Consider the following 57,348-nt stretch of genomic DNA (forward strand, 5'->3'; position numbering starts at 1 on the left):
CGCTGCATCATCAAGCCTCATTTGAGAACATTTTGACTCTGACATCAGGCAGCAACTCGCTTTGGGAAATGACAGGTAGGGGTAATGTCTCAGGCGACCGAGTTACCATGGCGATGCATTGAGGAGAGGAGCCTGCAGTGGTGATCTGAATAGATGAATTTTATTAAGAGAAATTCCCCCTGCCAACTTTCTCAACAAAGAGAAAAAGGGATTTCACATCTGGTTTGGTGTGTTGCTGATCTGAACAGTAAAGATTTTAACTGGTTGGCGTCATTTGTACATTTTCTACAATATCCTGCAACAGGAAGTAGAAAAGGAAATATTTAAATTCCCTAAAGAACCACTATTATACATATATACACATAAAAGCAGCTTATGGTCAAAGTAGGTTTTACATTTATGATCCAGTTATTGGTTCTGGCCCCAAGGCAACCATTTACGCAGATGGTAATTACCGTAAGTGTGTTTCTATTTTAGTGTTTCTGAAGAAATTGCTTTAATATTAATGACTATTTGTGACTATAGTAAAAGTTCCTTCTGCAATAGTGCAGGTATTATACTGTTCCCTGATTCTTTGCGCATCTACAAGATTGTTTATTTTTTATTTTTCTCAAACGATCAAGGTTTTGGAAAAGTATGGAAGAAAATATTGTAATTAGATTTGGGTATTTTGCAGCTCTAGATAAGTATGGGGAGAAAAAATTCTGTTATTTCCACTTTTTCCATCCATCCTTCCTTCCTTCCTTCCAGTTCTTCTGGCACTAGTGGCTGTTATTCAACAAGCAGGAGGAAGAGAAGATGCGGCGTCCCTGTCCTCTCCATCGAGCTATTTTAGGATGCGGTATATCAATTAACATCATTAAATCAAACAGTTAAAACAAATCTGTTCATTAGAACAATAGCTTGCTTTTGTCAGAGGCAAAATCACATTAAAATCTGAATAACTAAACTAATATGTTCACACAGGTGTTTTCTGATGAGAAAGAAAAGCCCCTATCTTACATTACATTGTAAGATGACATTACATAAAATATTGAACCTTTTGAACTTCTAACAGATCTTTGTTAAATTCCTCATGAAAACTGACAGACAGAACTGTGAGGGATTAGGATTATAGCATATAATGATGACCCAGTCACGTGATCTTCACATCCAGTCTCGCTGAACTTGCACAAAGAAAAAAATCTCAGCCAAGGGTTGCACCTGCAACTATACATCACACTTCTACATCATTTTTCTTGTGTGTGTGTGTGTTTTTTTGTGTGTGCAGTCACATAAAATAACGTCAAAAGTTTCTGGTTGTGTAGAGTGATGATACAGAGGAAAAAAGAAAAAGTTTTAAGGCGTACGCACAAAGAGCTCGGCGTCTGACTGCTGTTTGCCAGAGCCTGAGTGAGACGGCGAATTTACCTCCATTGGCATCCTACATGACAGCTGGATCACCTCTGGATGGTGAATTAATGAGGCGGGGGTGTGCAGACGTGTGTGAAAAGGAGTGTGTCTGGGTGTCAACGAGGGGGGAGAGCGACCCCCATTTTATATTCAGCAGCACCGCAGCCTCTTAACGCTCCGACGGGGGCGGGAGGGGAGCTTAGGAGAGGAAGGAGAGCAGAATAAAAAGTCAGAGAAAAAAATGTTATGTTCAGAGTGGGGGGGAAAAGGACGGGGGGACTGGAGGGGAATAAAAATCAATGTGAGACAGACGTAGATGTTGTCGGGGTGTGGTCACGGAAGACATGAGGGAGATGGAGAAGAGGAAATATAGAGATGCAGTGATGGATGTATGGAGGAGAGAGTTGGCATAAGAGAAGCAGTAAAAAAAAACAACAGATGTGCAAAAAGGTATGACTTGGAGTGAAGTGGAGAAAGATGGGAAGCAATGCGAGGAGTGAACTAGGGAGTGGACAGAGAGAGAGAGAAGAGGAGGGGGGTAAAGGATGAGCTCATTGCAGTCGCTGGGCTGATGACACGGAGAGCGGAGGGAGGGATGCAGGAGGGGAGGGGTCGCTGCTTGTCTGCGAATCGATAGCCGGCGTCTGAGTGCAGCACACACACACACACAGCTGCAGACAGCTCTGCCGGCAAAACCAGCATCTGCCTTCCTGTCTTTGCTCCCAAGAAAAAAATTTCAAATAAACCTAAAATGACACCTGATTGTGTTGAAGTGTCTCTTATTTCTCCACCTACTGAACTTCAAATGAAGCAGCAGAGAGAGCCAGCTGATTCTCATGTCTGCTGCCTCCTCCCTCTCTCCCTCTCTCCATCCCTCCCTCCTTCCTCACTCTCTCCAACTCACACATCCACACCCACACCCAAGGATACCCTCACTGCTCCACCGCCGCTGTTTCCCACACTCAGTTTTTTTTTTCTCTTTTTTCCCCCCTTTTCTGCCTCCACCCTCTCCAACTACTAACACACACACACACATAATTTTTGTTTTTTAGTGCTCCCTCGGTGGAGGAAATGCTGGTCTGACCCTGTTGCTGAGACTTCTTCGGATTTCTCCGTCCTTTTCTCTCCTACTTTGCTGCTACCTGTGGAGGTTTCCGTCGGCTCTCCAGTCCAGCCGTCTGAACAGAGCGCAGAGAGAGGGAGCCATGCTGGGTCTGGACGTGTGTGAGTTCGGGGGTCAGGTGCTGGAGCTGCTCTGGTTGACCATGTGCTACAGAGGTGAGGCGATGGAATAAGTTATGGAACAAATTCAAGTATTTATTTATTTGCTTCCATAAGATCATCTTAAGGGTGTGGACAGCTAAATGTTTGCCAAAATTGTCTCTTTTTTTATTAATTTCTTTCCCCTCTCATTTTCTTCTATTTGAATTTTTTGCATATTATAATGAAACAACAACAAAAAAAACGTGTGTGTAAGCATGCTGATGCAGCATGTGCAGGAGTCAAATGATGTCACCAACATCTGCTCTCACATCTAGCGGTTATCCCTCCTTCTGTGTCTGCAACACACTCAACACAAGGCAGCTGCATGTGTGTGTGTGTGTGTGTGTATCCGTGTGTGTGTTTGTGTGATATACTGCAGCAGTTCCTGATGGAGAAATAATGCTAAGGTCCCCCCCCCCACATGTAACGTGACACACTGTGACATTTGCTCCTTTAAAGACATAAGAGAGAGAGCGAGACTTAAAAAGTGGGCAGGGTGATCCATACACCCATCTGAGGTAATCTGACGAAAGATTACCTTTCTTCAGGAAGATTAGTGTAAGAGGGAATGAATTGGAAAATGAATGTCATGAATGATGAAGTTGAAATTCAATCTAAATGTCCTGTGATTGAATCTCAGCTCTCTTCTCCCCCAGCCACGGCAAGCACCTGCCTTTTGTGCGATCACAGCGGGGGGTGAGGGTTGTCCGGTTCACTTGGCGATGGAAGGAGAGGGCCATGTTGTAGTGCCATCTGGTTTTTTGGTGCAGGCTTTGAACAGAACGCAGCTTGAGAACACCTAATTAAAGCCTGGATGCACTCACCATGAAATAACCTTAATCAATCATAACATTAAACATTTGGTGCACAAATCTCTATTTATTGGAAATTGTTCCCCAACTACCACCATCTCAAAGCTACACAAACAAGCTCAAATATTTGCATTGAACGCCGTTGATAGTTGGATAAATGTGTTTTGTTAGCTGAAGGTACATCACATGCTTTTTGTTGCCAGTTCTGGCTAAATATCTGACAACTCTTCTCCAAAGGGGTTTCCAGAATCTCAATACTTGCCTGTTTAGTTCTTTCCAAAAACCGGATTTAGTACATGATTGGTATCAACATCAGGTTGGAACACTGAATTTGACCCAAGCTGTCACCTTGTGTCAGGTGTGGAAATCGGCATTCATGAACGACGTAGCTGTTACTGAAACTCAACCCGATCATAAACTGTAAGGTGCTTGAGCACCAAGCATGGTGGTAGCAGCATAATGCTGGGGGCTGTTTCATTACCTGTGGTATGATTTCTGCAAAAAAAAAGCTCAATTTAAAATAAATGCTCCTTACTTTATCTTCCTTTGTCAACTAAAAACCATCTAAAGACTTTGTGCAAGTAAAGTTGAAATTTTTTCTACACCTATTATTGTTGAAAATCACAATTTAAAGATACAATTGCTACAAAACTTAATGTACAAACATTGCAGCAATGAGCCAACTGTGTTTTTACTTAATCTCATATTACGCTATGCACACCCTCTGTATCTGCCCCCTGGTGAGGACTCACTCACATCGGCATGCCAAATGCTTGAAGAGGCTACAATGGGTCTCTGTTGACAATTGAAATTGTCAGGACAGAAGAAACCAACTCTGGAAATTTTTATGACATTCGTCCTCATGCACATAGACAATAAGAAACAGGGCCGCATCTTAAGTGACTTACGTTTCTCAAATTTCACTTCAGCTTTTTTCCACACGTAAAACAGGATTTTAGAAATCCAACCATTCGTTCTGAGAGCAGAAACAGATTGGCAGCAGCTTTAATCAGTTTATCTCTGGTGCAAAGGAATTCTGCCATGACATACTTACAGATGAGTGCACAAACATTGCCCACGGCAAGTCAGTTGAGGAGTAGTGGAGATCTATTCACCTATTGATCACCAATGACGTGAAAAAAAACAATCTAATGTTTTGTTGCCGTTTCAAATTCTTTTCTCGCAGAAGATGAAACGTATAGCTCCACAATCCTTGCAGTGTTCAAATTTCTTTTTGTAGATTTGAATCCGATAACATCATGGACACTTGGCAAGAGAAAAAGAAAAAAATTGGGGGAAAAACGGAGAGGGAGCAGTGAATTTTGATTTGAACGTAGGAGGTGATATCAGCTGAAGATAAATGACACGACTAGGAGGCGAAATGATGAAGCCAGAAGAGAATGAGGGGGCAGACAGAGCTCTAGAAAGGTTTGGTAACAACAACAACAAAAAGAATAATTGGTTATGAAAAAAGGAGAAAGAAAAAGTGGGCAAGAGGGAAACGTTGGACATTTGACAGAGACAGAGGACTGAGTGTGTGCTGCCGGATGCTGTCAGTCGTCAAACACGCCCTGAAAGCAGACCGAGTGACATCTTCTCCTGCCCAATTTCCCTTTTCCATTGTTCTCATCGTTCCTCTATTTTATTTGTCGCCTCTTTCTTCACTCATCTTCACGCCATTGTCCTGCCTCACATTACCAACATTTACGCTTCCCATCTCCTCTCCGTTCCGTCAACCTGGTCGAGACAAATGAGGCTGAGTGGGTGAGCGGACACACATGAGACCAATCAAGTCAGTTAATTAGACAACCTGCTGTCTCATCAAGGCTGACGGAGCAGCTGAGGACATGCTGCCGCTTGTGTCTGTGGGAAGCAGTCGTTTCCTTCTTTAGCTCAGTGATGCTGCCGATTGAACACAAGGGCTCAGTTGCACCAACATGAACATGGGTAATTGCAGAAGACTGACATTGTCTTAAAATCAAAGCAGGCTGAGTGAATAGCAACATTAAATTCAGAGTTGTTAATGTTTGTTTTTTTAGCAGGTATTACGTTCTAGTTTTGAGAAACATGGTGTTGTAGCTCAGGTAAAAGCTGGTCAGAACTGGGCTAATAAATTATTTAACTGTTCCTCAAACCACACGCAAAGTTTACACTAGCTCGCTTTTGTATCTGACGGTTGTTTCCTTAAATGATTTATTCTCTTTTTTTATATATTAAAAACCACTATCCATCGTGCTATGAATTATTGAACACGCAGCGGCTCATCAAACTGGCCTTCTGCTCACCTGCTCCAGTCAGGAGATGTAGCAGCTGTGGACTGAGGATCTAGGAAATAAAATAAAATCTACCAAATATTTGTTCATCAAGAGTTGCCCAAATACATTCTGTACACACACAGCCTTGTTGGATACTGAACTCTGAGTTTGTTGGTGGTTTCTGACTTCACCAGACAGAATCCCGACTTCAGGGAGCGTTCTTGTTCCTCTAACTGGGAACTTGGAAAAATCCAAAGAGAAATGAGATGGGAAGAAGTGCCTTGAATCTAACTTCCACACTTTATATTAGCACTTCCCTCTACAGTTTTAATAAACTAATTAGAAGCATTTTCCGACTTTTCATTATTCTGACAAGATGCTAAGTAGATAATAACTAACCTTGCAAACTTTGGAAAGTCCAAAGTCACAGGAAAACTTTGAAAGACTACAAATGTATGGGTGCACAGCGGGTTGGGTTCTAAGTGATTTAAAGTTTTTGTGTCTATTTTGATATGTAAGTACACCTTACTTACAAAAACAAAATTTTTCACAGGTGTTAATGTATTTTTATATTATTACAATAAACACAGTAAAAGGTGTCCATATATATTTACATTTTAATCTGACAAACCATTGAACAGATTAGATCACTGCAGGAACCAATAAGTTTCTGAATGTGCCATTACTCTCCCACCAACATATTGTAAATATTTCAAACACTGAATATGTTCTTTTGCAAAGTATGTCTTCTTTACTACTTTATCAGTATTGAATCGGCTGTGGGACAAAAAGCAAACACTGGCTTCTCACCAGCATGCTATAAAATAAGATGCAAAAACGAGGCTATAAATGCATTTTGCTTTACTGCCTTTCTTGGGGTGTAAAATTTCACCATATAGTTTTATATCATCATGTCTGAAAGCATGTTTACATTTTAATTGTATTCTTTTTCTCCCCCAAAATGACTATCACGCCATACATTGTACAGTTTCACTTAATCTCTAAAAGAAAATTCTCATCGCTCAGGTCGTAAAGCTTTTAGCTTATGCTAAATACAGTTTAATTTCTCGAATTTGAAATGTTTTTTACGTCGCAATTGACTCATGGAGAATTTTGGTGATTGCAGTTTAAAAGGAAAAAAAAAACATCTTACTGTGCTGTATCATTTTTGATACCATTGTGATATTCCTGAAGCCTCTACGTCTATAAAAATACAAAATGCTAAATAAGTGCATCTGTATAAACAAATATATCTTTTTTGGAAGCATGATTTCATGACTGCAAAAGCATTACATAGTGTTAATGACGCAAAAATAACTTTCAAGAACCAAATATTTTTGCTTGTTTGTTTTGTTTTTGCATCCAAATAAACTGCTCAATTAAAAAACACACACACACACACAAAAAATAGAACTTATTTCTTGCATTAGCCTTTGAAGGGTTACCATTTATTCCAAAACAGCAATCAGCTAAGTGTGTCCTTAACCCGCCACTGTGTATAAATATAGTGAAAATATCATCTCTTTACGTTCAGCGGTGTGGTGGTGGGCTTTAGCATCGACAGATTGAACATTTCCTCAGATGTGCTGCAGGTTACACATCAATTATAAAGTCGTTCTGGCCGCAAAACGTTTGTATTCTCCTGCAATGCCGAATGTTGCGTCCATCAGTCTTCCTTTACTGCCGTTTCTTTCATCGTAAAGTTTGATAATGGCTTTGCAGAGGCCTTAAAAGCCTCCTCTTTATCTTCCACTGTGTGCCCTTTTTGTGTACGAGCGCGCGTCTTTCCTTTTCTCGGAGGTCTCGTTAAAGCATTAGAGCTGAGCGGTGACAGCGAGACTCCCAGGACTATAAAAAAATACTACATCAGTGCTCAAGGCACAAACACACATGCACACTCCCGCAGAGTCCCGACATGAAGGGGGGAAAAAAGGCATTTTTCTGAAACAGTAAACCTTATCTGGGTTAAGGTAAGAGGAGGCTGACGGAAAGCAATCACGAAAACAAAAAGATGAGGACTGCGGGGGCGAAAGGAGGTGTTTAAACTTTGTGAGCTGACAGAAGGATTCAACCTTTTGTTTATTAGGATGCCCCGCGGATGTCAGAGGGATTTAAATAAGGACTATTTCCACTTTCTTTGCAAACTTTTTGATAAACGCTAAGATCCATTTTGCCTCTCCTCGGTTCGGGATGGAAACTGTAAACGGAGTTCTTCCTAAAGACTTGTCCAAGAGCAACGCAGCTTTTCCAGCTGCGACAAGCAGGAGCTTGTTCCTGTAATCCCGTACTGATAAAACGGAAAGAAATGGGACTCATCCTGGCTTTGAGCTGTTGCCAGGCAACGAAATAAGAAAAAAGAAGAGAGAGAGAGAAAGCAAGCAGAAAGTGATCCAAAAAAAGGCAATAATCAAACATGTGAAATGCCAACAAATGCAGTGCATGTTGCACCTTTACTGCAATGTAGGACTGGAGGAAGGGACAGATAATAAAGAGAGATACATTGGCATTTTTTTTTAATTTTATTATGTTTTTTGACCGTCTTCCCCACAAGTGCAACAGAGTCAGAAGTGGCAGAAATGTCTATAGTAGGATTTGAGCAAATCCATTTAAGACACTGTTTCACATCATGAAGTGCAAGCCACATTTTGCGATGACAACAGCGCTGAAGAAGAAAAAAAGATCTGTAGTGACGTTTCTAACAAATATCTAAAGTAATGTGGAGAAAAATTTTCTTGGCTAATAGAAGGCCTTTTTATTTGATATGTAGTTGAAGTTTAAGTTGCTTAATCAACATTTTTAAATGTGTTAATGAAATCCCCCTGGCGACAGATTTTTGAAGACAAATGCTTTTTGATTTAACTGCTAACTTTGATAAAGTAGATATCCTAAAATCTAAAATAAAAATAATACAGCAACAGCAACAGTGTAAACAGTTTGTACGTTCTTCTTGTGGTTTGTGTCCCGTCACACACAGAGAATCAGTGTGGACAACATTAATTATTCCTGTTGTGTTAGAGTGTAGAGTCATGTGGCTGTTAGCTTTAAGCAACTTAGTAGTCAGCTAGCTTGGTCACGGATAACAATAATGAACAAAATGACATTTTTTCCCCCAGTTGCATTTAGAATATGGTTAACAAATCCAAATTTTGACTTTAGAGGCAAATGAAAGCAGAGATGCGTAGTCAAACATTTCATCTCAGGTTTGCATTTTCTGTCAGTTTCTACTTGGAGGAGTTCTGAAAATAGCTTTTGATTTCTAAAGCAAAGATCAGCGCTGTTGAACTGGCTGCTTGGACTTATTAGCTCTACATTTAAGCTTTTTGATCAGATCATGTTTGGCTGTGTGGAGTCCCTCAGGGCTCTTTACTCGGTCCTCTGCTGTTTTCTCAGTGTCTCCAGCCTCTTGGTTTGATTATTTTTAGGGAAACTCTTAAGTTTTGTACCCAATATGGCTGCCATGCTTTTTGATACTGAGCATAGAGAGGGTTGATAATATTACCTACTTATTAGCTCTTCTGTCATTTAAAACAGTAGCACATGCCAAATAAGCCATGCCTTCGTTACACATCGGTTGAGTTGCTGTAGCTTTATGTGTTGGTGTTCAGTCAAATAAGGGTCGCTTATCTCGCCTTATTACCAATAATTACCTGCCACTCTACGGAGGACAGAGACGGAGAAGTCAACTTGAATAATTCATTCCCAACCTGGATGCGGACGTTTTATCTTTGACTAATAATCAGGAATCACTTGAGAGATTCTGCATTTGTGTGAAATTTCCTGTTCTCAAGTGAGCAGTGCTTCCTCCTCTCTGCGACGTCCCCTGAAGCAGAACAGATTGCTGTGTTGATTTTTCCCTAAATGTATTGGTTTAGCTGTAAATATCAGCACATATGTGAGTGTTGTTAAATCTAGCACAAAAGTGGTGCAAAAATTGCAGCTTATCGCCACCTTTTGTATACTAACGTGTGGGAGATAGCATTCGCTTATGTAAAACTGGGAAGACGGATAAACATAATCCCTAATTTATTCTTTTAACTTTGATTGCAGCTACAGGAAATAATAACGTGAACAGAACCACATTCGGGGGCACAACACTCATTTTAGGGGTATCGATGTCTTGATTTGTGAATATGATATAATTTCCCATGTGCTTTGAGACATTACTGAATCCATTATCATAGAAACTGCTGACTTGATTATTTTACAAGTATGCTGAGTGATGCAGTAGGTGGACTGGGAAGTTAAAGAAGTAATCAGATAGGTTTAGGCAAATTATTATCATATTAATAAGTTATTGAGTGTATTATCAAATCCCAAATTGGGGTTGAAATTGTTCCATTGTACTGAGTCCAGGTGAAAAACTTCATCTGCATTTTGCAAAATTTGTCAACAATGTTCCCCAGCGTGCAACCTTTGTTGTTTTTTTGTTTTGTTTTTTTAACAATCGGTATCAACGCACTCAAAGGAACGACAAACTCTGCCTTTCAAAATGAGCAGCAATAGATTCTGCTCATTTTCAGGTCAGAAGCCTTGAGTTCAAAGAAGGAAAAAAAACACACACTCTTCCTGGTTTGAAGCATGCAGTGTGTGTAAATGTGTGCGTTTGCACACTGGAGCGGGGGAGGACTGCAGAGTTTGATATGTAAATACAGGCTCAGTGAATCATTTATGAAGTCATGTGCTTCCCATATCCAATTTGGAAGGTGGGTTTTTGTGTCTCTGCGTGTTTGTGATACTTGTAGTCTACATCTCTTTCTTTTTTTTTTCTCTGAATGGACAGTAAGTGGATTTGTGGTGCTAATCTGTCAATTATGATGTAATTTGATGTTTCCCAGAACGCGTGGCCTTGAATTGAGCTTAATTGTGCTTTCTTACTTTGGAGAGTTGTGCTTAATGTTGTGTTTTTGAACGTGTTGTTGCCTTCAGTGACTTGTTGCAGCGGTTCAGGGCCACCATAGCTAGATCACTAACAGAGACAGGGACAACGGCCATCGTTGTTTGTCGGTGTTCCAGTCTGTGTCGGTGAATGCAGGTATTTGTGACTGGATGGTTTATGTGCTGTAAAGCACAGAAGAGTTCACGAGACTTTTTTTTTTGTCCTCCTCCAACTCATCAAATTACCTCTCTACACAGCTGTGGGGTGACTCACACAGTGGCACCTCATTATGAGCAACAAAACAGAACCGGAGGATGTGAAACAGGCCTGTTGGAGTGCAGTAAAACATCACAGCGAGCGTCTCGTGTTCTCCAGATAATTAGCTTCTGCACATGCAGCTGGAATCTCTAATGAACCATGATGTACGCACTCTGAGCTGACATCGCACCGTTTTGGTCAAAAGCAATTCATGTCAACCTAATTACGTTTCTGCAGGAACAACAGAATTTACCGGGCACGTTATGGTAGTTCTGCTGTTAGATCACATTTCTCTAACCTGCTCAGGCCCAAAAGGTGCAGGTAGGAGTTAAACGTTGAATTACAATTGTAGCTTGCAGAGCACATGATCGGATGTCTGTGGTTATCAGCACTGGATCAGATTCCCAGATGAAATCAATCCCGTGTGGCTGGAGTTGGCTTGCGTCAAGTAATGCGTTGTGCAGATTCTGAGATGTCTTTCACTTGCTTCCAGAGTACCGAGCCGCTGAAATGCAGCAGGGTTTCTATTATTACATTTGTTTGTATTTTGAGGATCTGAGAACTTGAGGGTAGACTTTGACATAATGTTTAAATTGGTTCTCGATTAAAAGGTTCTCTATACACTTTCTGTCAATGTCTTAAAGGTTTTCTGTGGCTGCTTTTCACTTAAAAAAAACAAAACAAAACAAGAATCAACTCAAACATTCTGCACAGTGTGCTAAATCCTGGCAGAAGTATAAAAATGAGGCAAAGCAAGCATTCAGCCAACATCGCTTAGCACGGTCTGCTAAGGCAATGTTGTCAAAATTTACTTTGTTCACTCACTTGCTGTAAAGATTGTCCTCTGGATTACACTATTATTATAAAAAAAACACTTTAAAACAATTTTTTTAAATCAATAATGTATTGAAATAACCCCAAATGAGTTTTTGTCAAATTCTACTATGTCAACAAATTGGTTTTAAATTCTGACAATTTTCGTTGCAATCTTTAAACTATGGAGGTTTTCCTGAACTATGTGGTGCATTTGGCAACATTTTTGAGAATTAAATTTCTTCTGGAAGCTATAAGCCAGCAAGGGGCCAACAATGTTTGCTTCTGTTGGGCCTGTTCAAGCTCTGAAGCTGAGACAAAATATTTATTTACTTCTAGAGTTTCTGTCCTACTTTTTTTTTAAGTATCAGAAAAATAACAAAATGGAAGCACACGCGGATTCACTGATAATAATAAGTCAACTGTTAAAATATACGATGTATGATGCAAAATAATTTATCCTCCTGTCATCTTCAAAGGTTTACTGGCTGACAAGAGTAATTTGGCCATCGAGGAGGAAGATGAGGACAGAAACCTGAACTACAATCCCCCGGCTCAGAAGTCGCTGCAGGAGATCCAGGAAATGGACAAAGATGATGAAAGTCTGGTGAAGTACAAGCAGACCCTGCTGGGACCAGAGGCAATGAGTCCAGGTTAGCGAGCCTCTTTGCGTACATGTTGTTTACTCTGGTGTCCGGCTCTACTGCAGAGTTCATAAAAAATATTCCCTCACTACAGGGTAATTGCTCTGGGCATAACTCACACGCACACACAATGCAACGACAAACTTGCTCGCCTCAGCATCTCTAACCCGGGAGCCAGGCTGCGATAGCGGATCCTTACTGGCTGCAACACAAAACGGCCTCCGCCGCGCAGCTCTGCGTCCAGTCAGCGTTACTGTGAATCAGAGAAAGACAAAGATGAGCGGAGAAGTCAAGCTGTACATCTTCTCCCCAGAAAATGGGGGTATATTTGAACTTTTGGACCTCCACTCAATTAGACGTAGACACATTTGGTTTCCATAGAAACATCAGATTCTTGGATAAAAGCTGATAAAAAGCATTTTAGCATCTTAGCTGAGCAGGAAGCATTTTGAGTTTGCGGCAAAACGGCTACGGAAGTACGGAAGGACAGAAGTCAGTGACAAGGAACCTTCATCTAAAAGACATTGTATGGAGCTCTGGTAGTGCCAAAACAATTTTTTACATTTCTGTGATTTTAATGTAATTTTTTCCAGTAAAATGTGAATACATTTGTTATAATCTTTCTATATTTTTTTTTATAAAAAGGCATAGAGCACACAGGAAATGAGTAACTTCAACAGGATGGAAGAAAATAAAACGATTCACTTCAATTGGAGTCAAATATAACAAGTTCTTATTGTTTTCTTATAATTAGATGATAAATAAAAATGAAAAACAAGCAATTTTAGACATGTAAAAATACGTTTAGTAAGTTGCCAACCTCTGCCAAAGGCAAAATGTTTTTTACTAAAACCTCTGCAAAATTGGCTTTAGTTTACCTCAGCTGCATCGATCTTTGCACAGGGAATGTGGATCTATGGTCTACAAAGATTTGTAGCGTTCCTTGTGATATTTCTAACAGGTTTATTATACACTATATATAGGGACAACATTTTTTTTGTTATTTCATGTTCCATATTCATGTTTTCTGAAACTACAACACCTGCTGTGATAGATATGCTTCTGGTGGAAGAGTTAGCTTTATTTTGATACCAAGATTAATGAAAATGAATTAGATCTGGGTACGATATTTTAACATGTCCATTTCAGAAACCACCACTGGCATCACTGTAAATCAGAGAATGGAAAAAAACACAGAGAGGAGATGTCAAGCTGTAAATCTAGGGGTCTTTTCAGTCTTTGTACAAACACTACACATGTTGTAAACAAACTGATTTAAACAGTGACTGCTGAACATTAAAGTAAGAACGCCTTTTAAGCTGTTGTTGGTTAATTTAAAATTAAAGCATCATTTTCACTTGTGCCATCATCTTAACGTGTAACTGTTTTCTCCTTTTGTTTCTACCAGACCCGACTGAGCCCAACGTCAGAGTGACCAGACTCATCCTGTTGTGTGACGATGCTCCTGAACCAATCACCATGGACCTCACAGGTACCCCGCCCCCTCCTCATCTTCAGCTCTTTGGGTCGGATTGTTGTTTTTTTTGGCTCAATGATCTGAGCTTGTTCACAAGCCACACTGACAAATGGCAAGGCAGAAACCGTTACAGCTGCACTCTTTCATGTGTTTTATTGAGATTTTATGAGCTAAAAAGACTCATACCTCCAAGTAGTTTGCAAAACATTTGTGTGTGTTTGCATTCTGCCTCCCAATTACAGCTGCATGCAAAATGTTTTTCTTTTTTTTTCTTTCATTTATGGTCATTGTCAACCCCAGTTTGAAGTCTTCTGCAGCTTTACATACACATAGAATTTGCTTTTATTTTAATTATGTTTTGCTTCAGAGGAGTCATCCCCACAGCATGATGCTACCACCACCATGCTTCCACATGTTGATGGTGGGTTTAGTGTTGTTTATTGTTGTGTTAGTTTTATGCCACTCATCAAGTTTTGTACGTAAGCCACAAAGTTCAGCTTTGGTGTCATTTGACTAATGCGCCTTCTCCGACATGCTTGGGAGAAGGGGAATGAATACAAAGGTACACCACACTTTTCAGATTTATACTTCTAATTCATTTTTTTTGCTTGAGTTTAATGATTATTCAGCTGCAGCATAAAATCCTCCCCAGATCAGACTGACGTTGGGTTTGTGAGAATGAGCAGAGTTAAATGTTTGCTCAGCGGACAGCAGCAGTGACATTTCCCTCCTCCTGGACAATGCCTTGCAGGGATTCAGAGGAATGTTTGACTTTCTATCTTCATCGGAGTTAAGGAATCGTTTAATTAGGATTTGAGCACAGTTGGTGTCTGCACCTAAGTTAGCAAAAGGTGTTCAAGGTCATTTCTCCCAGGAATTTATACTGGTGAAATTAACCTTTAATTCCTCTCAGAGATTCGCCTCTTCAAAATCGCAGCCGCACATATGCACACGTTCACACGTTCGCTCACAAACGACACAGGCTGCAGATGGGAAAGGTCAGCTGGTTGCTAGGCAATACGAAACACTCTGATGTTTTTTTTTTAATTTTCTTTCAAAAATCCAAACGCAGAGCGATAGATGAGAAATTTGTACCGTATGGAGGGAACACACTGCTCAGGCCAGACTTTTTCACAGCCCTAAGATCTCGACTACATCAGATAGAGGATGTGACAGGTGGTGAGCGATCATCAGCAGACAGGTTTTAGTTTCAGATCAGATTTTTAAGTCTGGCTGAATTATATGGACCGTCAGTCTTATTAGAGCTGAAGGAGCTTTCTTTGGAGATGAAAGGTGTCAGGAGTTTTGGTATAATATATCCTGCATATCTTTTCAAAAACAAAACTCAAAGTCTTTGTGAAGAGGCTGGATGAAGCTGGTCAGGGAGTATCATTATCCACAGGGAAAGATGCACCAACATGGACTGAAATGCTACTCAGAGAAGAAGAAGACAAAAATCCTGACTACTTTTCACAAATTAATTTCCTGCCTGAAGTTAAATTTTGACCCTTGTTACTTTGGGAGGAGGTAGAGGGAAGCATTAAGTTATTGGGATGTTCTGCTGCAGGAGGGACTGATGCACTTAAGAGCACTAAGCAAACCATTTCATAAAGCTTGTCGAAAGATATTGGCATGTTTGAATCAAGCTACATTGCTTAAAAGTTAATTCTACCAAATGGTAAGTGGGAAAGTAATAAAATTAAGAGCCATTATTCTGCCATAAAGTCATTTGACATAATTTTAGTTTTCTCAGCTGACCTTAAACAGAAAAGTTTCAGTCTTATTTAAATTCAGAAAGTTACATAGAAAAGTTGAGTATAGATTATGCAAATAATCTATACTCAAATACATATAAAAAACATATTGGTCTAAATTAAGCCCAAGTAGTGCTATTGACTTTTATAACATCCACACTGGACTTTTATGTATCTGCCAAATGATGCACCAATTATCAACTGAAACATAATACAACTTGATCTCGTACCGAGTTATGCACACACTCCATCTGCACTAATGAAGATTGACTCAACTCGACATGCCAAATTCTGTTTTTGGCAGCAGAGAAGAGACCTGCCCTTTAATTTGACTAATTCAGATTAGAATTATTTGACCACTTACATCCTGTGAAACAATCATTAAAACAAACATGCAGACAAATAACCCACATGGCTTTCAACATGCACTTTACAAATTAGACTACATATTAGAAGTATTAAACAATTTATAGACAGAACATGACTTGACAAAATGTACATCTCTTGCATGTTTTTTTTTAAATCATCTTTAACTCCGCTGTGATTTTCTGAGTGATGCTACGTGCCAGATCAAAGCTTAACACATCAGGCTGAGGCAGGATAAAGGAGAAGAGAGAGAGCACTTCTCAGGTATTTAATGATTACATGTCTGCAGCCTCTGCATGACGGTATTATCAGGCTGACAGCCGTCCTGATGTGAGGTACGTTCAGCCATCAGGACGGATCCTCTGACTGTTTTCTCATGCAAGGAAAACATCTGTATGTCAGGAAGCATGATTAGGCAAACGATGAATGAATAATTGTGCTGTGGTACTCCTGTATGTTGGTGCAGGTCGCCTCAGATCTGAAGGAAATGTTTCCGAGGCATGGCAGAAAAATCCCCCCACAAATGATGCAAAGCACACCAGAAAGTCCACCTCTGAATGATGTAATAAAAACCTAAATGAACATTTTGTAGATGGGAAGCTGCGGTGTCTTTTACATCCTCGTTGTTGCTCAGAAAAATCCTCCAAACTAATTCAGCAAAGAAAAGTGGGTCAAAATCCCTCCACTGCGATCTAAAACACTCGTTGGCAGTAGTGGCACAGCCAGTTGTTAGCTTTTGAACTTTTAATGTGGCGATAATTTATACAGCACACATCACTGACGCTGCGCGAGTCATTATCCTTGGACTGTGATGCATTTTCAGCCTGCTGGTCCCTGAGGCCCAGCGATGACTTTGTTGGGTTCTCGTATAGCAGGGGTCGTTTTGCTGAATAAGGACGTTGCTGCATATCGATGTGTCCCAAAGCTCCTGACGCCAAGCGGGCTGAATGTCAGTCAGGTTTCCTATCAGGTCAATGGTGCTTTTCTTTATGCTATGTTGAAAAAAACTAAAGATTCATCATATAATTCATCCAAATAAGGCAGATGTTAGTCTCATATGTTTCTGCCGGTAGAATAAAATACTTGTAAATACCAGGAGGACGAATGGATATGGTGTTGGGCCTGACACTTTGTCTTACAACATGTTTGGAGATTATTTTTAGATGCGTTCATTAGAATGACACTGCACAATTGTTTACACTGCTTAAAATAAATAGAATGAACAACTTTGCAAATGCTTTCGTTTTGGTGTCTGTAGTTATTTAGTTAAGTAGTTATTTTGGTTATGCGTGCTCCGCAGCTCAGGCCGCCATCAGTAGGAATATCTGCTCTCTGTTCTGACTGAAAAATCCTGAAAGCTGTTTGATGGATAACCAGAGTTTCTCCTGCAAACACTCAGCTGTTCTTTGACTTCTTAACTGTCTCGTCAACGGGCCTTATGGGACCAAAATCAGCTCGTTTTTATTGCTGATGTTCAGAAAATATTTATTCCAGAGCTTTTTTTGTTGTTGTTGTTGGTTTTAATTTGCGTTTCTCATGTTTTTTTGGAAGTTAAGTTCTGTGTCATGTTTTACAAATGTTTTAATAAAATCAAATATCTGCTTTGGCTTCAAAAAGATTGAGATTTCCCCTCCTTCTTCCACCAGGCTTTTCACCGTGTATAAGATTCTTGCAATCCATTACTGTCTGGTGCAAAAATCAGTTCTGTTCAGCGTCTGCGCTGTAGAATATCAGCTCCACTATGCGCAGTCTTGAGGAAAGCAGGTAGACTTCTTTCCCGACTGACCTACTTTCCGCCCTCCAACGCTCACTAGGTGGGTCGGCGTTTTTTCCTCCACCGTCTCTCTCCTGAGGCCAAGGAAAGTGGAGGAGATGAATCAGAAAATGAGGAGAAGGGAGTTGGTTTCAGCTCTGCGGTTATTGGAGGGAGACGGGTAAAATAAAAGGAAACGGCAGTAGAGATGAAGAAGTGATTAAACTACAAATCATCAGGAAAGTCTTGATAGAGTGATCTCATCTGGACTACAATGATGAGCTTTGTTACTGGAGTATTTCATGTTTTGGTATGTGATTGGAAATGACTAATCCCACATCTGATCGTCTTGCAGAGGTAACTAAGTTTAGGCTGTCCTCACTAAAACTGCAGCTACTAAAGTTGTGGAACCCAATATTTGGACATGGTTGCTCTGCCAGAATGTAAATGTCTGTGTATATATTTATGTTTCTGGCAGACGTCTTCAGCTGTAGTCATCCAACCCTCTCTTTCTTCTTCCTCACTTCAGATCCCTGCTGCTTTTCTATCCCCTCGTTTCTTTATCTCTTCCTCCTCTCCTTCCTTTATCTTTCTCCATTAGGGAGCACTCCGGACTCGGGACTGGCTTTAAATTGAGATATAAAGTGATTAGATGGTGGATGCATTTATGATTGTGGTGTGTATGTGTGTGTTTTTTTTCCTCCAGTGGTCCATTATGCTTTTTTCTTCTTTTTTTTTTTGCTGCATCAGTATAAATGCACTAAACCCGACAAAAGTCAAATCTGACACAGTCGGAAAGGACAAAAAAAAAAAACAGGGGAGGGAGGGAATCACTTCCATGTTAAAATTAATTTCTCTGGAGTTTGCTAAAAAGAGAAGAGAAAAATCACCAGCATTTACATTTTGTATTTAACACAGACTGTGTGGCGCTAGTAACTCTGCGTCTGTGTGCAGGAGAGCTGAGCGCTCTGAAAGAGACCAGCTTCACCTTACAGGAAGGAGCCAAATACAGGCTGAAGGTTTACTTCAAGGTAAGCTGGATTCTTCACGTTTGTTTGTGCATGGATGGAAAAGAGGAGGTTCGAGTGCTTATTAGTTGGAGAAAAACAAGTTTAAACAATGCAGATCTAATAAAAATATTTAGGATTTTCTTTTGGTTCAGTTGCGTTCATCTTTGACCAAAATTACCTGAAATGATTAGCTCTTGTTAAAGTATAGTTTCAGTATTAATATAAAACTTTTTTTTTCTATTTTACTTGAGTTAAATGGAGTCACTTCTGTGCGATTATATTAATCAGCGGCTCAAAGACATTCTTTAAGCTACAAAAAATTGTAGATCTCCACATGTCCGGTGCATCTTTGAGTGTTATTTTTCAAAAGATTCACTTTCTTTATTTTGTGTCTTTATTATATTAATATCTCAAATGAAACCTGACTCGGTTTCACAAGGTCTGTCACCAGGAACGGGCAAGACGCCCGACGAACTATTGTGAGAAGCTTTTAGAAAAATGCTTGTCTCACGCTATTTATGGATGTTTATTGACTGTCTGTTGATATCTTATGCTTAGCTCTCTCCTGGTCAGGTTCCAGTCAGGTTAGGTCTGGACTTTGGCTTGACCATTTGCAACTTATTGAATGGGTTGTTTACCACAGGGCCTGTGATGCCCTCTTTATGCCCGGGGTTAGGTTTATAATGCCCAAACCTAACCCCGGTCAAGTCCTGCTTTACTGGGGTCTTATGTGATAGATACCAAGTAAACTGGAAAACTGAAAGAAAATAATACAAGGGTTCCAAAATTAAAATCTGAAACATACGGCGGGCACATTCGTAGTAAATATTGAGATTAAGTATTTTTGTAGTTTGCAGAAGCACATTGTGGCTGCAGGTTTATTTGTTTTTTACCAGTGGTGGCCTCTGCTTTGAGATAGTCCACAGAAATGTATTTTAATAACAATAACATTAAAGGGAAACGACTTTGAGGCTGTCAAAACAAAAACCCATGGTTTATGCATTTGTGTGCACGCGCGTGGGGGGGGGGGGGGGCGTGTGTGCGTGTGTGTGTGTGTGTGTGTGTGTGTGTGTGTTGGAGCACAGCTCAAATCAAAGAAAAACTGTGCTGTGGGGACCTCTGCTGGACAAATCCAGACGCAACCTTTTGCAAAAACCCGTAACTGGATTCTCTGAATTTTACACATTTTTTTAGAGCCAGTTTGGGACGGAGAAAATGTATTTAAAAAAGAAATAAATAACATAAATAAGATTTCAACTAGCTAATACCATCTAAATCTGTGTGTGTGTGTGTTATTTTTACAGGTGAACAGAGATATTGTGTCTGGCCTGAAGTATCGTCAAGTGACCTACAAAAAAGGAGTACGAAGTAGGTTCAGATTAGTTTGTCTTGTATATTGCAAATATTTAGTTTTATCTTACAAACTCACATGTATTCTGTGTTTGCCCCACAGAGAACACCACAGTGTGCATGATGGGAAGCTACGGCCCACGAGCAGAAGAGCAGGAGTTCCTGTGTCCCGCTGACGAGGCGCCTAAGGGGATCATGTCCCGAGGTCAATATGCGGTCAAGTCCTGCTTCACTGATGACGACAAGAATGTCTCCCTATCTTGGGAATGGATCCTCAACATCAGCAAGGATGGGAATTAACGGGGGGAGTGTGAGGATGATGATGCTGAATGCTTTCCCTTCTTCCTCTCCTGCTTTTTATTTGCCATATCCTGCCACTGTGTCATCTTCTTCCTTTCTATAATTGCGCTCGCTGAGACAGGAAGTTCTGCCTGCAGGTGTCTTCTCACATTTTCTTTACACTTTCTTCTTTTCTAGGTTTTCTCCATAAATCCTAACGTGGTTTATGCTTTTTATTAACGAGATTGCGTTCTCCTTTCTGCCTTATCTTGTCATGTGGCCTATCACAGGAAGTCAGTTTGGTCAATTTTAAGCACATAATGAAACATGGCAGAAGGATATTTAACATGGGATGGTGTAAAACTATAGAAGCTGCGGGTACCTGCAAGATCTGTTTGTTCTGATTTACTGAAACATTGTTTTTGGGACAGTCAATGTAGTGCAAAACACTGACAGGAAGGCGAACACACTGCTTAAAACTGGGGAGCTGATCCAATGAAATCCTCTTGGACACCGAGGAGGAACTCTGGACAGTAATTAGTGTCCTGCCTCAGATGCTTGGACACAGCTCGTGGACTCAGTAAAACATCCACCTCAGATAATAACACCACCCCCGGTGCCAAACCCAAACGAGGGCACACAATGATTGCAGGAAAAAGACATGCTCCTTTCAGCTGTTAATTGCTTTGTGAATCATCGACCCGTTTTACATTTAAATACGTTCAACTGCAAGAAAGAAAAGGAGTTACAGTGATATTTTCTGTGATCATGTTTCTTCACGTGTCTTTTAACTGGTGTACATAGAGTCTTTGATAGGGTTCGATTGGTGTGTCAAGAGTTATGGTCAGAAGAAAAAAGTTTGTATGAGTTCTGTTGTTTGACTCCATGTTTTTGTGATGTAAAAATAATGACGTTCAAATCTTTTCTTCTTTTTTTTTTTTCTGCAGAAGGTCTGAGATATTCTCAGTGGCAACAAACGTTTCCTAGAAGAAGTGGTCTGATTTGAATGCATTAGTATAAAAAGATAACAGATGTACACTTTATATGCATTATGAACACACATTTTATGGTGGGAAATTACAAAGTGCGGCGCAAATGAAAATTAAAAAACAGTGGGTGGGTTAATCAATTAATTAGAAATTAACTCATCTATAACTCATTTCCGCTGTGACTCAGTGGAACCGAACTAGTTAAAAGCGTGATAGAAACAGAGACTGGACATGGACATCTAACATAAACTGTTTCTGTAATCCTGGTACCCCACCCAACACCTTTGCGGTGAATATGGAGATCAGCAGTGGTGGGGGGCAAATATGTTTTCTTTGCCAGGACCTGGTAGAAGCACATATGCTCTACTCTTATTGTATTTTTCGACTGGATTTTAATTCGGACTGTCAGAGTAACCGGGGACTTTCTGAAATCTATCACGCTAAAACTTGAAAAGTTTCAAGGGGTGTGAATCGTTATCCAAGCATCTTCCGTATAGTAAACATCATAGAAACTTAAAACTTTTATTTCCACCCTACAAAGACAAGTATTAGACTATTTCCAACTTCCTAAGTCATCTAACACTGAGCTAAACACTGTGAAGCTCCCCAACCCATACATGTGTGCTGCCATTAACACCAGAGCAAAGACAGCTGTGTTTAAACGTTCTTTAATGACTTTTGAACACTTGTAGTTTCATAACTTTCCATCACTATTCCTTCTAAGCTTTTGTTGTCAAAAGAATATGATTAAAAAGCATATATGTTCTCAACCAATATGCTGAATTGCAGTTTAAAGGGCAAATATAATCATATTTCAGAACCAGAAAACATTTTAAAAATTACTTTACAATTATTTTCAAATTTAAAAAAAACGAGTGTTCTGAACCAACTTTATGCCACCACTAAAACAGTTAATCCGTTACATTTGATGTTTCCTTCTTTCAGTACAAAACCTCTTCTGATCTGTGAGACTTAACAGGGAGAACAGCGAGACTTAAACAATGACTGCACGGCTCTGTGACATAAAATGGAAATAAATTGTGTTTTGTGACAGACTTATTTGCAGGAAAGGGCTGATGAATGCTCATGTCAGAGTAACAATGTTAGTCACAAGAGAAGCAGATATATCTGAGTACTGCATTAAAAAGGTTTCCAGTTACACTTTTTGTAAGAATAAGTTAATAATCATTTTTGTTAAATTAAAGGTAAACTGGAAATATGATAGAGTGCTTTTAAATCCCTGTAGGGTGCTGGTTTGTTAAGTCTCCTAAGTGTTGCACTTAGACAACATTTCTCTTGATTCCCTCATCCTCACTTGATAAATTGCTATATAAATCGTCACTTTATGGAATGAATTGGAACAGGAGTCCTTGGAATCGTTACTTTGTGTTATGAAATGATGCCAACAATCTGCATTTCAAACGTGGCATCGTCATTCTTTAGCATTTTCTGCTTTCTCTGCTGCTTTCTGCTTGTTTGTTCCCATATCTTTTCACATAATTCTCAATTTCAGACCTGAAAAGGAATTCAATCAGCATGTGCTATAAGCCTTAGCACAACTGACGTGGAAAAATTATCAAAATGATGATAAATGCCTTTTAACTGCTGTGTTTAATGTTTGGTCTTCTGCAACCAGGCTAACGGGATGAATAGTTTCTTTCTAAAATTATCGTTTAGTTGTTTTCATTCCAATTCATCTTGGGGGTGGGAGGTTTTGGCACTTTTTGAAAGAGCACACGGGTGAAAACCTGTACCTGAACTGTGTATACTGTAGAAAGAAATGCATGTAGGTCCTTTGATACTATTCACATAAAAAAAATCTGAACCAAATCCTCTTTTCTCTTGTAGGTATCATGGATGTGAGATGTAAATAAAGTTTTGCTTTGAGGCTATGAGATCTTTGGAGTACATGGACACCTCGTAGAATATGCGAAATAACACTTCTGTGCCGTGTTTGAGTATGCTGTTGTTATTGTAGGTGAATATATTTTAACTTACTGATAAATGAAACTCCGCTTGAGTGAACTGTTGTGGTCTGAGACTAATTGTAAATGTTGGCTTGTTGGGTTTTGCATGATTCAGCGAGATTTTTTATTTTATTATATATATATATATATATATATATATATATATATACAGTACAGACCAAAGTTTGGACACACCTTCTCATTGAATTCAATGAGAAAGTGTGTCCAAACTTTTGATCTGTACTGTATATATATACATATATATAATGCTCTTAAGGACTTAAAGTCACACAAAAATTAAGGAGAAAAACATTTATTTATTGTGATGTCAGCGCCTGCTAATAGAAGCAGGCATAGTTGGTGCAAGGTTAGGTTGAAAGACACAGAAACCTGGAAACTCTTTGTATCTTTTTGCCTCCTGCAGCTAACGACCAAGAGCTGCATTGCTGTCAAATTTCAGTATCATGTATTGTTTAATAAAGGTAATTTAAAACGGCTGCTCAGGTGTCTTGTTTATCCTTTCTGAATCAAGAATAGAGCAGAAATATCATTACATCACCATTCTTTCCTAAAGCCATTAAATGTAATAATGTCATTAGAAATATAAGTCCTGGATGGCTGGATTAATTTGTTGTAATTTCGGCAAAGTCAACTTATATTTTCTTACACTTTCAAAAAATTGAAAGCCATGGTATAAAGTCCTTGAGCGACTCTACATGAGTTAGGCCAGAAACCCTCCACTAGAGGGCTCTGTAAGGTGGAAAGGTTTATTTTGCAAAAACAACTGAAAGGATTTGTTGGAAAGTGTACAGGAATGTTCACAGTAATGCACTGACGATATCTTAAATGTGATTATATGCAGCCGAAGTGGGTGTGACCTTTGAACTCAAGGCAGTTTAATATAATATATAAATTAAAAACAACTTTTGGTTTAATGAGCACAGATTTCCTTGAAATATGCCTTACATTAATTAAACTGTAAATATAATATGCTGCACCATAGTCTAGTTTAAAGTCCTCTGTTTTGAGCATAACAACATTGACACTTTTGTTTTGTTTTTTCATATTTTATTCCTCTTATTAAATAACCAGAAGAGCACAGTGGAGGATCAAACAACAACATACAAAGACAAACTAACAGAAACAAATGTCACATTGCATGTATTGGGGGAAAAATACAGAAATGACTAATCTGTTCAGAGGGAAATAAAACCAAACCAGAACATCTGCAAAACCTTAGTGTGCCCATGCTTAAGGTAAAACATGTCTGTGATTAAAAAAAAATTTTAGTCACACATCCGTGCATTTGTAGTGAATTTGTGAAAACTTAAGTACAAAGACCTTCCTCACATTTTCAGCTCAGGAAAATCAGTCCTAATGGGTTTTGTACCTCCATCACATGAAAGCTAGCTGACAAACAGAACTCTTATCTAAAAAAAAAATCCTACTTGATCCAGGGGATGGTCACACAATAACAAAGAAGCTTGCAATTGTCCATTCACAAATAATGTGTCCTTGTCAATCCATGTACTCATTTCAGTGTCTCTACGGTGGTGTTGTTACCACTGAGCGCTTGCTCCAGCAGGGCTCGCTGGGCCGCAGCAGGAAGGTACAGGAAGGAGTAGAGGAGCGCCAGCAGCAGCAGCGCCAGCAGCAGAGGGAGGCCCCAGTCCGATATCATGATGGGCTCATCGCAACGAGCCTGTAGGAATGACTTAGGCATGGTGAACTCTTACAAAGGCACGCCTTATTTAAAAAGCTGCATCAAAAGATTCATCCAGAAAATCCTCGATCCAAAGAGTGAAGCAAAAATGAAGTGTGTTGGTTTAGCAGGCTAAGAGTCTGCAACACCAACACCACCCAGGACTCTCCTTAGACAGCAAAGCAACAAAAAAATAAAAAATTTCTCACAAAAAGTTGTTCCAGTTCCAGTTGGTGTCTGAGATTTACACAACTTGAATATCCCATTAAGGACTGAGGTAGAATTTAACTACATCCTCTGTGATTGAATAGGCATGGTGCGACGCCTGTCACCTTCTCCTCTTCTTCTGTCATCTAACTGAAACTTTTGTGATTTCTAGTAATGACGCAGGCCTGCCGAGTCACATGCAACTCTTTATTTCTGCGAGTGCAAAGCTTTGCTGCAGGTGCATCCCCCAGACGAACGCGCCAGTGAAACATTACGCAACAGCAGACAAAACACTGATGGCAAAGAACTCAGTTCTGATGAATGTACACACACAAACACAGAAAACCAAACTGAGTTATGAAATATGGCTTATATAATAATTGATAATCATCTTAGCTGGAGAAACAGACCCATACCTGCAGCGTAATGGGATTACCCACAGGTGGAGTGTGCTGGATATTCTCTGGTGTTTCAGAACAGTCTGCCATGAGCTTTGGACCATGTGAGGTCATCGCTTGACATTGGAATTATGTTTTTTCCTGACAGCTTACGTAAAAAAACCCCTAAAAAACACACACACACATATGGGATTTAGTGCAAACAGTCCCAACTGTCTGTGGATTATTTCCAGGTGTTTAATCTCTTGTGAGGTCATTCACACTATGACTAGGACTGAGATCACGTGAACTTTGTTTATCTTCTCTCTAGGCAACCACCTGCAGAGAAGATACTGGTAAGTAACACTGAGCCAAGAATTAACAAAGCGGTTTAGTTAATCTGTGATAATTATGACATTGATTTACTGAATCCTAAAATGATGGAAAATTCACCAGCACTATGTACCATTAATTGAAACCAATTTATAACCAGGCCAGGCATACAAACAACACACTCTGCTACACTAATTGACACTATATTCACAAATATAATATGAAAGGTAGTTTAGAAAAGCGGGTTACTGACCATTGATATCACTGACTATTTGCTAGTTTTTGGGATTCATGATAGTGTCTGTGAAAAAAAATAGGTTCTTTAAATTAAGAGCAAATGAATAGGAAACACTTGGAATGCTTTGAAAACTGATTTACAAATGCAGATTTGGGAAGTCCTTTACAAAGAACCTGACATTAATGTAGCACATAACGCTTTCACTTTATTTAAGACTTGAAAAGACAAAAACTGGCCAATAATTGAAAATAACAGTTGTCAAAAAGCACAGGGAGCTCCTGCATCAGGATGGGACAACAAAATGCTTATACTAGAGATCTATCACATATAAAAGTAAAATGATCAACATTCAGAAAAGTATATCAGAATCAAAATATCAGAATATAAAAATATGTCAAATGAATTGATTTATTCTTTTTTCTTCCTTTTTTATGTAGAACCCCTTACCCCCCGGCCCCCCAAAAAACCAAAACAATTAAAACAAATGGAGACGGTTGAATTGTATAATATGTTATTCTAATTCCATGTTCATTATTTATTTTTATTTATTAAACAAAGCTGGAGATAGTCACTATTCTATTTTATCATTTTTGTGTGGATCCACAGAAATGATCAAATAGAGCGATGCGCACTATTTTTCTCCTTTTTTTGGGTAGTTTTTACCATGACTGTTGTAGAGCTCCATGACCTGAAGGTGGCGACATAATCCCGACGGACTAACAAAAACGAGAAAAGAAGAGCACGCGCCTGCGCACAAGGGCTCCATGAGATGTGGTTTTGTTTACATATTTTGGAAATAAGCTATTCACGTTTAACCTCAATAGGAGCCAAGGTAAATAATAATTTAAAGCGACGTAACAATGTGTTTTATCGCCGGGCAAATGTCCATATTTGGCGTGCTTATAGCTGTGAATTGTTTAATAATTTAAAGGTGAAACAACAGCGCTAATAACATGCTAACTAAAACTTCACTGCATCTTGGTGGTGCCGTTGAAATGTATTTTTTTGTTTGAATTCATAAACCACACCACTATGCTATTAGTTATTACATTATATTGGTGGTTTAACGCAGCTAAAAACATTCTTACTTATTTATTAAAGAATTGCTCACAATGAGAGGATAAACATTTTATTGAGTACTTATCTATTAACTCGACATTCAGACTGCTGCTACGTGAGTTTTGACATGAGTTTATGGAGGCAAAGTCTTAATGCAGCCAGAAATGGAAAAACCTGGTATTAACTGTTAAGTAAAAACTTTAATCACTCAATATGTTTTTTTTTTCTTTTCTCCTTTGGGTCAGAAGTCCCGATCCAGTCTCTGCATTTTGGATTGACTGACAGCTGCGCAGGATGAGTTCGGAGCCAGCCAGGATTGAGAGCCTGCGTGTGTTGTACCAGAGCGATGACTACATCGTTGTGGACAAACACTGGGATATCCGTATAGACAGTAAAATGTGGTACGAAAAGCAGACCGTGCAGATGCAGCTTCAGCATCACTTCCCCCATCTGGCAGACCCCAGCACCTACTATGGGTTCAGGTTAGCAACCACATTAATTCATGCACCCAGTTTCGTTATGAATCATAAACATTATTTTAGCTTTTATTTCTTCCAACAGGTTTTGTCACCAGTTGGATTTTTCCACCAGCGGAGCTCTTTGTGTCGCTCTTAATAAGGCTGCTGCTGGAAGGGCTTACCGCTGCTTTAAGGACCGCACTGTCACTAAGGCCTACTTGTCTTTGGTTAGAAACAAAAAACTTATTTCCAAACTTTGTTCTATTGTTGGTTTATTGTTGATTAGGGAAATATCTGAATTTTGAACTATAATCCAACCATCCATGAAGTACAGCAACACCAAGCCCTTCTATCACTGAGTTTGATAATACAGTAGCTATTAACTATTTGTAAGTTTTAACAAGCTATGTTTTCTTCAGCATGAAACAGCAACAAACGCACACGTCCTTCCTGGTAGGAGTGTAGGGTAAAGTTAAAATTTTCTTCTTTTTTTTTTCCCCAAAATGTATCACAGACATTTTACTGATGAAAACAAAATTGAGCATATTTAAAGATAATGTCACCTCCTCCCATCAAAGTGGTTGTTAGTTTTAATTCACATAAGATTTACTTGATAGATAATATTTATACATAAATGAGAAAAAGAAGATTATACAGATAATGATCTAAAATTTATGGAAGAATCATGTTTGCTCTCTGAATGTTATGGCTTCACAGCTTGGCCCACAAACGTTGCTGTCTGCTACTCCTTTCCTTTTGTCTCAGTGAGTTTCTTTTCCATCTCAGCTTCGTGGGTGGGTGGAAAATGAGACACAAACTCTGGACTTCGCTATTGGCAAGAACTCCATGGAGGGAAAAACTCATATGATGTGCATCGAAGGAACCGAAGGTACAGGAGCCTGATTTAGTTTGAAATCAGCGTTCATGAAATGTAAGGACGGCAGCTAGCTTTAAAAGGTTTACAGCATTTTCTCATGTTCACTCAACAGGTTGTGAGAATCCAAAGCCTTCCCAAACTGAGCTGATAGTGTTAGAGTATGGGGTGTATGACGGCGACCCCGTCACTAAGGTTCTGCTGCAGCCGCTCACTGGTACCTTATCTAATTTCTTTTCTCTCATTTACAAAGCCTTGCAAAAGTATTCTTTTTGTTTGTTTGTTTTTTAAAAACTTTTTTACATTTTGTCACAATCCAACAAATCGATGTATTTTATTGGTATTTTATGTGATAGACCAACATAAAATAATGTGTAGTTTTGAGGTGAAGCAAAAAGGACACATTGTTTAATAATATAAAAAGGGTGTGGTGCATTCTCTTTCAGGTGTTATTACTACAACTGTTGATACTTTAGTAAGACAACGTATGTGGGTTAAATTCAAACAAAGTTGTTGCAGTTTGAAAAAGCAACTTGATGGGTTGCAGCAGAAAGTTTTCACCTTGAGGATTTCAGTCAAATTCTGTGGTAAAGAAACTTCCTCTCTGACTGTGTGCTTTGACCTTTGTTTTTTCAGGTCGAACCCACCAGCTGAGGGTCCACTGCAGCGAAATCGGCCACCCCATCGTCGGAGACTTCACTTACAGCTTGGGAGCAGATGACTCTCCGTATCGCATGATGCTACATGCCTATCTCCTCCAAATTCCCCTGGAGCCTCAGCCACTTCTCGTCACTGGTGGAGACCCCTTCAACCCAGCGGTGGACCCTAAATGGGTCCCGCAGCGCTCACTGCGGACACTGGAGGCCACTGCTGAGGCCGTTTTAGAGCACAGCAAGACTAAGGAAAAGGAACGAGTGGTGGCGAGAAGTGAGGGGGAGAAGAGGAAGAAGAGCAAGCAACGAAGGACTGGGGAGGACAGTGAGGAGCAGAGGAGGGTTTGTCAGGAGTGGCTGAGTGAATGGGCTGGAGACTGATGGGTTTTTATTGTTTTGGTTTAATTTATTTATGCAAAAAAAGCATGTTGAGCATGCTTAAAAAATGAGGGACCACACACAGTGCTTAGAAGAGCATGAAACATTAATAAGTGTCGTTAAAAGGCATGTCAAAGGATATTTTATGCACTTAAAATAATCATTCTCAGATCTTTGCCAGGTCAACCATCAAGTCATAGTATCTTAATTACCTCACTGCAGCCAAAGATAGCGTGCCTTCCCTCAGGATCATAACTTCCCATTTTAAAGAAGTTTTTATTTTACTTTTATATTCAGCAATTTAAAAATAAAAATAAAATTACTTCCTTCTTGTAAATGTATTTTAGTTGCTGCTCCAGTCATGTAGGTTTGAAGTCATAGATGTTTCCTGGACTCATGTTTGTCGTCATATAATGTATCTTGTTAAGTAAATCCCAACTAAAAACCTACTGTTGTTAGATATCCTGTCTATTAAAAAATTATTAACACCTGTCTTGGTTGCTCTCATGTTTGAGAAAACCTGAAACCTGTACTATGAATAAATTTAGGCTAAACGTACCAGCAACTGTAAAGTTTCTTTGCAGAAGCTGCCCAACAAGAAACAAGATTGAAAACGTTTACTGACAGTATGAAGCAGTTACCACATCTTAACACAATGTCTAAACAAGCATTTGAATATGGCATTCATCACAATAAATGCCTGAAGAAGTTGCTGATGTGGCCGTCATGAAAACACTTACACTGTCAGGCTGTTTTCATTTTTTCCAGTTTACTCTGAATTCACCAAAAATATCCTCTCAAGACACTTTACACGCCAATCAAGTCCAGTTTGTAAACAGTTATATTGAATCTAGTTCATTTCATCCCTATCCAATGATTTAGTCAGATCCATTTACATACAGTCCAGTCCAATCTTAATGATAACACACAGTTCATTAGTTGTCCCATCTAAATTTACCTGGCTATTTGCATTTAGTTGTTGACTTTGCAACAGTTCCTAATCCTGAGCAAACAAGTGGAAGCAGTGCAGAGGTACCACTCTTTTAAAATGATAACAAGACAAGAAGAAACAGCTGGTTGTATTTTTTGTGACTACGAAGTTATTGCCATTGTCCTGGAGTGAAATATTTCAAAACAAAGAAGCTTGGGGTCAGGAGCCACTTTACTTAGTGAGAAAAACCCACTGTAAACTGATGTGAAGGTAACAATTGTTAGTTCTGACTTTGTTTGAGTTAAAGACGTAAAAACAGAGAAGGACTTGACAAAGGAAAACAAAAAGCACAAAGTTACTGGCATCAAAAGCTCTATAAAGGGCATGAAATATAATTAAACAGATAAACACTGAGCGAGGAATACTTTGGGAAATGAAACAAAGTAATCTCTGCGAAGGAAGCTATTCATATAACACAGTGAGAGCTGTATATTTATGAATTGTCCAAATTAAACAGTGAGCATTGAAATCGGGCATGAAACTATTGTACCCATAATCCCGTTCTGTGAGCTTCGAGGAAGTGTGAAGGGAAAAAAAAAAGAAGAAAAACTGCGAGCCGTCGGGTAGCTGAGCGTGTTGACAGCTGTTTAGCGGAGTTTCTCATCATTTGAGCAGCTTGGAGTGAAGAGGACAGCTGGAAATGACCGCCGAGGTTTTCTCCTATGAGAGTTTGGTTCACGCTGTGTCAGGAGCCGTGGTAAGTTAGCTTCACTTTCACTGCTTCTTTTATTTACTATGAAAGAAGCTTTCTTTGTCAGTTACCTACAGTGATATCGAACCCAGCCGAATTAAAGTTCATTTGATGAATATGTAGATATTATTATGCCTTTGATTTTTGAGCTGGTGTTGCGCTATAGAAATCTGCGTCGCTTTAAATTTGTAATTTTCTTCGCTGAGTTCGGTGTTGTCATACAAGGTCAGTCTAGTGTTGAGCGCTGACTTCGGCCTGTGTTTTAGGGAAGTGTGACTGCGATGACAGTATTCTTCCCTTTGGATACTGCCAGGTTACGGCTTCAAGGTAAGACGTGGACGTGTAGTTTTCTTTGCAGATTGAGTTTAAATGCTAGATATTGACAATAAATTTTTCTTTCTTTCTTTGAGTTCAGTGGATGAAAACAGGAAGGCCAAATCTACACCTGCTATTCTGGCTGACATTGTGAAAGAAGAAGGAGTGTGAGTGAAAGGATTTTAACAAATCACAACTGAATTGTGGGAGAAATTAAACGGTGTTCCTGCTGCCTCTCTGCAGACTAGCTCCCTACAGAGGATGGTTTCCTGTCATCTGTAGTCTTTGCTGCTCCAACTTTGTCTACTTCTACTGCTTCCACTGGATGAAAGCTAGCTGGCTGAAGAGCAGGCAGTCAACCCCCACCACTGACCTCATTGTAGGCATTGTTGCAGGTAAACCGATCTCCATCTATATCACAGAAAGCTTTCTTGTGTATGAGTAAGCCATTGGTTAATTAAAAAGCAGTATAAACTACAGTGAGGTTAGCTTTACATTTTTTATCGATATGTTTTTCAGGTGTTATAAACGTCCTACTGACCACTCCTCTGTGGGTGGTCAATACCCGGCTGAAGCTCCAAGGCTCCAAGTTTCGCAATTCAGACATCCGGCCCACAAACTACGCTGGTATCCTGGGTAAATGGATTTGCTTTTAGTTCACATTTCCATGGAGAATCAGTTATATTCTTGAACTTTTTCAGATTTTTGTTCAATTAGTACCACAAACTCTAGTGTATTTTGTTAAGATTTAAAGTGTTTTTATACTGTATAAATAAAAAAATTAAAAGTTTGGTATATTTGGTATCCACCCCACATCATATTTCGCTGTATGTGCCAAGAATGTTGTGCAGTAAGTTTGTATAAAGCCCCAAAATGTCTTCTTTTTTTTTTGTCTAATCTGACCAGCGCACTTTCTTTTTCTTGAAATGTGCGTTATAATTTTTACATTTACATGTGTAAAAAAATGTCCTTTCAGTTCCCAATTGCGCACACTACTACTTTGTATTGGTCCACCACATTAAATGCTTCGACACAGCATTGATGTTTACGGTTGTAACGCGTGGAAAGATTTCAAGGGATAGAAGTATTTTTGCGAAGCACCATTTGGCATAACCTTCTCCATAATTTCCGCAGATGCATTTAAGCAGATCGTCCGTAAAGAAGGTGTTGGCGCCCTCTGGAACGGCACCTTCCCATCCCTGCTGCTGGTGCTCAACCCCGCCATTCAGTTCATGATTTACGAAGGTCTGAAGAGGCAGCTGAGGAGAGGGGCTTCCAGAGAGGTGAGCTGGAAGGTGGTAGCAGGATTCTTACGTTATCTGGATGGTAAGAGGCATGGTAATAAAAAATGCAACCGATCTTTTCTTCCTTACCCTCTAAGCTTACATCTCTGGAGGTCTTCATTATCGGGGCGGTCGCCAAAGCCGTCGCCACCACTGTTACGTACCCACTGCAGACGATACAGTCCGTCCTCAGGGTGGGTCTCACTTTTATATCCATCATTAGTTCATCGAAAAAACCGGAGAACATTTTAGCTCCAACTGTATGTTTCTCCATACTTTCCTAACAACAGTTCGGTCAGGTCAACGCACCGACAAAAAAGTCGAAGCTGCTGTCCAGCCTGCAGACCCTGAAGGGTCTACTGGTAAACAGAGCGAGGTGAGTTTTCACAGACAACGCACATCTAAGACGATTGCCGTACTGTGAAATCATTTTAGAAGGAAGAATTGATGTAATTATTTGTTGCATTATTTTGAGATGGAGCACATGTATGAACTTGCAAGGGAATTACCAGGATTTTCCCAGGAACAGTGAAAAAGGTGGAACAACCAGTCCAGAACTGGTTTTAGCACTTCAAGGTTACAATATATAGGAAGCAGGAATTTATGTCTCTTTTTGTTTTTTCACGTGAAGAGATTATAATCCTTCCCGCAGTAACTTTTTAATTGCCGCTCTTCAATAAAGACCAGATTTGTTTTGAGCATGACTAATACTTTTCCAGTCAACAGATGAGCTCACTTGATCTGTTGATTCAAATTGGTTTCACTGGATTTGATTTAGGACTGTCCGAGTAAAGGGAGCTAAGAACATGTTTTTATATATATATATACAGTATATGTATATATATATATATATATATATATATGTATTTTGTATTACATTAAAGGTCGTGATTGTAGCACCACACAAAATATGCAAAGGTTTAAGAAGTATCAAGGATTTTGCGAAGCACTGTAATTGTTCGCCAAACAGACTACCAGACAGACTGTTGTGTCAGTCATGAATTGCAGGCCAAAGATATCCTATCTTCACAATTTTTTTTTAGTTTATTCTGTGAATGTTGAAATTAAATAAATAAATAATTGATTAAATTATTATTTGAAACATTTTTGTGTGCTAAATCGAGAAGAAATGTTTTTTTCACAGCATTTTATGTAGATAAAAAGCATTTTGTTGTTTAGTTCTCTGTTAAACGGTCATTATCAGTCTTCAGTCCCGTTTTGCGTTTTCAACCGGCTTCTCTGCTGTAGGAAACACGGCGTGTTGGGTCTGTTCAAAGGCCTGGAGGCCAAGCTGCTGCAGACCATCCTGACTGCTGCCCTCATGTTCCTTCTCTATGAGAAGATTGCCAGCAGTACCTTCAGAGTTATGGGACTGAGCAGTGGCCACTACAAGAGACGCTAACCAGCAACCAGAAATGCAACCCTGGACACTTAACAGAAATGCATTGATGATGATGACTGGACGGGACCTGATTTTTAAGAATATTTTGCTAAACAAATGATAAACCACTACTGATGTTTTATGGTGATTTTCTTCTGTTTTTGTCTTAAAAGAAATTAATGATGATTTAAGAATTGTGGTAATGTTGCACATCAGATCTGCTCCTATAAGTGTCTTTATACTCATTCAATGTTTCCCTCAGTATTAATAACATGTGTACCTGCCTTAGGTAATTGGTTTTCAGTCTTATTGACTTTTCATTGTCAAATTGATAATGTAGAAAGAAAGATCAGAGACAGTAAAATAAGGTATTTCCATTGGTGATCCTACAGTAAAAGTAACTGGTTCGAATCAGATTTTAAGGCTGATTGTCTATGTAGTTTATGAATTTTTTCAGCAGCTCTCATTAAGCCTAAACATTGATACTGACTTCATAATATTTTTTGTCTTTTTTTTTGGTTTGTTTGAAACTTTATTAACCATTAACAATATCTTTTGATATTTAGACAAGGACTCTGTTGACAGTTAGGTTCATAATCCCCTCTGAATAATCGGAGACTTCAAATGTGTCCAAAGGCTTTCAAAGGTTTAAAATGTGAAAATCAAAGTTATTTACCAACATCAGGAGGTCTAGGAATTGGATACATATTTCTCCAAAACCATTCATATTCCCTCAGATTTTTCTCTTATTTCCTGTACTGTTTCTCCTTGCAGAAACTGTTTATCTGATCAAAATTACCGGGGTGACACTTTCAAAAATACACTGGGCAATATGCTATCTTGATCAGGTACATGAATTTCATATAAAATGTGTGGAAAAGCTATCAAAGTCCAAATTAAAACCTTAAAATATTTTTTTAAAGTGGAGGCAAAGGAAGAACTGCCTGACAGTTCTACCTGGCACCTGTAGAGCAAATTGAGAGTTTTTATGTAGCATTTACCTGTCAGGCTGTCAAAGAAAATGTGACATTCAGTGTGAAAAACTATGAACAGCTTAAAGAGCATCTGATATAATTTTAAAGTAGTTAGTTCAGGTTTTAGCATTTATTGCAGTTTTGAATAAACTTCTGATTATCCATTTCCATCTCTGTCTAAATGTACACTATGCTGTAATTTCAATAATGCTGCTGTTAAACCCATGTAATTTCTCCATTATGGGACAATAAAGGATATTCCCAATCTATTATAAGGTAGAAAAATGAAAGAATCTTTAAAAAAAAGAAATTAGATTGCTTCACACTCACTGGCCTTTGGAAACCTTAGAAGCAATTAATATCTTTAGACAACAGATAAAATTAAAGATGTATTTCACTCAACGTAAACAGCAGTTATTGAAAATGAACCAAATATTTTTTTTCTGCCACCTGGTAGACTGATTACAGATTTTTATCATTTTCATCAATAATTATAAAGAAACATACTGTGTCGCTTCTTTTTCATACCCCTTTCGTTTATATGATGTAATATAAATATATGTAGTGCATCTTGTACGCGTGGACTCTTCTTGGACTTGGACATGTCTCTTGGAATCACAGAGTTTGAAGAATAACACAAAACAGTTATTTTTTAAATTATCCTGTATTTAGAAATGTCAATCTCAGCAGCGTAGGAGAAAATTGCCAAACGTTAACTGTTTAAAATAGTGTGCTCTAAGGGGTCGACAAAAATTAGAAAGGTACTATATTATTAAATTCATATTTAGCTTCAGATTCTTGTTGTTCCAGTAGTCTCGCAGAGTCCGGACGTTTTCCAGAACAGTCACTGAGGCTTGTGAAAGGTTTTTACGGAAGCCCAGCCGTGCCGGTGAACACCACAGCACAACACGTGGATCAGCCATGACAGCATGCGCAGATCCCACATATGAAAGAGTCGTAGCTAACGCGCTGTGGTCCTGATCTCGGCCCATCCATATACTATACAGATCTGTGGCACTCCAACCGTTACGTGACGCTATAACCGGCAGTACTTCACACTTTCATGGTTACGTAAGCACTTCACTGTCGAGACGCTCCCAAACAGTTCTAAGCTTCAGCTCCTTTTTTCATCAACATGAACTCAACAACCGTAAAAGAGTCTGAGAAGACGTGCGTCTTGTGCTGCCAGGATATCGACATCTTCGCTTTGGGTAAATGCGACCACCCGGTGTGCTACCGCTGCTCCACCAAGATGAGGGTACTCTGCGACCAGAAGTACTGCGCCGTTTGCCGCGAGGAGCTTGACAAGGTGCGGGTTATTCTACTACTCTGGCCGGGGGCTGCAGCTAGCTAGGCCTCAACGTCATTTTAGCCTCCCTAAGTATTAAAAGCTGCTTCCGTGTAAACGTATCTTAAGTGAATTTACAATAACTGCGACAGGAAATGATATAGCGTAGCTTTATTGTGCTTAAACTACATTTTGTTGCTGTCACTCGCCGAGCAAAGCAGGTAATGCTAACATCAGCACAGCAGTATGTGTCCTTTTATCAAGTTAGGTACTATTACGTAACAAATTGGCTTCAGTGTTAATCAATGAATGAAGACATGCTAAAAATGTTATCTAATATTGGTAGCAATGTCTTAATTTAACGTCACTTCACTAATATTGTAATTAACTTGCTAACTGCTAATGCCCGGCTAGTAAACATTTGCATTTTGGACAAATGTAAGGGAAAAGTGAGAGATTTCAACCCATACTGATGTTGGGTTCAAACTGCAGCTTTATTCTTAAATACACAGAGATGCTTCAAATGGACAATATCTGCAGATAGGCGGGTTCAGGGTACCATAACTTTCTTTTGAGGTGACTGGACAGCCAAAAAAGTAGAAAAACGATAAACAACTCAAAACCATTTAAAACGCTAAACACCAGTTTACACATCAAATAAATCACTAAACAATATAAAGGCATTAAATCTTCTCAAACTGTGATATTAAACAATTTGTATTTCATGATTTGTGACTTGATTTAACTTTAAAAATGTAAAATATATTCAAGTATGTCCTTTATTACAAGGTTGGACTACAAACTCTGCATTGTATTCCTCCACGGTTTCTAGAAATTACAGACAACCAAGACAGAACATCCACTTACTGGAAAATCATTAAAAGTTTAGCCTGGAAAGGTATGAAACCTGATTTAGTCAGGATATAGAGATAATCAGTAGTATGGAAGTGCTGAAATTTTGTAAAAAGAAATCAACTCATCGCTGTCTCCAAACTCTCTCTGTGTGATTTAGCCTGATAGCTTCTCTGTTACCAAAAAGTTAAGTGTTTTTTGGAAAATTGTAAATTTTAAAATGCAAACGTCATTTGCAAATGCAAATTTTAAAATGCAAACGTCAATTTTTTTGAATTGATTCAAAAAAATGTTTCCATTTTTTTGAATCAATTATTTTCCGTATTGGTAGCATCATGACCATGAAGTTTTTAGTTAACAGCTTTTTTCTTTTTTTAAAGTAAAATGTTACTTTCTGGGTGTCATTAGTTTAGCATTTCCTGTCATGCTTTTCCAGGTGGTGTTTGTTAAAAAGCTGAAGACCTTTCAGTCTCTGCCTTATCAGCAGTTTCCCTTTGAGAAGAGATACGACATATATTTCGTTGACGAAATGACCCACTCTCAGTACAGGTATGGAAAGACTCTGCTCTTACTGTTTTTAATGCCTTGGGTTATTATAGTGTTTTAAAACATAAGATGCTAGGGTTTTGCATACCTGATAATTTAGTAACTAAGATTTTGAAAAGTAGTTGTAACTGGGATAATTGAATGGGGGGGGGGGACGGCTTCACTGATGTTTTAGTTTCTCCCACAGAAGAAAATGTTTCTTTTGTAGTAGTATCTGGATAGCTAGCACATCTGTATACATGCCAAACAGACAAACTATCAACATTTCTTAGTTTATTAAGCATTTTTTTCTTTTAAAAGTTGTTGATTGTTGACTCAGAAAATGCAGCAGAAAATCTCTGTTTTCTAAAGTGTCCATGTTAGAATCAGCTGTGTTCGGCAGGTTTGTGGACTGGAGTTTTACACCCCTGGTCTATAGTCTGTTACCAAAAGTCAAACTAGAACTTTGACTTTTGGTTTTGCTTTCACTGGAAAAATTTAAATTATAGGCAAATGAAAATCAAAGTTTTGTCCTTCTTAACTCATGTAATGCTTCTGCTGGTTATGTTTATGTGCAGATCAGTTTGATGAATGTCAAGGCTTGGATTAGTATGTGTACTATAAAATATTTCATAACCTTTGCATTTAGTTTTGAATGTCATAATATTTTAAGACCAGTGTTTCAGCTGCTCTCTGTTAAGCACTTCCTTCTAAGTCAAGGGCTTTTTCTTTCTACAGTCAGGTCACATGACACACGAAGCAGCATCGGCAGTTTCTATTTCACTGTAAATGTAACTGGAAGAGGTTGAGTCATTGGATCAACTAACAGGCATGGCCTATTGCACAGTTTTGCAGACCATGCACACAAATATCTGTGCAAAATGCAGCTGTTAGTCTAACTGGAGCTGCAACTGAAATAGTAACAGACTATAGACCAGGTGTGACAAACTCTAGTCCTCAAGGGCCGCTGTCCTGCAACTTTTAGATGTGCCTCTGCTGCACCACACCTGAATAGAATAATTAGGTCATTAAGGCTCTGGAGAACTGATCTACACAAGGAGGAGGTCATTAAGCCATTTCATTCCAGTGTTTTGTACCTGTGGCACATCTAAAAACTGCAGGACAGCGGCCCTCGAGGACTGGAGTTTGACACCTGTGCTTTAGACTGACCCTCATTTGATTGAATAAACTAAACTATAGTTAAAAATTACAAACAAAAGTTTTTAGAACGGTTTATGAGATGAAACAGTTTTTTCACAGCTCTTATTGGAACGATATAAGGTGCCATCTGTTAGAAATACCTTATTTTCAGAGGGACTAAAAGCTTGATGTAATGAAGAAGCTGGTTTATGTCCCATGCATTCTAGAAAGTGACTGTAATATTGCAGCTGGTGACTCTGTGATCACAAAGTGGCGATGAGTTTGGCAAGCTGTGGATTCAGAGGCTAGAATCCCAAAGACAACACTGATTTTTTAAAAAATTATTATTATTAATTGCTACAGAAACGGTACTTAAATCTACTAAAATAATTTGGTTTTAGTGCTCAGAGTAGTTTTCTTTTAAGTTAGCTTTTTCTTGATGTGTTTTTTGTTTATAATCAGGCGTCTGCTGCTGTCGGAGTGCGTCCGATGTCCAGAGCCTAAAGTTTTCTCCAGATTTGAGGAGCTGGAGCAGCACATGAGGAAGCAGCATGAGCTTTTCTGTTGCAAGCTCTGCTCCAAACATCTCAAGGTATTTGAGCTCCTCCCTGATCCAGAGAAATTCAGTATTTCTGTTGTAAAATCAGATCAGTGACTGTAGTAGACCTCTGTTGTTGATTGTGAAAAGTTTATCCAGAAATCAAATGTATTAAAATGTTAACTGTGTTCTGAAAACCTGCCACCTCTCCAGATCTTCTCTTATGAGCGGAAGTGGTATAACCGTAAGGAACTGGCGCGGCACAGAGCGCACGGTGATCCGGACGACACGAGTCACCGAGGGCACCCGCTCTGCAAGTTCTGCGACGAGCGTTACCTCGACAACGATGAGCTGCTCAAGCACCTGCGCAGGGACCACTACTTCTGCCATTTCTGCGACGCGGACGGCTCACAGGAATACTACAGGTGTTCGCAGAGGAAGAAAATCCACCAGTGACGCGTGTGTTTCATCGGGTTCCCACTTGAGTTTCTTACTGACCCGTCTGTCCTCAGTGATTACCGGTATCTAAGCGAGCACTTCAGAGAGAGCCACTATCTGTGCGAGGAAGGACGTTGCGCCACGGAGCAGTTCACGCACGCGTTCCGCTCTGAGATCGACTACAAGGCCCACAAGGCTGCGGCGCACAGCAAGAACCGAGCAGAGGCCCGGCAGAACCGCCACATCGACCTGCAGTTCAACTACGCTCCGAGGCAGCAGAGGAGGAACGACGGTGGGTCGATGTGGTCTTGTCGAGCTAAAAAGACGTTCTTGCTTGCGGTGAGCTTGAATAGTCGTCTTCTTCTTTAGGCATGGTTGGAGGTGAGGACTATGAGGAAACGCGGCATAATCGAGGAGGACGGGCAAGACTGCAGATGGGCCAGAAGAGCTGGAGGTACTCCCGGTGAGTTTGCATGATTGGCCCTGGGATCCATTGAACTCCCTTGAACTTCAGCAAATTTCAACCACAAACTTGGATCAAACTTGTTGATAGGTTTATTTTGTCATAACCTGCAAAGAATCAGCCAGAGACAGAGATTAGGTTTATTTTCTTTTCTTTTCTGCAGAATAGGAGAATTGAGAACAGACGCGACGAATCGCTGTCAAACACTGTCTGAAATCAATTCTGCTAGATCTTTCTTTGCATTTCTCTTTATTGTATAGAAAAAGGAGGTTGGGCTTCTTCACACAGAGAATTGACCAACCGTCTTCACATTCTGGAACCTCCTATGGACATGCCCTTACAAGGGCATGTGACTGACCACAACTAATCAGTTACATATGGAACTAATAACACATGAATGTTTAACGTTATCAGCTTCCAGGCAAACATCCTAAACAAAGTTAATAATATACTACAAAAGAAAGAGAAGTTAAGTACATATAAAAAGAAGAATAATATGAGAGTAATAATATAAAAAGAATAATATGAAAAGAATAATATGAAAACATAACTTGTAAAATAAACTCATGAGTAAATGAACAGGAGGATAATTTTTCTAACACTTGTGCTGCGTCTTATCAGCATTTCATATGATATACCAACACAAATCAGTGTGTAATGGGAGTAAAGCAGTACTGCAACTCTCTTTTGATTTAAGTTAGCTTCCCTCTCCAGTTGGTACAAAATGCTGCTGCATGATGGCACATACCACCAGTTGTAGTGTCTCTTTACTGGCTTCCAATTAAGTTTCAAATGTTTTTTTTTCTTTCTTTTTTTTTAAAATCTCTTAATAATCTCCCCCCTTATTTGTCTGAGCTGCGTCAACCTTGCATACCATTGATTGGTCTTAGATCAGATGAAAAAATACTTTTTCTTTTAAAAAACATTTTTCCTCCATTGGCTTTTAGCCAATGTGAGTTATTATATGTGCCTTAATCTGTACTTATGCTTAATTTTTTTAATTTTATTTAAATTTTTCATTCAGTTGAGTCTAGGGATTAAAACAATTTATAAGAGTAAAATTTGTTCTAATCGACAAACTAATAACGTCCACTTATAGAACTTAGTGTTGTAGTTTGGCCGCCATCCAGAAGAGGGCGCCGCTGGTCATCCTGAAGCCGAGTCGGCTCTAGGATGTTGAAACAAATATAGCGGCCGGCCATTCCAAAACGGGAAAGAGAAACAGTCCAGAGTCCGACATGAGATGCAAAATGCAGTTTATGCGGTTCTGTTTTGAAATATTAACACTCGACAAACTCCTTTAGTTTCACCTTAGTAACTGTTCATTCTGAGGGCTGTCGTGAGTTAATGCACTTCATCTAACCAAGTCTTAATATTCCTTCAAAAGCAACCACACACAGTACTTCTGTATGAATACCTCTCTGTTAATGAGGAATCAAGTGTTTCAAATATTTTATTATCTTCATCATTTGGTTTTCTATTTGGCAACCTAAGAGATTCATGTTTTGTTGTATTTTATAATTATATCTAAGTTTAATAATTTGAGAACCACAATTTACAGTTTATTCAGTCAGTGTTTAATACAGCACACACAAATAATGTTAAAATTTAATGTGTTTTTTTTAATTCAGCATATTATGAAAAATGTATCCCTTTTTCTCATGTTATGAAAAGACGGTCGACCCTCTTTTTCTTAGCAACTTAAGAATATGGCAACTTATAAATTAATCTTTAGTGGATGGATGAGTCAGCCAACTTTAATTCCTTAATCGATAATTTGCATCCTATCTCAGCCTATCCTGTCTTCACATTTCGCCTCCAAAGCTCCATTTCTAAACTGTTCATCTTATCTGTGCAGGGAAAGAGAAGAAGAGGACAGGCAGGTCGAAGCAGCTTTAAGAGCATCGATGGCGATGCAGAGGCAGACGGAGCGGGCTGCCATGCTAAGGCAAACGGATCGACCGGTGACGCAAAGGCAAACGGAGCGACCGATGACGCAAAGGCAAACGGAGCGACCGGTGACACAAAGGCAAACGGAGCGACCGGTGACGCAAAGGCAAACAGATCGGCCTGCGATGCAAGAGAGGAACACTTCAAAACACTGTAGAGACGAGAGGATAGAGAGAATAGAGCCTGAAGAGCCCAGACACCTGACTGGACCGATCAAACCAAGCAACAAGCCTCCAGGTAGAAAAATAAAATCACAGTAACTTTATCTTCTTCTTCAGATTACCAACTTTGTCTTCAATGTTTTTTGTGTTTTGTTGTTTTTTTAACAGTAAAAACAATGAAGAGCTCTAATCCGGGAGATGAAGATGACTTCCCCGCTTTAGGAGCCTCTGCCGTAGCACCAATGTAATCCTCAGTTCACCAAATTAACTCATCATCTCATGACAGTCAGTTGTTGTGCTGAATTGTCTCTCTTGTGTTCTCGTCTCTCCAGTGCGAAGCCGGGTCCGGCAGCACCTTCTTCTGCAGCGCTGAAGGAAGAGGAGTTCCCGAGTCTTTCCAACGCTGCGGTTTCCTCCCCGATGACTCCTGCTTATTCCGGACAGCCGAAAAAGAATTCCTCCTTCCAAGAGGAGGACTTCCCCGCTTTGGTGCCCAAAGTTCGTCTTCTCAAACCCGCAGCGAGCGCCAACTCGGCGTGGTCCAACAGCACCCCTGTGGCCAAACCGAACCCTCAACTTCCTCCTTCCTCCAGAGCTCCGCCTCCTCTCTCAGCCGCTCCCTCCGGGCCTCAGCTCCTCTCTTCTTCAAACTCGTCATCCTCCCGCAAGAAGAAGAAAGTCGGGGAAAAAGAAAAGGCGACGCCTCCTTCTCTGTCTGACGACGACGACGGCGGAGGAATGACGCAGCAGGAGTTCCGCTCGGTGCCCACCATGCTGGATATCTCCTCCCTCCTCACCGTCAAAGGAGCCAACAGCAAGCCCTCCGCCACCCCATCCTCTGCAAATCCGCCCCCTAACACGGACCTCCCCTCCTCCAAAGCCGGCAAGAAGAAAAAGCAGAAAAACTCAGCTGTCTCCTCCGTGTCGGTGCCCGCCGTTTCGGGCACGACGGTGCCTGTGAACGCAAGCTCCGTTGAAACGGCTGCGCAGAAGGAAAACGTCCCTGAGAAAACTTGGAGCAAATCACTGTCCAGCACCGTCACGGCAACTAGCGTGTCGGCCAGCGGTCCCACTGACACGACATCGGCTGTTTGCAGAGAATCTCCGAGGGCAATGACACCGCCTGTTGTGGTTCCGGCGCCGGAGCCAGAGGAGGAATTCCCTGCTCTCATGACCAAGAAACCTCCTCCAGGTGAAACTTAGTAGCCTAGTTAAAGTCTTCTGTCTGCAAAACAAGCAACTATAAACTTCAATTCATGTTATCTGGATTTTAATTGTGTTTTATTTTAATTTATCCGTTGGTTTCACAAAAAATGAGATGTAGAATCTGAATTACTGACAGCAGTAATATACAAACCTAAACAACTAAACCGTTTCTAAACATTAAAAGGTCACTAAAAACAGAATAGGCAACCAAAATGAGTCCAATGTTGATGCAACTCAAAGGAAGCAATCAAAGAATGTTTGAGTAATTGGAATATTTAAAAATTGGTTTTATTCGTCCACTGAGTCAAAGTATAAAGAGTGAAATCCATCAGTACCTAAAAATGTAGCTTTTTATGTTCAGCCTTGTTGTTTATGTTCAATAGTGACTCTTTCACCATTATAACAAAAGATTTCTGTGACAGGCTCAGTTTCATTAGACGACATAAAGCACCGTCATAAATCAAGGTTAGGTTGTTCAACAATTTAAGGTGTGAGGATCTGAAAATGTAAAGAGTTCAGGAAAAGACGTACCAAGACATGGCCGTCCATTTTAAATGACTGGTTGGCAAATGAGAGCTTTAATCAAAGAAGCAAAATTGAGAATGTCAATCATTTTTGACATTCCAAATGCTGTGTGTGGCAGAAAACTCACCCGTATTGAGAAACATGGTCGTAGCAGCATCTTGCTGTGGGGATGCTTTCCTTGAGAACAGGGAAATGGATGCGGCTAGATGCAGGGCAAAGAACTTTAAAAACCAGTGTTTCTTTTTTCTCTTATGCTTCACAAATATCTTCAACTTTGGTGTACCAGAGCAAATCCCACCAAAATACAATAAAGTTTGTGTTTGCCATGTGACAAAATGTGAAACATTGGGTAGAGTTTTAATGGATTTGCGAGGAATAAACAAAAATCAACCAGTCTATACCGCTGTAATGGTTTCTCCGACCAGTTTTTTTTTATGCATTCAAGTACATCTCGTACACTGGGATGTCTTGATATCAACTTATCGTCAAAGTGATGTTAAACCTTTATTTTATTCTCAAATGTGTGCACAGTGAATGTGTTTCCATTGTAGTTTTGCAAAATACACTAGCTTTGATAACAGCCAAAAAAACATGTCACCCAACTGCAAAAGGTTTTTATCAAAAACATTATCTTTTTAATATAATTGCCTTTTTTGAATTAAGCAGATTTATTTTTGCAATTCCAATTTGCTCAATTGACAATGCAGCAATTCACCATTTTCAACTTGCTTTATTGTTTTATCATCCATCCATCCAGTCAGTGGCTACACCTGTTCGTCCTTGTTATACATATTTGTGTCATTTTGTCTTGAATCAATTTTTGTGTTACCGAAAGGCTTTAGAAGGGTAACTAAAGGGATTTTTTTAAATCAAAGTTTGGATAATCAAAGTGATACAACTGCAAGTCTACAGGGTGAAACCTCTGTGCTCTTCATAATCGTTTTCATTCATAAGTCAAAACTCATAAGACAGGTGGCTCTGAAGGAAGTTGTTCATCAGTATTGAGCTGTAAAGTAGCCCAGTGTTTGATCTTGACATTGTTTGCATGCATGCGGTCACATGCAGGGTTATCAGTCAAAACAGCTGGAAGCGCCATACAAATGTATAAAACCAAAGGAAGGCTTGTTCTGCTCCGATGAGTAATATTTGGAGTATGTTGTGGATCACAGCTGTAACCACACGGTTGGTCCTGGTTAACCATCGAATGTGAATAAATCTTGAGTACCGTATTTTCCGCACTATAAAGCGCACCTTCAATGAATGGCCTATTTTAAAACTTTTTTCATATATAAGGCGCACCGCATTATAAGGCGCATAGAATAGACGCTACAGTAGAGGCTGGGGTTACATTATGCATCCATTAGATGGAACTGCGCTAAATGGAATGTCAACAAAATAGTCAGATAGGTCAGTCAAACTTTATTAATAGATTACAAACCAGCGTTCTGAAAACTCCGTTCATTCCCAAAATGAATAAACATCTGTTTGATTATTTTCCCCGAGGTAAAGTAAGTGACGTGGTATTTTCGTGACACAGTTTATCTTTTAACAACAGCAAGGTGTAACATATAGTGGAGGGGAACTTTTCCTCGATTCAATAAACACGTAAAAAACAGTCTGATACTGTTACGGTAAATCAAACGTTAGTGCAATCACAATATATATCCACTTCCACACCATTGATTCGTTCATGTTAAATTCTCTGGCTGCTGCTCTATCCCCGTGTTCTACAGCCTGACTGATCGCCTTGAGCTTAAACTCTGCGTCGCAAGCGTGTCTCTTAATAGGAGCCATTTTGGGGTCTTTACACAAAACCCAGCGTGCACCGCGCGCTTCTTCTTCTACGGGGGAAAATGAAGTCGGCGGCTGCTTACCTTATTTGCGAGACCTGTTGTGGCTCAATATTGGTCCATATATAAGGCGCACCGGATTATAAGGCACACTCTCGGCTTTTGAGAAAATTGAAGGTTTTCCGCATTATAGTGCGGAAAATACGGTACTTGGTGTCAACGTAGAATAGGTAAGCACGTCTCTATTTTGAGGACAGATGTCAACAGATGTGATCGAACACCATAAAATGTCGGCAGGCTGCTTACACTACCTGGGTGCTTCAGATCTGACACCATCTCCTCAGGTGGTCCGAAGAGCTGCGACTGTAATCTGTGTTTATCTGACAGGGTTCAAGACCTCCTTCCCAGTGAAAACCACAGCACCAAGCCCAGCCCCTGCGATGCCCCCACCTCCGCCTGGACTGGGAAGCTCAGCCCCGAAGCCGCCCCCGGGCTTCACAGGAATCGCCCTCAACAGCAACGTGGTGGAGCCTGCGGTCAGCCTGTGAGTAGTAGTTAGGCATATTGACTCTGATTACCGTAATATCTGGACAATCGAGTGCACCTGAATATACCCTGCACCCGCTAACTGTAAAAAAAAAAAAAAAAAATACATGTATAGGCTGCACTTGCATACAAGTTGCAGCTGTCCATGCTGACAAAAGATATTCATGTAAAAAAACTTTTTTTTTTTTAGCCTACTAGAAAGTCAATGACTGCTATCTTAATTTTTCTCCTGCGCAATAAAAATCATTAAACTTGTCTTCTTCAGTGTCATAGTTGAAAATCCTCAGAATTGCTTTCTGTTTTATCGTCTCATGTTTTGTTTTGTTTTGTTTTGTCCTTCTTCTTTCAGCCCCCCCAAAATGCCGACTAATGGCTATTTGGTGCCGGACGACTTCCAGCAGAGAAACCTGGAGCTCATCAAGTCTATTAAAAAGCTTCTCCACCATGACGAGTCCAGTTTCAACCAGTTCAAAAATTATTCGGCTCAGTTTAGACAGGTAACGTCGGCATCTTCGCCATTTTGTAATCAATAGATTATATAAGTGAAATGACTTGAGAAGTATTCACATCCTTCAAATTTTCCACCTTTTTCTCAGGAGACAGTAATTTTAATTAGTCTTATTGGGTTTTTGTGTGAATATTCCATGAGGAGTAACTACTTACATTTGCTCAGTTACATTTACTTGAATTTAACTGAGTAATACATTCACGTACCCCTAAACACCAATTAAACTGAAATACAGAGGCACGCCACACTTTTTAGATTTTTATTTGACAAAAAAAGAAAGAAGAAAATAATCCAACCTCACAACTACTGTATACCCTAATTATATTGATCTGTCTCATAAAAACATGACGTTTGTGTTTTCAGTGTCACAAAAACAAGACAATAAATGGTACAGTTCACTGCAAAAACACAAAAGTCTTGGCAAGTATTTTTGGTCTAATTTCTAGTGCAAATATCTCAGTGCTTCTGAAATAAGATAAAACTAACTTACAAGTAGCTTTACAGCAAGGTATAAGAGCATGTTTTAGATCAATAACTCCTTAATATTGATGGAAAAAGTACTTGTTCTACTGGCAGATTATTTCACTTATAACATGGGAAAAATGTCTTATTAAAAGAAATAATCTACCAGTGGAACTTGAACTTTTTCATCAATGTTAACGAATTATTTACCTTAAACAATCTCCTGCATCTTGCTGCAAAGTTCCTTGTAAGTTAGTTTTATTTTTATTTTTAAGTGTACTACGAAACTAGAAACTAAAGGAAAAATTCTTGGCAATATTTTGTGTTTTTGCGGTGTCATAGGTTAGGAAACCCTCACCTGACTGCTTTCCTGTTTTCTTTAACCGTCTCCTGTCCGTTTCCAGAGCGTGATCTCAGCGGCCCAGTACCACCGCAGCTGCAAGGACCTGCTGGGCGACAACTTCAACAGCATCTTCAACGAGCTGCTGGTCCTGCTGCCGGACACCGGGAAGCAGCAGGAGCTGCTGACCGCCCACGCTGACTGCAAGGCGCTGGAGAAGCAATCCGGCGCCAGCGGGGGGAAGAAGAACAAGAACAAGAAGAACGCCTGGCAGATGCCCGCCACGACGGCCAACACGGCAGCCGAGCTGGACTGCCAGGTGTGCCCCACCTGCCGACAGGTTCTGGCCCCAAAAGACTTCAACTCCCACAAGACCCTGCACATCACCGAAAGCGAGGAGTTCCCCTCCTTGCAGTCCATCAGCCGCATCATCAGCTAGCCCCACTCCCCCTCGTCCCCCGACTGTTTACGTCTGTTTGCCGTTGCCGGGCGACATTTCAGCTGCAGCTCCGTGAAGGCGTTGCAGATGCCAGCGTGCGACAGCAGCAGCCCGTTTGCCGTTTACGCAAACAGAGGGAGCCTCAGGCCCTCCTCTGATGCAGATTATATTGATGGGTTGGTCCAAAGGGTTTTCCACTTGGACCCGCTTCCTTCGAGGATGTCTCCAGCTGGCACTCACTGAGAGCGTCTGTAATCAGAACTGTGACTATAATAATAATAATAATAATAATAATAATGGAGGAAGGGGGTTGCGGTCTAAGAGAGAAATTCAAATGATTGACTTTTTTTTTTTTTTTTACGTTGCTTTATTGCTTTCACTTAAACAGAAAACTGCACTTTGTCTTGGTAACATGAGTCAATATGAGCATGGCAGCGACCTGCTTGGTTAAACAACTAAGCAATTCAATTCCAGTAATTAGCATCATATTTATTTAAATATAACAGATTAATTGCTTAGTTTTTGCTGCTTAATCCAGAAGGTGGTCAGCCAGCTCATGGTGCAAGGATTTTCCTTTTGTCATGATGTGACAGAAAATAAGCTGCTTCTGATTTTTGGAACAAATTTCTGTTCATATTTAAACTGTTATGATTTTTTTTTTTTTTTTTTAACATTCACACTCATTCCGTTCGTATCCCCATCCGGTAATCTTGGCATGTTCGTCGATCATCACCGGGGCTGTTGTACTGTACAAGATTTCAACGAAACAAACTCATCTTCAATCATTTATTTCTCCTTGAGAATCACTGGGAAATGAGACTGATGTCGCTTAATTTTAGTCCCAGCTTTAAATTATTGCACGTTTTACTATAATTTGTCTGACTGAAAGAACATAACCTCCATCGAAGCACCTTAACGTGTCGACACAGGTGCCAGCGCTTCTCTTTCTGTTTTGAGATTTCTGGTTTTGCCTGGAAATCGTACATTAGTGCACTGTTTTCCATCCACTTCCAATAAAGCTGATCGCATTGTACATCTCTGTCTCATCACTATTTCTAGTTCAGTCTGTCATATTCCAGCTGTATTGGACTGAACCAAAAAAAAAACAACAAGATTAATTATAATAGAAAAAAAAGTTTGTAGGTTTAAATGTGTAATGTTATTTTTCCTTTTAAAGGGGCAGTATTATGTTTTCCAGGCACATTGTGCAATTTAAGTTGTTATAAAAACGCTGTATTAGAGGTGTGCCTATCGATCGGCCACCGACCATAATCGGCCGATTTCTGTGAAAAAGTGTATGATCGGTGATCGCCGATCACTGTCTCTTGCTGCTGATCACCAAAACATCCAGTTGCTGCTAGGAATGACATCCCCCAAAATAAGGCCTAGGTCAGGTCAAGGCTGGAGGATAGATGACGTGAAGGTAAAGAGAGGAGTCGCTCTGACTTAGCTAGCGAGGCTAGAATCGGACAGAAGGAGGTAACTTGACAGTGACAGGAGGGAAGAGTGGGAAAGAAAGGCAAAGATCAGCGGGGGACATAGCAAGCCAAGGGATGGTAGAATGCACAGAGCGCATGGCATAGGGTGCACAGAACGCAGGGCAGGGCATGGGAAGCAAAAAACGCAGGGCAGGGCATGGGATGCATGGAACGCAGGGCATAGGGTGCACAGAACGCAGGGCAGGGCATGGGATGCATTGGTTGCACGGACACAGGGCATGGGTTGCTGGTAGGGTTCCTGCGACAATGCAAGTGTGAATGCTGAATGCTTTTGTTGAAGATGCCAAAATGTTTGAAATCAACTGCTGAAGACTTGCAGAAATGCAAGAAATAGGCAGACGCACCAGAACAAATTATAATCCTGCAAAGTGCCCAAATGGGATTATTATAACAGAAAAACTGTTGAAGAGGAGTAAAAGCTTTTGAATAATGGGAAAATTCCACCCAAACTGTATTAGAAATTTCTGGAGAACAGTGGCTCCTAACCTAAACCGTAGGGTCACCGCAGTTTATTAGGTAAAATTATGCAAAAGGCTAAAAGTAGCTAAAATACTAATGGTTGCATCTAGGCTTCCACTTGCATGTAGAGTTACAGTAATATATTCTATGCAATGTAAAAAAAACTCATGTAAAACCTCAAATTTGAAAAAAAGAGAGAAACGTTCCCCTATTCCCTCTGATAAAAACGGTGGGTAAATGAAGTCCATACCTTTTATGGTACCTGATATATCAACATTTATTTGGAGGCATCATTTAGCACGGTGACTACAAAAAACATGCCACATGCAGCACGAAAAAACCAATGTCAAAAGCTCAAATTATTCCCAGGTGTTAAACAGTAAAAAAGCTGTTAGACTGCCCAAATTCAAAATGGCCGCTGCCTTGTTTCCTCCATGACAGCCGTGAAACTGCCATGGAGTGACAGTTTCATTAATTGATCAATGACAATCAATCAATGATTGATTGTCATTGATAGGCAGGACCTAAAACATCAACTGTGAAACACAGCGGACATTTTATATTGTAATTCTCAATTCTGCCACTGGATGGAGCGGTTTCCCCCATGGGGCGAAAAATTCTTAAAAAGCTGAATATTATAAAATGTATGGAGGTTATGAATACCAAGAGATGTAGCCGGGATTAGGAGAGCAAGCTAAATAGTATAAAAGTTGAATGGTGAAAATAGCGCAAAGTATGCCGGAGAAGAAGCGCGGCGAAATTTACGGAGCAACCAGGAAAGTGGAACTTAATATAAAAAAATGTGTAGGGCGGTAAAATGGAGGGACCAATGGTTCCCTGGCTCCCCCTGTTCCGGCGAAGCTGCGCAGGTCACTTCCAGTTCAGACTTGTGAGAAAAATGTATTTAGTGCCCACAGATCCTCTTTTCTTTTCATAGTGCATGCTCACTCACTGTGTGCTAATATTACTATTAGCAACAGTTGCCATGCTGATGACATCATTGTCAGCAGCATGACTTCTAAGGATGCCTCTGTGATGTCATAAAGGCCATCATATGACCAACTGATCAGTTAATTCTCTGGTCAGTCAACAGAAAATTCATTTGGACGTTTTGGACCGATGAAGATGGCTGACCAAAGCTCAGAGAGTGACGTTTACGTGAGACCCAAGGTTTCCTTTTGGAGTAAAGTTAAGAAGACTTGCTCAAATAAAGTTCATCCTGGCCACACAACACCAGATTATCAGAAGAGGAAATTCCTTAGCGAACTTCTGTGGAAAATCATTGAGAAAGTGGCAGATGATGCCACAATGCATCTGGTCAGAGAGACATTTTGCGAACAACATCGCAAAGCTTTGCTTTTAATTTCAAGAAAGACAGGAAAACTAAATGTGGACGTTCTTTCAGAAGTGTCAGAGGAGTTAAGTGAGAGAATTTTCCAGAGCATTACAAGAGATGCATTCCACTTCGCTTCAGAACTCAATTTGATCGCGCTTCTTGATTACCCAGAAGGACACGAATTTATGGCGGAAAAATTCAAACACCACCTGGAGAATCCTGTTCCTCCAAAGGAAATGTTTTCATCGACAAAGCGAAAGATCAGAAAGACATTTTTTCCCAGTGAAGACTTGTATTCTGCCGAAAACTGTCTGAGTGAGGATTACAGTCAGAAAGGCATGGATCCAGAACGATTTTTGAGGGACGCGAACGAGCTGGGTTTCAAACGGGGAACCGAAGAAGAAAGGAGACATATGGTATATTTAATTCTTTGGCGGATAATTTATAAGACGAGCTATAGATCTACCTATGGGGCTTATAAAAGGAAGGACACCGAGCCTGTCCACAGAAGGCTTGCCCCTAGACTCTGGGAAGAGGTGAAGGATATAGATTTTGTCATTTTTGAGAATATGGAAAAAAAAATCTGCAATGACATCGTTCAACTTCTCAGCGGCAATGACGATGTAGTTAAAGAAATGCTGTTTAAGATGATAAAAAGTGACAACCCTATAGTTATTTACAAACTTGTACAGTGTTTCAGAACCACCCTGGCAACTCCTAGAAAAGTTCATTTTCAGCAAGACTACCTGAGAAAGACTTGGAAATGGATTCAACATGCTGTCTGCTGTGGAGACGATTCGGACGTTGTTCAGACACAAGAACCCTTTTACAGAGGACCAGACGTAGAGCCAACCTCAGAGGCAGGACCGGCCTCAGAGTCAGGACCGGACTCCGAGTCTGGACCGGACTCAGTGTCAGGACCTGCCTCAGAGTCAGGACCTGCCTCAGAGTCAGGACCGGACTCCGAGTCTGGACCGACCTCAGTGTCAGGACCGGCCTCAGAGTCAGGACCGGCCTCAGAGTCAGGACCGGACTCCGAGTCTGGACCGGACTCCGAGTCAGGACCTGCCTCAGTGTCAGGACCGGATTCCGAGTCCGGACCGACCTCAGAGTCAGGGCCTGCCTCCGAGTCCGGACCGACCTCAGAGTCAGGACCGGCCTCAGAGTCAGGACCGACCTCAGAGTCAGGACCGACCTCAGAGTCAGGACCGACCACTGAGTCAGGACCGACCACTGAGTCGGGACCTGCCTCAGAGTCGGGACCTGCCACCGAGTCGGGACCTGCCACCGAGTCGGGACCTGCCTCCGAGTCGGGACCGGCTTCCGTGTCCGGAAGAAGCTCCAAGTCAGGACCTGCCCCTGAGTCGGGACCTGCCTCTGATTCGGGACCAGCCTCTGAGTCAGGACCTGCCTCTGACTCGTAACCATCCTCTGAGTCGGGACCTGTATCTTAGTCCCTCTGTGTCAGGAACACATCTGACAAGGATCCGACAGAGACACAGGTGACACTAAATACACAAGAGTTAAACAGGGAACGAGACACTCCTGGGAACAATCAAATGGAGGACAGGACAGCACAGCGACTCAAAGACACAGAAACTCAATATAAACACACAACTCAAGAACTCAAATCACGACAGTGCCCCCCCCCCCCAAGGGTGGCTACAAGATGCCCAAAACAAATCTGAAACAATAAACACAACAAGGGTGGGCGGAGGGGCGCTGGACGAGGGGGGGGGCAGAATCCAAAAATCAACACAAAACGACCCACCAGGGTGGCCGGAGGCAAGAGTCCAAACACAAAAACAGAAAGCAACCCAACAGTGTGGGCAGAGACGCAGGAGGCGGGCCGTCGTAGGATGTCCGGCAGCCGTCCGCTGCGCTGAGGCCAGTCGCTTGGAGGCAGTGGAGAGGAGTCCCTGGTGCCGCTCGGAGGCAGCGGAGAGGAGTTTCTGGTGCCGCCCGGAGGCAGCAGAGAGGAGTCTCTGGTGCCGCAAGGAAGCAGCGGAGAGGAGTCTCTGGTGCCACCCGGTGGCAGTGGGGAGGAGTTCCTGGTGCCGCTCGGAGGCGGCGGCGAGGAGTCTCTGGTGCCAGATGGAGGCAGCGGAGAGGAGTCTCTGGTGCCGCCCGGAGGCGGCGGGGAGGAGTCTCTGGTGCCGCCCGGAGGCGGCGGGGAGGAGTCTCTGGTGCCGCCCGGAGGCAGCGGAGAGGAGTCTCTGGTGCCGCAAGGAAGCAGCGGAGAGGAGTCCCTGGTGCCGCTCGGAGGCGGCGGCGAGGAGTCTCTGGTGCCAGACGGAGGCAGCACGGAGGAGTCTCTGGTGCCGCAAGGAAGCAGCAGAGAGGAGTCTCTGGTGCCAGACGGAGGCAGCACGGAGGAGTCTCTGGTGCCGCCCGGAGGCGGCAGGGAGGAGTCTCTGGTGCCGCAAGGAAGCAGCAGAGAGGAGTCTCTGATGCTGCCCGGTGGCGGCGGCGAGGAGTCTCTGGTGCCAGACAGAGGCGGCGGCGAGGAGTCTCTGGTGCTGCCCGGATGCTGGGACTCGGGAGGAGCAACCACAGGGGAGGATTCGGGAGGAGCTCTAGGGGAAGACTCAGAGAGATCACTGGGACTTCTAAGGGATGACGAGGGAACACGGGGACCACTAGCGGGAAGAAACTCGGGAGAAACACTAAGAACACTAGAAGGAGACAAGTCAACACTTCGGGGAAACAAAGGATCACTAGACGGCGACGAAGGAACACTGGGAGCACTAGGGGACTCAGAGGAAGCACTAGGGGACGACAAAGGAACACAGGGACCACTAGGGGACAAGGGAACACTGGGTGCGACAGCGACTGCGAGAGGTGTGGCTGGTCCTGGAGACGACGGAGCTGGGGACGAATGTGGCACCGGTCCCGGAGGTGCAGGAGGCCTGGACGCTGGCGCAGATCCAACGGATTGTTTCCTCTGATCTATCTATCTATATAGATACATATATCTACAGTTGTGTAGATATCTGTAAATATATATATATATCTATATAGAGCTATCTATCTATCTATCTATCTATCTATCTAGATATATGGTGAACAATTTACATAAATTGTAAATTGTTCTTAAAAAGCCATATATGTAAAAGCCATACATATATATATAAACATATATAGAAATAAACAAATATATATATTTATATATATACATCTATATAAATCTATCTATCTATCTATCTATCTATCTATCTATCTATCTATCTATCTATCTATCTAAATAGATAGATCTACTATATATCTAGATATATGGTGAACAATTTACATAAATAGTAAATTGTTCTTAAAAAGCCATATATATATTAATCTATATAAATATATCTATCAATCTATCCGTCTATCTATCTATATGGTGAACAATTTACATTATTTGTAAATTGTTCTTAAAAAGCCATACATAAAATAAATATACATACATATATACAGTATATATATATATATATATATATATATATATATATATATATATATATATATATATATATATATATATATATATATATATATAAATCTATCTATTGATAGATCTATCTATCTATATGGTGAACAATTTACATACATTGTAAATTGTTCTTAAAAAGCCATATATATATACAGTACAGACCAAAAGTTTGGACACACCTTTCTAATTCAATGGGTTTTCTTTATTTTCATGACTATTTATAAGGCAAGAAATCCCACTTATTAACCTGACAGGGCAGGTTGACCTATGAAGTGAAAACCATTTCAGGTGACGACCTCTTGAAACTCATCAAGAAAATGCAGAGTGTGTGCAAAGCAGTAATCACAGCAAAAGGTTGCTACTTTGAAGAAACTAGAATATAAGGGGTATTTTCAGTTGTTTTACACTTTTTTGTTTAGTGCATATTTCCACATGTGTTCTTCATAGTTTTGATGCCTTCAGTGTGAATCTACAATGTCAATAGTCATGAAAATAAAGGAAACCCATTAAATTAAAAGGTGTTTCCAAACTTTTGGTCTGTACTGTATATATATATGACATATTTCCTGTTACCAGAATCTGTACAAGCAAACAGAATCTCAAACATTGCTATGGAATTTAAAAAACAACAAGGCATGCACCATTCAATCAAATCATTTTTCAGAAAATATCTTTCAGAAATTATAAAATAATGTTTCAAAAAGCACACATTGCATTTTAGACAGCACGTTAAAACAAAACAACTGTAAAATAAAAATTCTTTTAGTGAAAATGTGTTAAGGGATACAGTTTAACTTCCTGTCACCTGAAAACGAAATTGAAGTAAAAACAAGGTCATTTGTGACAATTTAACTTCACTGTAATGCTGCTAGTTTTATTTTTTCATTGCTTTGATTGTCACAGGTTAAGCTTGAACAAATACAACTTTTTATCCTTTGAGTCAGATCCAATTCATCCTAAATGAAGCTGCCCGGATTCTGACTAGCAGCAGGAAATTGGACCATAAGAAAAAGTTTTTAATTTACTGCTTTTTCTTACTGTTTGTAAGATCTTGTAAAATTTTTGAGTTGTATTAATAATTAGTTTTAAAACTATCTCATCAGGTATGAGCCGTGTAGACACCAGGCACCATCAGAGATCAGAGTCAACTTCCTGAAAACGTGAGATGTACAGAAACTGTTTATAAACCTTTATTTAATTGTTATTTTCATAAATTACATTTTAATGTAGCCTGGTAAAATGGGGGAACCAGACACAAACTTGTAAATGGGGTTTTATTTCTCGAATACTCTAATAAAGGGAGAGTACGTATATAAAATATGACTTAAAAGAAATTTGACTTTGATATTAAATCCCTTGAAATTGGGCCTCCGTCTCTTTAAAAAACTCCGGCTCTTTCTGAAGCTCCGCCTTCCGGAAGTCATTACCACATCGCTCCTCTTTTAACCCTTTACCAACCCTTTTCCGATCATTTCACTGAGACGTAGCTCGTATATTAAGCTCAGCAAACGCGTAGTTCCACTTTGTTTTTTGCCACATATAGGCCTATTAGTTTAACACCATTAAAAACATTTTAATATCAGACAAAGATAGCTTGAGTTACATTTTTAGGGGGGAAAATGGCATTCCAAGCTAACCTAATTCTGTTTGGAAACAGTAACTCCTGTCGGCCATCGGATTTGCTTTAGATGATAACTTAGGTACATTAATGTTGCAAACTGATGCTAGAGAGGAGAATTTATGATTTCATTCAATTTGCCAAGTCGTTCAGATCCTGAAGAAGCAAAGCGGCTCCATACCATTATAGTACCACCACCATGTTTGCCTGCTGGTATAATATTATTTATTTGTAATGCAAAATAATATACACCGGTCAATAGTGTGTAAAAGTGGTTTCAGAATGATTCTGAAAAACTATGAGTTGTTTTTCCCCACAAAGATTTATTTTACATACCAAAATCTAGTTGTTTTTTTTATGTTTATTTTCCTTGAACTTGCATCTTTGTGTAGTTGTCCGTTTTGAAGGGACACAATCTTTAGAGTTCCTTGAAATACTTTTTCTAAAATGGTATGTCAGATACATAATTGTGAGCTATAAGTAAGATATAAAGTGATTCTCAAAAATTACAGTCACAATTTTAGTTGTGCTATTCAATAATCGTGTCTCCTTTTAAATAAATTGCTCTGTCTGCAGAAGAATGTGCTCCAGCCAGATTAAACCTGAATAGCATTGCTTCCCCTTAAC

General features: G+C 40.2%; 4 protein-coding genes across 6 annotated transcripts; all 4 read left to right on the forward strand.

The window, feature by feature from the left end:
- Positions 1-2,272: 2,272 nt before the first annotated feature.
- On the forward strand, positions 2,273-23,102 carry arhgdig (Rho GDP dissociation inhibitor (GDI) gamma). Its single transcript, XM_028042997.1, has 6 exons — positions 2,273-2,670; positions 12,149-12,322; positions 13,722-13,805; positions 18,618-18,694; positions 19,978-20,041; positions 20,127-23,102. The coding sequence occupies exons 1-6, from the start codon at positions 2,598-2,600 to the stop codon at positions 20,321-20,323; spliced, it is 669 nt and encodes a 222-aa protein (XP_027898798.1). The 5' UTR covers positions 2,273-2,597; the 3' UTR covers positions 20,324-23,102.
- Positions 23,103-26,817: 3,715 nt separating this feature from the next.
- Positions 26,818-30,030, forward strand: rpusd1 (RNA pseudouridine synthase domain containing 1). 3 transcript variants are annotated; one of them, XM_028041323.1, is made up of 6 exons: positions 26,818-26,947; positions 27,415-27,656; positions 27,736-27,859; positions 28,419-28,521; positions 28,622-28,723; positions 29,143-30,030. In XM_028041323.1, exons 2-6 carry the CDS (start codon positions 27,469-27,471, stop codon positions 29,538-29,540), a joined length of 915 nt encoding a protein of 304 aa, XP_027897124.1. In that variant the 5' UTR covers positions 26,818-26,947; positions 27,415-27,468; the 3' UTR covers positions 29,541-30,030. The 3 variants fall into 3 exon arrangements, with proteins under 3 accessions (XP_027897124.1, XP_027897122.1, XP_027897123.1); XM_028041321.1 differs by having other exon boundaries at positions 26,838-26,947; positions 27,420-27,656; XM_028041322.1 differs by having other exon boundaries at positions 26,842-26,947; positions 27,423-27,656.
- Positions 30,031-31,038: 1,008 nt separating this feature from the next.
- Positions 31,039-35,444, forward strand: slc25a17 (solute carrier family 25 member 17). The gene is made up of 9 exons (XM_028043204.1): positions 31,039-31,225; positions 31,486-31,546; positions 31,635-31,701; positions 31,778-31,929; positions 32,054-32,170; positions 32,669-32,817; positions 32,916-33,011; positions 33,108-33,193; positions 34,066-35,444. Exons 1-9 carry the CDS (start codon positions 31,169-31,171, stop codon positions 34,217-34,219), a joined length of 939 nt encoding a protein of 312 aa, XP_027899005.1. The 5' UTR covers positions 31,039-31,168; the 3' UTR covers positions 34,220-35,444.
- Positions 35,445-36,182: 738 nt separating this feature from the next.
- Positions 36,183-49,376, forward strand: znf598 (zinc finger protein 598). Its single transcript, XM_028041504.1, has 12 exons — positions 36,183-36,481; positions 37,749-37,861; positions 39,440-39,569; positions 39,729-39,940; positions 40,028-40,245; positions 40,323-40,416; positions 42,275-42,603; positions 42,696-42,771; positions 42,860-43,719; positions 46,436-46,592; positions 46,944-47,091; positions 47,969-49,376. Exons 1-12 carry the CDS (start codon positions 36,308-36,310, stop codon positions 48,341-48,343), a joined length of 2,886 nt encoding a protein of 961 aa, XP_027897305.1. The 5' UTR covers positions 36,183-36,307; the 3' UTR covers positions 48,344-49,376.
- The last annotated feature ends 7,972 nt before the right edge of the window (positions 49,377-57,348 follow it).

This window comes from Xiphophorus couchianus, chromosome 16, assembly GCF_001444195.1.
Source record: "Xiphophorus couchianus chromosome 16, X_couchianus-1.0, whole genome shotgun sequence".
NCBI classification, from domain to species: Eukaryota; Metazoa; Chordata; class Actinopteri; order Cyprinodontiformes; family Poeciliidae; genus Xiphophorus; species Xiphophorus couchianus.

Excerpts from the sequence above, each read along its gene's own strand:
- arhgdig (XM_028042997.1), top strand. The coding sequence starts at position 2,598 with ATGCTGGGTCTGGACGTGTGTGAGTTCGGGGGTCAGGTGCTGGAGCTG. Across the intron at positions 2,671-12,148 it reads GTTGACCATGTGCTACAGAG|GTTTACTGGCTGACAAGAGT; the intron begins GTGAGGCGATGG and ends TCATCTTCAAAG. Across the intron at positions 20,042-20,126 it reads CTACAAAAAAGGAGTACGAA|AGAACACCACAGTGTGCATG; the intron begins GTAGGTTCAGAT and ends TTTGCCCCACAG.
- rpusd1 (XM_028041323.1), top strand. The coding sequence starts at position 27,469 with ATGAGTTCGGAGCCAGCCAGGATTGAGAGCCTGCGTGTGTTGTACCAG. Across the intron at positions 27,657-27,735 it reads AGCACCTACTATGGGTTCAG|GTTTTGTCACCAGTTGGATT; the intron begins GTTAGCAACCAC and ends TTCTTCCAACAG. Across the intron at positions 27,860-28,418 it reads CTAAGGCCTACTTGTCTTTG|CTTCGTGGGTGGGTGGAAAA; the intron begins GTTAGAAACAAA and ends TTTCCATCTCAG.
- slc25a17 (XM_028043204.1), top strand. The coding sequence starts at position 31,169 with ATGACCGCCGAGGTTTTCTCCTATGAGAGTTTGGTTCACGCTGTGTCA. Across the intron at positions 33,012-33,107 it reads CGATACAGTCCGTCCTCAGG|TTCGGTCAGGTCAACGCACC; the intron begins GTGGGTCTCACT and ends TCCTAACAACAG. Across the intron at positions 33,194-34,065 it reads CTACTGGTAAACAGAGCGAG|GAAACACGGCGTGTTGGGTC; the intron begins GTGAGTTTTCAC and ends TCTCTGCTGTAG.
- znf598 (XM_028041504.1), top strand. The coding sequence starts at position 36,308 with ATGAACTCAACAACCGTAAAAGAGTCTGAGAAGACGTGCGTCTTGTGC. Across the intron at positions 39,941-40,027 it reads GGCTCACAGGAATACTACAG|TGATTACCGGTATCTAAGCG; the intron begins GTGTTCGCAGAG and ends GTCTGTCCTCAG. Across the intron at positions 43,720-46,435 it reads GACCAAGAAACCTCCTCCAG|GGTTCAAGACCTCCTTCCCA; the intron begins GTGAAACTTAGT and ends TTTATCTGACAG.